This window comes from Pithys albifrons, chromosome 2, assembly GCF_047495875.1.
Source record: "Pithys albifrons albifrons isolate INPA30051 chromosome 2, PitAlb_v1, whole genome shotgun sequence".
NCBI classification, from domain to species: Eukaryota; Metazoa; Chordata; class Aves; order Passeriformes; family Thamnophilidae; genus Pithys; species Pithys albifrons.
Genome location: NC_092459.1, coordinates 34066219 through 34138307, shown reverse-complemented (window position 1 = coordinate 34138307; position 72089 = coordinate 34066219). Strand labels below are relative to the sequence as shown.

The 72089-nt window shown below is 41.1% G+C and overlaps 1 protein-coding gene across 1 annotated transcript; it reads left to right on the top strand.

The window, feature by feature from the left end:
- Window positions 1-30772: 30772 nt before the first annotated feature.
- Window positions 30773-54744, top strand: TBX18 (T-box transcription factor 18). Its single transcript, XM_071547839.1, has 8 exons — window positions 30773-31275; window positions 31988-32171; window positions 33754-33855; window positions 36775-36946; window positions 43487-43654; window positions 44885-44949; window positions 48539-48633; window positions 51182-54744. Exons 1-8 carry the CDS (start codon window positions 31014-31016, stop codon window positions 51904-51906), a joined length of 1773 nt encoding a protein of 590 aa, XP_071403940.1. The 5' UTR covers window positions 30773-31013; the 3' UTR covers window positions 51907-54744.
- Window positions 54745-72089: the final 17345 nt, after the last annotated feature.

Here is a 72089-nt window from a genome sequence, read left to right as displayed (position 1 = left end):
TCAGTTCCTGTTCATCAGGTTTGATGGGATGCTAGCCATGCTAGTGTCATGTTGGCCACAGAAAACAAGGTCTCAGCCTGACCCTGTCAAGACAGTTGGTCTCAGGTGGTTCCTGAATATGAATAGGTGAAACTGGTTTCCAACATTTGCAAAATGCCTTAAATACCAGGTATGTGATATGCTACAACTGCATCACATTAATAAGAGCATCAATGCAAAATGCTTTTAGTGCTGCACCATCAAAGAGTTTCAGCTGTTCTCAAACTCAAAGTATTTGTATTTATGTCCTGAAATAAACAAGAAAATATTTTTAAAAGAAAGGGTATGTGTATTTTATTACTTAAATATAAACTTTATCATCTCCTTATGATTCCTGCATTGATTCATTCTTCTTTTGCTCCACAAACATATAATATTGAGTATATTACTTCCCTGCAAAAGCCTGGAAAAGAAGAAGTTAATGCATCATGGAAAATAACTTTGTGTGAAAGACATTCATTTTAATGAATCTGGCTCTAAGACTCTCTCTCTAGTTTTAAAATTACTATCACAGCCAGATTGTGCATCAAAAAGATCCCACTTAACAGAATATATGATCTCAAAAATGAATATCTGTTAGATTGTTCATAAAGAGTGCTTTGAGAAATAACTTCTCACAGATGGAAAGCTATAAAAATGGTGCTCTGCTATCTCATAGTTTGAACCACAGTCCCAGAACATATGAAATATTAATATTGAATCAAGCTGTACCTGGTTCTGCTTGAACAAATTCTTCCAAGTTTTGACCTCTGTTCTAGTGTTGTTTCATTTTAAGCTGGAGTCCAATAGAAAGAAAAAAACACAACAACAGGAAGAAAAAAAACACACCCTCCCACCCCCCCCAAACCTTTTGTCTGTAAACAAAGGCAAATCAGGAATTACATATTGTTTTCTAATGAGCCTCTTTGATATTACATGTTGCCTTTGAATAGTCTACTTGTAATAAAATATAATGGCATGAATGGTCACACACATGAACATTTTCTTGGTGTGCAGCATTTTCACTGCTCTTCTGACAGAACAGATATGTCTTGACAAAGAGAGATGGCATAAAGGCCACTGCTGACATTTTTAGGTCATAATGGGATAGCGCAAATAAATGTTCATTACTGTTGGCTTTTTCTGGAGAAGATTCTCTGACAGAATGATTCCCAGTGGAAATACTGACATTATCAGTAGAGACGTCCATCTGTGAATAGCGAATTTTTGTCTTGGAGTCTTCTCTCTTCACACACCAGTTCACTCCTGGCAGTTTTCAGAGTGTACTGCAAGGATGCTTTCCTTGCCTTTAAATCACCACTGAGGCCACACCAACAGTACCAGTGTGGCCATGTCCTGGAAAGTTTCGGTGCTCACTCCAGGTGTTCTTAACTTTCTTAATAAAAGTAATTCATAGTGTCAGGGTCCCATTAGTTACCAGATAGATAATTAAACCACTCACAGGAAGCATCCAGCCTCTGCCTCAGTGATCTGTTTCCCAGAGTCTGCTCCCTCATGCCTTTTGATCTTGAGCTGCAATATGACAGTATGACTTGTGAATAACACCACAAACACTGACACCTAGCAACTCAAAGTCCACTCTTAAGAGAACAGAGCCCCCAGAGAAACAGATAGAAAAGTGGAGCATCAGTGGTCAGAAAATTCTGCACTCTACCATAGACCTTACTTGGAATCATTATACCTGGGTCCTTCTTTTTTTCCCTTTCTTTCTTTTTTTTTTTATTTTTTTTTATTATTTTTTATAAATAACTTGTATGGAGCAACTTGTCCCAGACAACCTCTTATTTAGTTCAGCTCACTATAGCAGATCATTTACAGGTATATTACTTTTATTTTCTGTACCTTTCATTTCAACATATTTCACCTAATAAATCTCTTATCGAGTTATACATGAAGCTTGGATTGATTTAGAAAAGTGTCTGTGGCAGGTTTTACAGCTGAAGATCTCCAAAGCGCTGTTTTATCACAACTGGATTTTCCATAAATCAGCTAATACTGGTTGGTCCCTTTGTGCAGCCCTGGGACTAGCTGATGTGTGCCCTTTGAGGGCACTCCAACTACTCCTTGCCCAGCTCAGGGCTCATCAGCTTGAACAATGCTCACAAAACTGGTGCTAAATGCTATTCTTCAGGAAGCAGTTGTTTGACAAGTGATGCTCCTGCAACTCCCCACAAGAGCAGCAGCAGAGGTGAGAGTTACATGTCCATAGGGCTCAGATTGGGATGAAAGTCATCAGGCGCAAAAGCTGTCCACCTTTCCGTGCAGGAGGTGGTCCTGAGAGCTGGCAGGAGACACCAGATCCCTTCTCTGTGGACTAGCCTACCCCCTGCTGAGAGCAAGCCCAGTGAACTCCTCTGAGGCAAAATTGGATAGGTTAGTAATTCCAAGGAAAAGAGCTGAGGCTCTATTCAAATATGTGATGGGTCTCAGGCCTCAGGTCTGCTGAAGTTGTACACGACTCTGAAAGGCCCTGGAAACTGCAACTGAAATAGGCAACCTCCTGCTGCTGGAAGGCTTATGTTTGTGATAAGGGGCACATTCCCTGAAAAAAATAGAAAGGGAGCTGTAGACTAAAAAGATTGACCGCTGCTAAATGAAACTATTACTGAGGTACATCATGGAAGGTGTGAAGTTAAACTTCCCCAATGCTCAGAGGTGTTAAGCCCTCAAACCCTGTTCTGTAAGCTGCACTCTGACAGCCTTACTCAGCAGAGGAGAGGTAACATTTTTTTAAAAGCTCATTGAAAAAGAATTTGGCTCTCACAGGAGGTCAGTAGGATTGAGCTCCTTTAGATCTACATTAACATATTCCCACTGTGTCCAGCCAGACGTCACTGCTGCATCACAGCTTTGAACTTTAGAGGAAGTTGCATGGCTCCTGCTACAGCTCGCCCAGAGACTGCAAGGAGCCCCCAAACCCACTCTTTATGCTCTGCCACACAGGTCACGCTGAAGAACCATGCATGGTGCATGGGTGTTCAGGCTGGTCAGAATCCTCTTGCTCCCTTTTATGACCATGGAAAAAGGGAAAAGAGAAGCAAAGCAAAAAATGAAAGGAGATCAAGTGCAGTGATTTCCTGCTCTTTCAATTTTTTCCTCCTATGGAAATACAAGGGAAAAGGTAGGAACAATAGGCACAGAACATTCAGTCTTGAATTCTTATTCACTTCAATTCTTTTTATATCGTAATTTTCTCTGCTAGTGCACCTTCACGTTGTAAGTTTGTTCCTCTGCCTGAGCATGTGAGCAAGCAGACTTCTGGACTGACAGTTCAAGTTTGCCCCACCAAACCTCAGACACCTCAAGTTAGCCCTGGGCTAGGAACGCACTTACCCATAGACAGTGGAGAATGCAAGATCTCTCTAGAGGTGATTCAGAGCTCAGATGGGCTGCCTTTGCCCTTGGAGATGCCTCACTTAATTTCCTGAGGTGACACAGAGAACAGCAAATTAAAGTGCTTCAGTCCAAAGCTGGCATCTGTTCCCCTGATGGTTTCCATTGGATGCTATCCTAAAGTGAATCTCTATTTCAAAAAGCTATATTAAATGTTTGATACATCTTTTTGTAACAGAGGTGGGAGCGAACTGGAAATAGATAGAAAATTCCCAGCCAGGAAGGCAGTGTCAAGACCCCTGTGCAGGAAGAAAGGAGGAGGAGAAGGGAGGGAAGAAAAGGGAAATCCAGGGTGATTCTGCTATGATCAATCAATACTCAGGGGTCCGGCAGGCCTGAAAAATTAAGAAATGCATCTCCTTATTCTCCTCAGATACCTGCAGCTGCCAAAAGGCTGTTACCTGCTCTGGGACTGCTGAGGGAGCTGAGGACATGCCCTGGGAGCCCAGAGCGGCTTTTGGCTCCCCAAAGCTGCAAGTTCACATCAGCCAGAAGAGGATGTGAAATCCAGCCTCACCAAGCTGTCTGGAAACAGAGCTGTCTGGAAAAGCATTAAGGAAAGGCCTTAAAACCTGTCCACTGCAGCAGGTTTAGATTAAAACATGTATGTTGCAAGCAAACCCACTCAAAGGGCTGGAGAGTCAGCTCCTGCTCAGCTTGCAGGGATTATGTTCCTCACACTGACTGACTTCATGCTAATAACCAGCCCCACTGCTGCTCAACTCCCATCTCCACTATAGATCCCATCAGAGCTTCTTTTGGCAGGTGGTAGCCATTTGCTATGAAAAGCAAAATCTGTGTTGAACCTGCTAACAGATGGATTATATAGAGCCATAGATAGTCCTTTTTTTTTCTTTTTCCTAGTGCACATAGATATAGGAGCATCAGTGTGCCCAGCTGACCTCATGGGGCAGTGCTTGCACAGTACCTCTTCCCACCCACATGTTAAAAATTGACTCTTCCACCCACTCTTGTGAACATTTTGCTTTTGGTCTTTCTTGTTTTGTTTCCCTTAATCTAAAAGAAGTTTTTCAAACTGAGAACATATTGTTGCTCTTTGAGTGTGGAAAAACATAACATAGCAACTTGTCTTAGCTTTCTAATAGTTTCACGATGTGCTTTTAAACAATGTCAAACTTATTCAAGACTCATGACATTTGAAGTTGGCAAGTAAATCAACGTTTGGTTTTTTCAAAAGCAAAACTTTTTAGAAATAAAATGGTTGCATTTCAAAAGAAAATATTCATCCCTGGTTTGTCTAGGTTTGGGGTTTTTTTTAGACACAAAGTGCTGCGTATGCAGAATTATTTTTATTTTGTATGTATGTTGCAGTGCTCAATATTTTAATTGCCACTTCCTCAATAAAACTATTGGAAATCTTCCATCTTGCCATTAGCACTTACAAAATAACTGTTAACAATATGTTATCCAGACACAGAAACTTCATAATTAACATTGGACTAGTCTTCAAAGTCTAGTGACTAAAATATATCCTATAAAATTACTGGACTTCATTCAATGCTATTCTGCTGGTTTAACGTTCAATAAATGTGTTGAGGGGAGATATTTGGCAACATGCATTAGTCTCTGGCAGAGAGAATGACTACAATGGGGTTTGCTCTCTGCTCTGTGGCAAGAGCACCAAGGCTCTACTGGGCTGTCACACAAACACTGAGATGTTGCTGCTGGTGTGAAATAACATAGCTCCCAGACACACTGCTGTGCAATCCTTCAATGCAACGCTCCTCCCTTGTCAACTGACAAGGAATTGGACGGTTTTCACATAAGCAATAAAACACAACAAGCAGTGTATTTCTGGACCATTATAGCACAACTGGGGCAGTGTCAGAAGGCTGAAGGCCAACCGACTCAACTCCAGAAGAAATACAAGATTGGCTCCAAAGCATCTTAATGCTATCCCAAAATGGAATTTCTACAGTACATTAAATAAGGAGGAATACTTAGTCCTATGCCTTTAACACAGACATGGACATGACATCACTGGCAGCTAATTAAGACTTATTCCAGCCAGGATTGTGCTGCAGCCATAGCAGGCCATTGCTCTGGTTAGGAATTTGGAGGACAGAATGAAAAGGATTGGAATGTCCTTTTATTTAGATCAAACTATGAAAAAGACATCATAAAGGATTAAAAAATGAAATTTTTGCAGGATCAAGGTCATTTAAAGCAGTATCTTCAAGTAATTTGGTCGTACAAATCTCTTTGCCCATGGGAAACATCTGAAAATCTCTCTGCCTGGTTTCTGAGATAAACAAGACTAATAGACCAAGAGATGTGTGGATACAGTTATGGGAATTATTTTTACTAGGGTATAGTTCTTAGTTCAGCCAACAGTATTGTTGTGTTTAACACTCTAGATGCTTGTGGGGTGAAGCAGTCACTTTCCCAGTATACCTTCAGTTTTTATAAGTGTGAAATACTTCACATGCAAGTTGATATCTATGCCAGGAGCTTCTGTAGGCAAGAATCAGGCTGTCCAGGGTTCCTACCTAGCACGAAAAGTTGGGAAGTCAGGAGAAAAATCCTTGGCCTTAGAGTCATGGGACTCCATGGGATATGAAGGAAAGGAGGAGTGCAGTGAGACACGGACAGCTCTCCCAGCCCTGCAGTTTTTGCCCTGTGTAGACCCAAATGTGTAAAGAGAAAAATGAATAAATATGCACTATAAATATTAACACAGAGTTTTGATCTATCCAAAAGGCAAAATTTACTGTTTTTCTAGAACACTTTACTAACTTTTTACAGCAATATGTAAAAGGATAACTGTGGTGTCTGGGCAGACTTCCTTCAGAAAATAAGCCTGAGTAGGAACTGTTTTCTTATACTCTCCCTGTTTTCCACTCACAGGTCATCCATTGAGGCCACAGGTCAGAGTAAGGGCTTTGGTGGAAGAACAGGACCAGGGAAGGGCTTTCATCTTTCATGCTTACTGCACACATGAACATTTCCTTTCTGTCAACAATTTGGACACCCGGTTAGACCAGTTATTTTCAAATTTTTTGCCACTGTCTGAGCAGGTTTGGTCTCTTTACAAAGTGTCATATTTCAGAAATAGAGAGTGGAGCAAGTGGTTGGATTGCTGAGGGGAATGGTTTGGATTCAGAAATGTCTACTAGAATGCAGTGGAAGCTCCTATCATCTGGTTATTTCTCTGCACTGAGTCAGTGGACTCATTCTGCTCAGCACTCTGCTAATATTATATGTAATAATACACTTGGAAATTAAGTTACAGATCATAATGTGGGTGACTAAGTTGTGCTGGTATGACATCATTATATCATGACAGTCAGGTTTCAGATGAAAAACACTGAAAATTTTTTAGGGGAAAAGTCCTTTGTTTATTCATTGTCAAGCACTCAGACTGAAGAGAGACAAAAGATTTTGGAGGACATCTTTTCTGTGCATTTTTTTGCCATTATCATATAGTTATCAATTGGAAGATCAGAGAAAAGGAACCCATAAGGGACACTAAGATGTTATCTAGCTGGTTCACCTCTGGCATGGTAAGGCATAACACTATATTTACTCCTTTCCTGCTATTAGCTTTTCTAACTTATTCTTGGGTCCCTTTGATGATTTGGCTTCATGATTTCCCTAGACAATCTATTTCAATGCTTTGTTAATTATTACAATAGAAACAATATCCTTACTTTTCTGGTACCTAAGAGAATTATTCCTTATTTAAATTACCTTCTTTTTTTATGCACAAAGGGAAAGGAATTTTTTTTTTTTGCTGTTCTCTTGCTGCTATCCTCATGTATTTGAAGGCTATTATGACAATTACTTTTTATTCTTCTGCAGAATAAGCTATCTAAATTCCTTCAGCTATTATTTCTAAGGTATAATTTCAGACCTTTTGCCACAGTCAGTGCCCTCCTCTGGTGTCCGTCCACCATGTCTTTTTAGTGTGCAACACCCAGGATTTACCCACACTAAATAGAAGGAACTTGTCTTATGTCTTACAGGTAGTATCCCTGTCAACTGCCTTCTTCTGAGCTCTGAGAGAAAAAATGGGAATCATTCACACTTGACTGGGGTAGGTATTGTAAGAGAAAACACTTCTGTGATCATTATCCAATAAAACCATTTTTATCTTCAAGCTCTTTTATTTTCATGAACATTTGCTTGAATACTCACAGAAGGACACAAAGACAGCTATAACAATTTCAGACAAATAACCCCAAAAAAGTGCTAATGTTGTCTCATTCAGAGTTAATATAGATACCATTTCTTAGGATAATGCAAGGTCATAAATTATTCCGCAAGTTTGATAAGATAAAGTGGTAGATGCTTAAGCTGGTAATAGATGTACATCATATCGTAGTTTTAATGTTTTAAGAAAAAGAAAGGCAATGCTTATAAGGAAAACACAGTATCTCTTATGGTCCAAAAACACAGAGAGGAGGAAACACACAAACCGCCCCCCCCCAACAACAAACTAGCTGTCATCCACATAAGCTGTCCTCTAGACATGCTTCTATTTTGGACTTGACAAAGGGGTTTTGACCCAAAGGCTTATCTCTTTTTTTCCAACTATATTAGTCAGCCTAGTAAAAGAGACAGCCCTCTGTCCATAAATCTTGTTTTTCTAGTGGCTATCACTATAATATTTGCTGCCATAAGTCCCTAAGTATTCACAGATCATTCTGTCTCTCTCTTAAAAAGACAAAAAGGTCAGATGAAACTGTCCTGCTGCAGGGTCATACTCCAGTGCAAACCAACAGTGTCAGGGATTAGCCTCAGATGAGCTGATGGGTTGGTACAACAGGGTACAGTGCCATGAAGAAATGTGACCTTGTGTCCCAAAGCCATGAGGCCACAAGAGTCAGTGCTGCACTGGTATGGTGACACCAGGACTGGTGTTGAAGGGCTCTCCCAGAGCTTTCCCTGCTCTATTGAAGCTACCAAACTGCTTGTGAGACTGCAGCTCCTTTGGGTGCATGGTAGCTTTGGAAAAAAACAATCTCTATTCACAAGCAGGAGAAAATCACCAAGTGATTTGTTACAAATTATTCACCATGCTCTAAGAATAACCAATTTATTTCATTTTAAAAGAGGGCACAAAGGTTCTCTGCAAGCACGTGAGCATTTTTCCCCAAGGAAAATTTCATAATGGTTAATATAAGCAGAACTACAGTAGTGCATATGGTTAACAGCTGCTTTAACATGATATGGCATAACAACTGTCTGGAAATCATTAGCCTAACTTTTCTTTAGTATTTGGGTAATTAACCAACAGCCAGAGCTATTTCAGCTTATCAGATAATACACATTTTTTCTGTATTATTTACAGTACATATACTCCAGTTTCTCAAAATAACACATGAAAAGATTGCTGAGTGGATGAAAAAAAACCTCATTGGTTGGTCTCAATAGATATTTGACATATATTTAGGTCTTTCCAAAACACTGAAGCATTCATGCGTTCCAAAGAAGACTTTCCTTTAAGGAAATTAAAACATAAAACTCTTTTACTGTTGAGATTGCATAGAGACTAACAAAATCCTGGAATATAAATATTTATATATAGATATCAATTTTATTAAATTTTATCAATTTTATTAAACTGTAAAGCAAAGTTCTCAGGGACTTTGATAATGTAAATCACCTTTAGGTTCAAAGATTTTTTAGCAGGCTTTTAATGCTCTTTACAACTGTCACCTTCTCCCTTCTTTTATCCCCCCATAATAATTTTATTGGAAATACAGCTATTCTTTAGCTTAAACAGTGATCTCAGAAAAGTGTTAGTTCTTGCAGCATTAAGCAGAGCCAAAATTGAAGAAGATAGACCAGCACCACATAGGGAAGACAAAATAATCTCATATTGATCTACAGAAAGCAAGAACCCATTGCCATGTTGTGTGAAAACATACATAAACCAGTGCAGAGCAAGGAAGAAGAGGAAGGCAGATTGAAAAATACAGTAATTTAACAAGCCAACAACTCTATAATTCATTAATGTTCCTCGTCTAGGAATCAAAATTTTGTTGATTCAAAAAAAAATTGAAATTTTGTTGCATATTCAAACTTTATTCATTCCACATAAGAGTTAAACTATAACAATAATATCACTTCCAAAACCTTCTTTAGGAAGTAAATAAAGTCAAAAGGATATCCTAAAATTTAGAATGTACATAAGTGGCAGAAATAAATATCTAAAATTGTAAAAGCTGAATTCTTGTCAACTTCATGTGAGTTGTAGTAGCAGGGGGGTAACAAATAAAGATGTTAAGCTTTTCTTTCTGCTTCTCCGCGTGTTTGCATGTTTGTATTTATTTGTGCACCTGTTCTTCTGTGACACCAGCTCAGAATTCATTTTTAATACCCACAGAAAGCACCCTCATGCAGTTGCATCCATGTTCTTTTGAGTGAGGGAGTGAAATGCTCTTAATGGTTTGATTGTAATGAAGCTTTGGGAGTGGGGAGGGAGAAGTGACGTGACAAAAATACAAGTGGTTATTCAGCTGCCTGACAGTAAACCAGAGATTAGTTTGACCCAATGGACTTCTTCGCTGGATGCCCCTAAATGTAGCCTTCACTTGAGTTGCTCCTTTTGGAACTCATACATACCAAACCATACATTTCTTTACAGCACACATCTGAAAACACAGTCGTAAATGCAAATCTAGCAACAGACTTTGTAGCACAAGTATGTCCTTGCTTTATAAAGCGAGATTCCATTTCAACAGTAGCACTTTAGTAAGAAAGATGTGTAATGCACTGCTGCCTAAATTTGATCTATCATGCATTTGCTAATACAAAACCTCATAGAAGACAGAACTAAAAGACTTAGTAAATGTGAGTAGCATTTTCACAGACTCACCACCACTATTAATTGTCTGTTAATCAGTACAGCACACTCTCAAAAGTCCAAATCTAGTGATTTGAAGGGAACTCAACAATAATTCCACCATCCTGATAGGCTTTGACAAACTACTAAAATGCCTGTTTGCAGTCATCATTGGACAGCAGTGAGCAAAGATATCTAATGGTATTTCCACATTTATAGGACTTCCATATGATTTGTGATCCAACATGAGTAATGACTGCAATATCTGTAAACTAATGGAGTAGATGTATCCAAATGCACTTCGTCAGTGGAAGTTGTTGCAACACAGAGCAAGAGCTCATGTAGTTTGGACAGCTACGTTTCAGGAATAGATACAGCACTGAATCTGTTGGTTGTTTTGATACTGTGGGAGATAAATAACAAAAAAACTCACACTTCCTCATAAATGTCATGAGTTGAGCTATTTATCCAAGATCTCCATATAGCAGAGAATGCTTGTGGGTTGACAATATTGCACAGTATCTAGTACTTGACCGTTAAGTCTCAGGAGAGTGTATAATGGCATTTTGTCTTCTTCAAGAATTCTGTTAAAGGCAGACAAAAGTCACCCTGCAGCTGAGAAGGTCCTTTTGAGATGCAGGAGAGGAAGACCAACCATCTTCCAGCTAAGCATTCCCATCTTTGTAGAGAGCATACTTTTGGAGTACCTACTAGTAACTGCCATACACAAGCATATGTTGACATTAGTGCCTAAGCCAGATTCCCAGCCTTCCTGAGGACTTTATAGGAGTATGATGTGCACTTTCAGATTGCTGTCATCTTTGCACAAATGAGGCATACAGCCATTTGCATCCAACAGGTCAAAATGGTCAAAACAACAGCCATTCACGTCCAACAGGTCACTGCACAAAACAAGCAGGTGGGGATCTTGTGAGCATCGGTGAAAAGTAACTGTTATTAAGGGAAGAGGGTTTTTACCTCACTTGCCCTTTTTCACTCTTATAGGATAATAGCTAGAGTAAGTCTGCACAACAGTGGAATCAGATTTCTAATCACAAACTAATGTCTCCATTCTCAGCATATTGTTGGCCTCTGACCAAGTTCCATGTGGGTCCAATACGGCAATCTTCATTCAAATAAGAAGAGATTTATCAAAGTGAGGATCAGGATTTTGTCTATAAAATCAGCTGTTTCCTGTTAGAAGATTCATTCAATCATGATGACATTTGGGATATCTCCACCAAAATCAGCAAAACTCATTCCTTTTGCTTTGCAAGATTCATCTTATTGTATCTTATCAAAGCCTTTCTGTTACTCAGACCAGTGACTGTAAAGAATTATCAGAAAAAAAATTCTGGAACTGCTTAAGATTTCATGAGGGGGGTGGGATGACTGCATAGAAATCCTCTTTCAAATTAATAGCATTTGAATCCTGAAACAAAAGTAACACAATAAAATTGTGTTCAATATCACAGTGAATTTAATGAGTCTTAGAGCAATTCAGTCACAATAATGAAATACAGAATCCTGTAAATAACACAGACAAATATTCTAAGAACAAGTATTGCATCTATCTGACAATAACAATGGTAAGAAGACGAGAAATTAAATCAAATCAGAAAAACTTTCAATGAAAAGCTTACCATCCAATTTATAAGTTAAAATATGTCTAAAATAAAAATAACAAGAAAATGTAAAGTATCCAACCATACTATTCATGTTTCAATGTGATTTTACAGTTTTGTAAAATCATCTTTGTGTTACATCTTTGTGTTTTGATATTTAGGCCAAGCTTCCCAGGAATGCTTTTCATGGTTAGCCTCCTGTTTATCATGTCTCTTCTGTTACTTGGCCCTAGGAAGTAAGAAATAACAGCAAAATGAAAAAGAAATCATTTAGTGAAAGAAAAAGATAGAAAAATTATCAAGTTTTAGTCCCATTTTCTGTAATATTATAGGTACTCTTTTTCTGCAAAAAAATGGGAAATGACACATTATAGTTTCTAGATACTGTTAAACCCTGAATCTACCAGTCCACATTCAGAGTCCCAGCAACGTTTTTGAAAGGACTGCTGCCAAAGAATATCTATACTTCAAGCATTTGTGTCCTAAAACTTTCTCTAAGAGAAGGAGAACATTACTCCCCATCTTTATGGGTTTCTGAAGACACATTTAATCCATGAGCTAACTGGTTTATTTTGGAAGAGCTGTGCTTTTCTCTTTCCATTTTTTTCCTCTTTTTTTCCCTCTTTTTTTTTTCTTTTTCTTCTTTTTTATTTTTTTAATCCTTTTTTCCCCCCTGTATTATTTTTCCTTTGAAACAAAAAGGCTTTCAGGACAGCTTTTTAAAATGTGAAGGTCTGCTTAACTTCCTTCAAGACTAGTTGGGACACAGATGTTTCTTCTAATTATTAGTTGTAGCTAAAGATAAAGATAAAATAATGATGGCAAATTAGAAGGACAAGTTTTATACTACACACATACTGAATCTCTGTTAGTGACTTTATCCAACAGTATGCAACAAACATATTACTTCAAAGCATACATTAAATATAGCACACTTATGTAGCCTCATAGTTGAATGACTTAAAAATAATGAAAATATTGGCACTCTTTTTCTGTGGAGGCAGCATTTAATTCTTTAACATAAAGCAGTTCAAGTTCTTCTAATATGAGAAATGATGCTTCTCTTTTTTCAAAGCAAATACACAAAACTTTCCTTGTGGATGTTTTCTTGTAAAGCTTATGTGGCTCAGCCCTCTCACTACAAAAACTGGACAGCACTAGCTGTTGATGAGCACAACAGGCCATGTTAGACCTTGACCTTCAGAAACAGGTCTTTAGTATTAACTGTCTTGCTGGTGCTTAGGGATCTCTAATAGAGATCAGGACCTGGCTCTTCTAGGCACCTCACACACATACAAGAGCAAAGGTTTTACTCCCCTGAAGAGTTCAGAGGCTCAAGAAATTCAACCAGCCAACTGTGGCTATTGCAAGCTTCTCACCAAAGGCAGATGAACATCTCCCATATGACCACAAGTCTTGTTTTCTCCAGTTTTTGATGTGTCAAAACCCTGTTGCTGTTTCTCTCTGGTTTTATTTTTTACTATTCTCATTCGCTTTCAAACCCATCAATTTGTTGCCATAGAATTCAGCTAAGCCATAAGGGTTTTAAATTTAGCTCTGGCAGAAGTCAGAGGGTAGTCTTATGCACCCACCTCTGGTGATGTAAGGCTTGCCTCAGGGTCCACACTTCCTGCTGACTCCAGTGCTCAGCACAGGAAAGCTAAACACACTGATTTTCCCATGCCCTTGGAGACGCCAGCAAATCCTCTCTGGGCTGCCTGACGGCAACCACTCCAGTAAACTAAACACAAATTCAGCACAGACAGTTCCTGTTTAATCCTTATGCATCAGAATCAACCTGACCAATGCAGCAAGACTGCCAGTTTATGTCACCTGAGGGACCTGGCCTCCTGTCAGAGGAGCCTGCCTTGAAGTTCACTCTGAGATTTTCAGCCAAAAAGCTTTGTGTTGCCTTTCCAATAGTGATTGCTTTTTCCATCCCTGAGAGAAGAATTCTCATAAAACGTGTACTCTTGTTATTATTGTGGGACAGTAACACTAATATTATAGTAGCACCCAGAGGTCTGGAGTGAAGTCCCATCAAGTTGTACACTGAACACAGCCATGTGTCTTAGCCAACGTGATAGCCCTGCCATGGCAGCAATCTCAGACATGTGCCTGCAGAGAAGCTGGAGATACCAAACAGGAGGAGACCCCTGTGGTTGCCAGGTAGGTGCTCACTAGTCATGTCTATCTTCAAATAAGCCACTCTTTTCCTGAGGGTGGGTATCAAGAAGCCTGCTGGAAAGAAAACTTATGGGATGCAACATAAGACAGAGGGTAAGATAGGGAAGTCGTAGTGATCCTCACAGAAGAACTGAGGGAATATCTGATCTTTGCATCATCATGAGCTTAATCAGTGTGTTTTTCAAGAGAAATATTCCAATCATGAGCTGGCCCTCCCAGGAAGACGTTTAATGGCTTAGAGTAACTCATAATTGGCTTATGCTCTCCCTGGGGTGCCACGATCACCCTTTCACATTCAAAATGGAGAAAGAATGTACACACTCCCAACTTCTGACTCCTGGACATACCTTTAAAATTTGTACAGTGGCCTTCAAGAGGGTGACACCCAGATGGCAAGAGGAGAGGGCACCAAACAGACCCTGTCTGATGGAAGCTTTTCCATGGTTTAGATAAGTGACCTATCAGAGAGATATGGGAGCCCACAGTTCATGTATTCATTTGTTTGTGTCAAGAATTAAAAAAAGAAAAGGCATTAGCAAATTTGATTAAATATTTAATTATTTTAGCATGAGAACACTCTAATTACTGTGCCAGTTGTTTTAATGGAGAAACAATTATTGATTGATACATGACATTTATTGGCAATCTTTAAATACTACCTGTTACCTGGTTTAACACTCCTCAAGGACAATTTCAGTCCTAGTGTTACCACTTGTTCTCTGTCCTAGGGTACCTGGAGACTGGTCCCATGCTTTACCTTTCTGTGAGGTACTCTACAGCCACATATGGTTTTGCTGACCCTATTTCGAAGACTTTAAAATTATGTTCATGGTTTCTGGGCTATTCGTTTAGACTGGCAACCCCCCACTGTCTTCAGTGAAAGTCTGTTAATTTACACCAACTGCGAATTTGGATTTTTATTTCTTCTTTTTATTTCTGAGGACAGATTGGTTTATTTTAAAACCTGGCTGCTGATGCAAAATGTGTGAAATAGCTTTTTTTTTTTCTGCATAAATATTTTTAAACAGTATTTTCAAGGATTTTGCAATGAGTTACATGAAGCTGGCAGAGCTTTAGTATCCCCTTCATCTGTGCAAACAGAATTATGTAAAGAATAGGCCTCTGGGATATTAGCACATTCAAGCAAGAAGAACGTTAAAAAGAAACCTTTTTCTCAGAGACCCTTAACCTTTTCCCATCCTGACCCCTGGAGTGACGTTCCATCATCTAGCGATTGTACCTGATTTATCCTGACTAGGTTTTCTTTATACTCCAGGTAGGACCAGCTGGCCAGTTCACTGCTTGCCTTTGCCATCACTGCAATGAACAATTAATCTCATGCTGTGAGTCCCTCAGTCTATAAAGTCTACTCCAGATTCAATTAAATTTCTAAGAGTAGGCACAAGGCCATCTGAAAGTTGTTTTTCCCTTGAATTTAATAGGGTTTGGCCTAGAAAGATGGTCCTCTGGCCCGGTAGTCTTTCCCACATAAGGGAGGCCTTTCCTCATTACTTAGAATTACCTCAAGATCTTCCTTGCAGCAAATACTCACTCAGCTATACACCTTTTAAAAATGTTTTAATATGATGAAGCTGTCAAGCATTTCTAAACATAGACACAAATTTGAGACTGTATAATAAATGGTTTCTGCATCCCTTTGATCATTGTCTAAGGACAAAACTCATAGCCAAGGAATCAATTTTAAAACCTTGACATGAAAAGCAGGGCTTAGTATCTGGTTGTTGAAAGAGGGGTTGTATCCCCTCTGAGGCTGCAGGGATGCTCTACCTTCTCCAGAGCTGTTGTTCACTCAGGTCTCTGCACATGCTTCAGCATCCTCTCTCTCATACAAGGTTTTCTTACCCTTCTCAACAGTGTTTTGAGCAAGCCAGTCCTACTTGGTGCAATATCCAGTCTCTCTCCTGATGATGAAGAAATTTTCCTCCTCAGTTCTAACCACTCTTATTCCAGGCTCTGAAATCATCAAGTCCAACACTTGGTCCAACTCCAGTCTGTTTACTAGATCATGGCACTCAGTGCCATATCCAATCTCAGTTTTAAAACCTCCAGGGATGGTGAATCCACCACCTCTCTGGGCAGGCCATTCCAATGCCTGATTATTCTCTCTGTAAAGAATTTTTTCTGATATCCAACTTGAATTTCCCCTGTCAGAGTTTGAGCCCGTGCCCCCTTGTCCTATTGCTGAGTGCCTGGGAGAAGAGACCAACCCCCACATGGCTAGAACTTCCCTTTAGGTAGTTATAGACAGTGATGAAGTCACCTCTAAGCCTCCTCTTCTCCAGGCTAAACAACTCCAGCTCCCTCAGCCTCTCCTCATAGGACTTATGCTCCAGTCCCTTCATCAGCCTTGTTGCTCTTCTCTGGACCTGCTCCAGCACCTCAATATTTTTCCTGAACTGAAGGGCCAAGAACTGAACATGTATATGGGGGATGTCTTTGATCCCTCCTTGGAGCTTGAAGTCCTTTTCACTTCCTCATCTCCAAAGGATGTGGTGGGCATGGTGGTGCAATGCTGAGTGCAGATGGATGAGAGCTGCACAGCCATCTCCAATCCCATTCCCCACATGGATGGCTGTCACTAGTCTTTGGGCATTAGAATGTTGAATGGCTTCTCCTGACTTTTGCTTCATTTGAAGACGTGCATGCATTGCACCGGTGCACCCTTCTGTCTAACAGCAACAGATTGTGCTGCCTGCCCCTTTCCACCCACCTCAGATCTGCCCACTGCCTGCCTCTGCTGCCCAGCCCCATCTCACTTTGCACTTACAGCCCCAAGGGGCTACTTCCCCAACTGCACTCTGATTCCACACTCTTGCATTCCCTTCACACACACACAAATATGGTAGGACATCTGCTTCTGCAGGGATTTCCACAGCACTCTGCCTACCTTCCTGCTGCCACTTTCCCTGTTCACAGAGTGGCAGCAGGAACTGGCCGGGAAGAAGGGTAAAGAAAGCCGGAGGATGTTCATCCACCTGAGCTGCTCCTTCCTCCTGGAGGCGTAGGGCAAGGCGCAAGGGGCCAGGCAAGGAGGGCTTCCTCCCAAAGGCAAAGCTGAAATTTATTAGAGGGCTGGAGTTCTGTCTTTAGATCTTTCCTGGCTCTGCTCCCAAGAAAATCATGTCAGCGAGAAGAGCTGGCAGCACTGCTGGCTCCCCCGGCTCCTCAGCTCTGGAAGACAGGCTCAACACTCGGCCCTCCAGCTTCTGAATCGCGGCTGAGCTGCACGTGGAGCTGGCCCTCGCTCCCAGACTTTGCCTCTCCATGCACTGTTTCTATGATTCACAGGTGTTGTGCATTTCCCTCCATGGACTGAAAGGAGTTTTCAAGAGCTCCAAAATCACTCAAAGTTAATGGGAGCCAGGAGCCCAAACTGTCCCTGAGGAGCTGCACTGCCCCAGCACTGCTCAAGCCCTGGTGTGTGCTGGAACTGGGATTCCTAAATCACAGGATACTTTTAAAAATGTGTTGCACTCTCTCACACAAGTGGGAGCCAAGAGCTTGCAAGTTCTGGGCTTGCTTCTGCAATTAAACTGTTCTGAGTTTTTTTAGGCAAGTCACAATCCTACTGAGCCTCTTTCACCATCTGTAAAAAGGAGATAACAATACTTAACATCCTTCCAAAGTAAATGTTAATGAGATTTCAGCAGCTTACATCTGCATAGGGTCTTGAAGATACAAGGCACTGGGAGACCATTATTTGCTGTTGTTACTAATTGTGAATATCCTTTGCTTTAGTTAGTTGTCAATTATTATTAAAAGTGAGAATTTGTGATCCAATGTAATACTACTTGGAAAAGATTTAGTATCTTTCACAGCCTGTAAATAACTTGGTTGTATTTGTCTGATGCAGAGATGGTAATAGGAAACAGATTTCAAAAGTGATGCAGAAAGGAATGTGTGGTTGTTCTGACAATATAGTTTTCTTAAATTTAAACCTGATAAATCAACTTTGGACTTATATTTTCTCTGAGGAGGATATTTTTAAGCAAGGCAACATTAAATGAATTCCTTAATTGGAACATAAACATTAGCACTATGTTTCTATACTTCTGTTGAATTTTAATGAATAAACAGACACATGTCAGGGCTTTAAGCAACATTTGGCAAGGCAGCATAGGGAATTTGCTCACAAATTGCAGAAGGAATCTGAGGAAGGTGTTCCCTCTACCAACCTTTCAACCACAGCAAGTGAAAAAGGACACATGCATTGAAAGTCTAGACACATCAGTCTCACCAAGCACATGTTATGGGTTTGGCTAGGTGTGGGCCTAAAGTTAGGCTTTGGATTTCAGGGTAGGTCCGGGACTGTCGGCTGTCATATCAGCTGTTTACCAAAACTCTTTGTTTTCATTACCATGAGGTACCTGTCTGAAGCCCTCTAAAATTTGGCAAATTAAAGTTAAATGAGTTACAGAGAAGATGTTAGGTCAGATGACCACCTCGTATGGAAAATTACTCAGTCACAGGAGAGCTCTGCTCATTTATTTGTCTTGTTCCTTTTCTTCATTCCCTCTGAAAATACAGGACCCTAGATACATTCACTCAAACTCTGTACCTCCAGCATGAATGTATTTCCTCCCCCATTCTGTTCATTCCTATTGATTCACACTACCATGGTCTTCTCTGTAGTGGAGGCTATCCTTAAAAATCAACCTTAATGTAAAGGGTAGAATAGCTATTAGCTGTTGTGTTATGTCAGTTTAGAAAATGCAGAAATTTTTTCAGGGATATGGAACTGCTGGTTAGAGGTTTCCTCCACAACTGACTGAGTCTACATTTGCTAACACTGAGGAGTTCCCAACTCTTCTGGGCCATTTTGCACCAGCTGAAGTGTTATTGATGTTGCTATTCTTCTCCTTTTCATAGGAGCAAGTAAGCACATGAGTATGGGCCACTGATGCAAAGCAGCCAATTTGTCTGTGGAAAATGAAGTCTGGGCTCTTTCTTTCATGGCTGAGGGGTTTTTTATGCTCTCAAGCCTCGTAAAGCCACCGTGTAGCTCCAGATGTACGTATGGTTTTGTGTGTTTTTAATGTAGCTTCTTAAATCCTTTATATTAAAATCCATAATATTTTTCTAATACAGTAGAAGGTTTGGAAGGGTCAGGTCTAATTAATTTTATTATAGTTGGTAGCAGTTCTTGGCATACATGGATCTTTAATGGAATCTTGACTTCCACAGAGCTGAAGCAGATAGGAATTTCTCACAAGAACAGAAAGCAGTGAAATTGCTTGTCTTCTCCATATTTCTAAGCAGCAAGTAATTTTGGAATCTATTGCACTGTATCCCACTAACTGTCAAGTTACTTAGTAAGCCCACCGAATTATTGTGTACTCAGTCAATAAAAGTGCTAGATACATAAAACAGCAAGAAAGTTCTCCACGTTTTGGTTAAACCTCAACAGGGAAAAAAAAAGAATTGGCGGAGGGGGGAAGGGCTCAGTTTTTTTGTTTGTTGGTTTGGTTTGTGTTGGATTGAGTTGTGTTGGATTGAGTTTTTTGAGCAAAGAGTACAGCCAGGGAAAATGAATGTTAAAAATCAAGCAGCATAAAATGAGGGCTTACATTTCCAAACCTTGACATACCACATGTGCCTATAAAATACAGGAAATGGGTACAAATGTGAAGCTGCACACAGGATTAGAGGCACATGAACACATTTAAAGCAGGTGGAAATAATGTCAGCTGGAGCTGTAATGTTAGGTTTGTACCAGGGGGCAAAGAGAAGATGGGACTGTGCTGGTATTAAAGTACTCAATACAGTTTTCTGAAAAGAAATTATAAGCACAAACAATTTCTGGCATCCTTAAACAAATGTACCGATGTTAGTTGCACCTCTTCCCATTGCTTTTAAAACAGGAAAGTCTCCAGACCTTTAGCTCTACTGAAAAGCCTTCCAAACCCAGAGAACTACTTTGTCAATAAAAGGAGTCTTGGGGAACATCACTGAAGTTCCTTTTTTTGTCAACTGGCATTATAATGTCACACAAGGCCAAGACATGACATCAAGCTATCGGGAAATTTGTGGCCTGGTGCTAAGTTATCCTTGAACAGGTGTGTCATGTATTAAAACAATGTTGGGATGCACAGGGGACAAGTAATAAGATAGCCTCTACTGCCCCCACAGACCCATCCCTGCAAGATCAGCACAGGCAGGAGTCATCTGCAAAAACCTGTTTTTCCCTACCTCTTCCCAGTTAGAACACTTTGGGATATCCTATATCAGAAAGAGCCTGCCAGGGTCACTGTAAGGTCTGCAGAGGAGACAAGGTTTTTCTCTCTTTTCTGATAATCCTACCAGCAGTGAGGGTAAAAGTAACTTGTCATTAGCAACACACAAGGCTACAATCTCCTCCCTGAAGATTCTGGGGGCAGATGGAGCTAAGAGCCCAGCAGCCAAGAGAAAGGGCTGAGAGGTGGCACAGAGGCACAGCACAGGATGGCCCTTACCCTGTCTGCATCCTCTGGGATATGAGTCGCTCTGTGTGCACAGTTAGTAAAGTTTACTGCATCCTGTGCCTCTCCTGCCAAACTCTTGCTCACAGTGAGGATCCAAATCAAAGGCTCTCCTACTTCTGCAGCCCTGTCTCCTCATAGCAGCTTAGATTACATATTTTCCATGGACTAGAGGAGCACCCATATCCTATGGCTTAAAAACAAAACCTGAAGAATTGCTTGGTCCAAAGAAATTTGTGTTTCCAAAAAAGACAAAATGCGAATGATTTCAGAGTCTGGAATCCCTTCAGTCAGTGCCTTCCAAAAACAACCCTGGCCCGGCATCCAAAATCTACTGAGGGAGAAAAAACAAGCAAACTTTTCCCACTTCTGAAGATACGGCATACTTGCTTCAGTGCCCATTAAATGAGATAGTAAGTTTTCCTCCTCTTCTCCAGGTTAAACTACAGCTATTTCTTCCCATTCTCTTGTACTGTGCTCTTTCAGAGCACAAATAAAGCACCATCTGGCCCTTCATTAACTCTATTTTATTCCCTTTGATCTCATGTAAACGATGAGAAAAAGATCTAAGACTCCCTTCTCCTCTTTAGACATGTGCATAACTCACATCAGTGTCAATGAGAGTTAAACATGCCTATAGAGAGGAAGAAATAGAAACCACTGTGTGTTTCACTGTAGCATCTTTGCATTTGCAAAATGGAAACAAAATGGTCCAAAACCTAATTCCCAGATCACATTCCTCCAAGTCTTAAAGTGAACCTTAGAGAGGATGTAGAAATACCAGGATACTGTGACGGGACACAATAGGATTGTTGATGTTCTTATTCATAAAGCAAATCATCTTGGTTGTCATGAATTCAAATGTCTGCACCTCAAAGGAAGAGAAAAAATAATAAAATTTAAAATGCATTTTGAAGTTTTCCACAATATACTTGATCTTCTGTTTATATACAAGACAAAATTTGCTGTAAATCAAAGCCCAAGGTCACAGAGATTTCCAAAGCGCCTATTTTATTTTCCTTCCCCAACCCCCTTCCCAAGCAGCACCATCAATCCCCAGCTGAAGGGAGCAGGTTTAGCATTATCTCTTCTCATTGCTGGTCAATTTGTAAGGGCAAAAGGTTCTCTTTCTGTTTTGCTTTAGCAAAAGAAGCAACGGATCTGAAGAGCTTACAGTTGCCGGTTAACATGCCACCATTTGAAAGGCATGGGGGGAAGTTTATGAAGATGTAACATCACTGGTGGTGAAGGCCAGGGTTACATGCACCCGCAGGAGAAACCCAGTCACTCATACAGTTAGTATCAGGCAGGGAGGTAACATCTCCTGAAGTGGAGTGCTTGGAGTGGGATGCTGAGGGGTTCACCCTGTCCTGCACCACAGCCTGGCTCCTTCCTGCTGTGCCCTTCTGTCAGCGGCTTTCTCAGCCTCTGTCTCACACCTCAGCGTTCCCTGCACTGAGGCTTTCCATGGATCTCAGAATGCATGAATGTGGAGAGAACTGACAAGCCTGTCCAAGAGCTCGTAGTTCTAAATATATGGCCCCTTTCACCCAGCTGAAGTGCTCTATATGCATGTGTGCATGTTTGCATATATACACTTACACGTATATTATAAGACCTGTTTCTACAGTCTGAGTGTTCCCAGTTTGAGCGTCGACCGTACAGCCACACTGCTGCAGGACGCCACGGAAGCTTTGCTGCCGGGCCAGGACTAGAGAAAACGATGGAAGCGGGGCTGGGGAAAGCGGAGTGGCCGCGCGGAGCTCCGCAGGCGCTCAGGAGGACACGGCTCTCGCCCGACGGGCTTTAAGCCGTTTCGCGGCATCGTGGGGGCGGCTTGTCCCGCCATCCGCGGGTGCGGAGCGCAGCAGGGATCGGCGTGGCCCCGCGGAGCCCCGGCCCCGACGAGCTGCGGGGAGCCGCGGGAACCGCGGGCAGAAGCCGGGCCCTCACAGACGGTCCATTTCGTTCCCCTGACGCTTAATGCGGGCTCTGATCTAGTGCAATAATCAATAACCATCCTTCAGTCTTTGAACACCAGGGGGCTGAGAGGACTTTTCAAGACAAATTCCTAGGGCGATGATGTATATTTCACACTTACTGTGCACTTTCCACTGAGAAAAGAGAGAGAAAGAGAAAGGAAGAAGAAAAAGGTGAAAAAGTAAAAGAATATATAGAGAAGAAAATACTGAAGGAAATAATTGCATTTATCTACGGAAATCAACGAGTGAAAGAATCCCGACCTCGAGGCATGCCTATATTAAATGGGGAATACTTACATCGATATACATTTGTGTGACTGTGTATATATGTTTAGACATACGTATATATTTATATTATTGTGTATACATATACACAGAGGCATTTGTTTATTGTCAAAAAGGCGCCAAGGGGCTTTGGCCACGCAAACTTTAAGGGAGAGTAATTTTAAAGCCCCTCTTTGCTCGAGTACCCCATTAGTGCCTTGCCCTCGCCCTACTCCCCGGGTAATTACGAGCAGAGTGCTCGCGCAGTTTTTAATAACTGTCTCCCTTTCAGCACATCGAAAAAGCAATATATTTAGAAGATATATTTTGTATGCAACACTTGATAGGGAACTCGGGAGAAATGATCTCCTGGATGTTATTCTGAAAGCATTTTGGTCTGGCTGATTGCAGAGGAATTTTATTTTGACGAGCCAAATCCCTTCTTTCAGGTGACAGGGTAAATCTGGCCATGCTCAGGGGCCCGGCCGGCACCTCGCTGCAGCGGGCACCGCGAGTGGCTTAAGGAGCCAGTGCACGTGGGCTGGGAGGCAGAGAAGCCTGTTTTGATGGCTTCTTCAAAACTCGCTGCCGAGGTGGAGCTCGGTTTTCTCCTCGATCAATGCCTTTCTACCCCTAAAGCCTAGACTCCTGCCTCTTTCTCCGGCAGCTCCTCGTTAACGCGCTCGCCTGTCGCTTCTGGTCTCCCTGCCGGGCGTCGGGGCACAACGGCTGCTTCCCAGACACGATCCGCGCAAAAGCGGACTCGGGGAACCGAGGGAGCTCGCCTGCGAGCGGTGGTAATGCCCAGCACGGCCAGGGGACTCCGGGGAGCATCGGCGACGTCCTGGCGTGCGCATTGTCCCATCGCTGTCCTCAGACGTGAGCGGCCCGCCAGCCCGCGGCTCGGCTGGGCTTCGGGGTTGGTTGCAGGGGGAGGAAAAAAAAATCAGAAAAGGAGTGCTGCGCCCTCGAGTGCGTGGGTCCTTCGGCAGCGAGGGACGAGCGGGGCTCATTCGAAAATCCGGGGCTGCGAGGCGAAGCCTTCGATCTCCCAGCATCGCGTTCAGCCCGGCTAAAAACCAATCGGGGAAGGAGCATTTCAGTCAGCGAGACAGTGCAATTCCCCTCGCATATAAACACAGGAACGGCCTTTCATGAAATTCAGACAACTTTGTAAAACACCATCTACTCACACGTTCACACCAAGAAGAGCAGTAAAAGGATATGAGTGCAGGGTCTGGATTTTATATTTTCCTGTCCTCTGGGGTCTGGTTTTAGACGGCGGGGATTGTGTTTTTTTTATTTTAGGGATTTTTTTTCTTTTTCTGTATGGGGAAAGATTAACCTTTCGAGCTGAGAAATACAGGTGCTCCCAGGAATTTCTCTTCCCCACCCCCGAAACGCACACATCTAGACGAGAACAGCCGACCCGGGTTCTGCAGGACAGGGAAAGGGAGATTATAGCGTTGAAAGCTAAAACAAAGGACTCTCGTGTTTCCCACCGAGCAGTACTGCGCTAGTCATGGCAGGGAAAAAGTCAAGTCCTTAGCAAGCGAATGAAGCAGGAAGAAAGCCAGTTCCAGGCGGAGAGGCAGGAACTTTCGTTCAGAAATTGATCTACGCTTGGAACAGGAAAAATTTACTCTTCCCTTCACATCTGTCCGATTATTTCGCTTATTTATAGTTGATGGGGAAACATCATCTTCTCCTTCCTCTTTCTGGAAACAGGGAATGAACTAGTAGCTCTCTCCTACGGGATAAGCTTTTATGCCTCCAAGAACAACCGCTGCCTGCGGGACCCGGTGGGGGCGGCGCCGAGCACATCCTGCCCCCGCCGCTCCCGCCGCCCACCCGGCCGCTGGCCCTTGCCGGGGTCAGTCCGACAGAGCCTTATCCACCTCGCAGGTCAGGGTCGTGTTTCAAGGGAACGCTGCGAGGCGTGGAAAAGGAGGCCCGATTCTGCAGTTAGACTCGCATAGCGTTCAGAGGAGGACTTAACTGAGCAGAAACCGTAAGGTCAGCTTCCGAAGCAGCCTGCTGGGCCCTTTGGTGGCCATTAAGTCCTTAAGAAACCTTGCATTAAAAACACAGAAAAAAAAAGAAAAAAAAGAGAAAAATCCTTCTTTGACACCGTTCAGTAATAAAACAATCGAAAAAGCTAAACCGCTCCAACTCAGGCGCTTCAAGAAGAGAGTTTGCAAATAACTACAAAATCCTCCTGTGAGTTAACGACCTCTAATTTGTGAGGTATAAATTCACGAACTCTCTTTGCTTTCTTCTTTTATTTTTCTCTCTCTTTTTAAAAAAATTCCCGGACCTCCATGGAAATGTCTTTATTTATTTGCCATAACACAGCAAAGCTACGACTGCGACATTCCTCATTGAAAGAACAGAAAATACTCACTTGGGTACCCTTGGCTTTGTAAATAACTGCTTTGCCAATAGATGGCATAGTGTCCTTTCCATTGTGAGGAAGCTCCGCTTCCCCGTTTATTTACCTGGCTTGTTTGTTTTGCTTGCGGCTTTTTTTTTTACGTGTAAACGTCGCTTTGCATTTCCTTCCCTAGAATACAGAAAACATAGGTATCCTTAAAAAGGTATATTGCAAAAATTAAAATTACAGATGTAATACATACTGTGAAACCTATAAAAATGCGTTTACAATGGTTACTTTAAAAAGAAATTTATAACTTTCATATGTACCTTACTCGTGCAATATGCAACTGCCATATGTTTCCTAGTTCCATAATTCAGTTTTTCCTGGACAGCTGGAGCAGGTAGTACTTCTTAAAGTACATTTCATGTAATATGAGAACTAGCCCTGACTAAAGACCGAGGGTTGCCATAAAGACATAAGCCCTGCTTAAAAAATGTTGTTTAACTACACATCATTTCTTACAATGCTATGATATAAATGTTCCCGTAGACTCACGTTATGATAAAAAGGGGATATACTGTATCTTTTTACTGCTGAAATCCCAGCCTCGCAAACATAAATATTTCCAATTAGTGACTCTACCCTAACCTATAGTGATTTAGGGCTACCTGATTTAATTTAATTCCATACGTTTTCATATTTTTCCTGAGACAATAGTGAAAATCTGAGTTAAATTTATAGGAAAGCAATAAAAAAGGCAAAGCCAGAGGTTTCTTCAACTCTCATTTAGCATTTGCAAACGTTTATTTTGTGACTGGAGTAATGAAAGGGCTATTTTTAAAAACCGTTTGTCTGCAACGAAAAATAAATGTAAAGTGGAGCATCATATTAAAGATTGGAGATTTCCTTAAAAATTATTCATATTCATGGCTGATTAATTACAAAATAAGATAGCAATATAACAGCTATAAAACGCAACCAGAATATTTTTAATTTTAACAGGGATGCCTTTTATTTTCAATTCTTTAATGCAGTTCCCCAGCATTTTCACCCGTCCGAAAAGCCGGCTGATTGGTTGCGCGTTTATTTCCTTGCGCTGATCTTATTTACACTCCGCAGTAGGGGAGCGAATATTTTTTCCCTAAGTTTTAAAACGAGACCTGAGGCTGCGGGGGGGAGGGGGGGGGGGAGGGACAGGGCACGACGGGTAAGGATGGTCGGGCCGAGGGGCTCGGCGGGATTCACGGGGAAAGGCCGGTGCCCGCCGCGCGAGGGATAACGCGCTGCTGCCGGCGGATCGGGCGTCAGCGGGCACGGCGGGCTCGACCTGTTCGCCTCCTCGGTGCGTGTCCGTCACGGCGCAGTGCGCCGCGGTGCTGAAGAGGAAACAAAATGTGCCAAGCCGCATCGATGAGCCACTCTCGGCGGCTGTTTAGGGTCCCGCTGCTGTGGCCGCGCTCCTGGCAGGTTGGGCTTGGCTTCGTGGCGACTGGCGCAACGAGCCTCCCCCCGGGCCAGGCTAAATTTGGGTCACTGCAGACGCAAAGGGCTCTATGTGCGATGAGGGCGCAGGGGATCCCCTGGCCTCTCCGACTTGGTTCCCCTTTCTCGGGCTCCTGAGCTACGAACACCGAGCGGGATGCTGCATGCTTTCTGGTCCTGAAGGCTGAGTCCGGATCGGCCTCGCCATCCTCTTGTTCTGGGAGCCGTCAGTCGAATTGTCGAGTTTTGAGCCTAGGGAGTCTCAAGTGTTGGGAAACCGGCCCCCTTCCCTCTCGTCCCAGCTCGGCCTCGAAGATAAAACCCGTCGGGCGGGCTCACGAGGCGGTGTGTCCGGAACGAGTACCAGGGGGTAGCCAGGGCTCCGTGGGCCTGGGCCCGGAGCGGGATGAGCCGGGACCGTCCGCGTCCATCGCTGTGAGACGCGCTCGTTGTGCGCCCGAGAAAGGTGACGCACAACGAGCGGGAGCAAGGGCCGGGCCGCTCTCATCGGAAGCCGATAGAGAGCCTCGCCGCCGCTCCGGACGACCGTTCCTGTCGATTTCCTGGTACCACCTTTTCCGCTAGGCTGCAGCCCGCCTGGCAGCGGAGAAAGCAGCCTAGCCGGAGGGTCCCCGACGGAGCGGAACAGGCGGGCTGTAGTACCCTGCCGCGGCCAGGGGGCTTTCCTGCCTCTTTTAAATTTAAGCTACGCTTAACCTTCTCTCGACCCTTTTTAGAGGGTCATCTGCGTTTCTGGGACAGTCGCTCTAAGGCTTCTCGTTCACCCCGTTATAAGAAAGTTGAAACTGCTAATTCGCCCTCGATGCCCGGTCAGCCTCAAGCAAGAACAAGGGAAAGGGACGGGAACAAAGGTGCACTTTGGATGCACAGAAACAGGGTTTACAGACGACTTTCTCGTCGATGTCTGTACCTTTTCTCCAGTTGATAACGCTTGACTGACTAGCCGCCGTCAGCTACCTGCTGTCAGTTTTACACATCACGTCTCCTTAGGGTGAAGGGATTAGGCTCATTTGGGGGCGGGGGGAAGGAGAAGAAACGGCTAATGATATAAATATGTTTTCCTTAGTGACCACTCCTATGGTTTCCTGCAGGGAAGTTAGAGAAAATCGTGTCTTTGAAGGAAAAAGGATGCTGTGGATATTTTACTCACTGATGGCACCCGGCTTCAATGTTCCAAAAGATTTGCAGAAATCACACTGTGAATGGCAAAACACGGCCATAACCGTCCCGTAAATTTCACTCGAGATATTCGAAGGGAGGGCAGGAAAATATCTTTCTGGTGGAGAACATTTTTTTTTCCTCCTGGAAGTCTAAATATCCGATTCTCCTTCGTCAAATAAGCAATGTCTCACCCAATCGCTTAAAAAGCCAGACTGTATTTTAAGGTCCGAAAATAAAAATAACCCCGGAAAGGTGTTTTGGATATATATATTACTCCATTAGGAGATCACTATATATAGAGATTCTTCTCTTTTTCATCATCCCATAAAAAAATTAATCCGACAGACATATGGATCACAGGTTGTTCGATAAATTTAAATCCAAGCAGTTATTTTAAAAAGAAATGAAAACAACATGCCACATAGCAACCTATTGAAATCTAGCGAGGAGGGAAAAAAACCCCAACAACAAGCGCCTACACTCTAGAAATAAAAATGATTCGAGCGATCTGTCCATCCGCCGTAGGGCGGGCAGGCTGCGCGTACCCCGCGGTGCGGCGCGGTGGGATGTGGAGCGGTGAGGAGCAAAGGGTCAGGGTCTCCTCGGCGCGAACGGGCGGCGGCTGGCTGTAGGGGGAGGGAAAAGAGTGCAAACTGGTCAGGATCAGCAACCGCGTGCCCAGAGGCTTCTCCAGGACCCCCACAGCATCCCCACCGCTAGTTTCCGTGCCCGCCTGCGCGCCGAAGCCGCCGTCCGCCGGCGCTGCGACGCGGAGAGCCCGGCGGAGTAGGGGGAACAACTCGCCCATAGGCCAGCAGGTCCTGGCGGCCGCTCGGGGCCGGCCCCGCTCTACGCGCCCGCTCCGCATTTCTCCAGAAGCGCAGCCTCGCCCTAAAGCCCTCGCAGCCCCCGCCATGCCGGGCCCGTCGCCCCGAGCGCGCCCTCCTCTTCCCTCGCTGCTCCGCGCCAGCCCCGGGTCGCTGCGGCGGGGTCGGTACCTGCTCCCGCCGGGGCCGTCGCACTGGTGGCCGTGGCGCGTGTGGCCCGGCGGCTGCGGGCAGCGGAAGCGTAGAGCGGGGAGGTGGAAGGTGCCGTCGGAGATGGCGAGGAGACTGTCGGAGTGCTCTCGGACACATAACATCCATTTCCTTCCTTCCTTCCTCTCCCCTATCGATCTCATCCCCACCGCGACGGCGTTTAAACTCTTGCAAGATCCTCTAGCTTAGCACGTTTCGATCACTCTCGCACATCTGATTTCCTTCAGATTCAATCACGGCTGGAATAGGCAGAGCAGACAAACTTTAGACCACGGAACAGTTAATATGTCCCAGATTTAATGTAAAGATAAACTAACTCCGCAGCACTGTTCATCGGTGACAGGCATTAAGCATCTTTTGTTCTATCAATTCAGAGAGACAGCCACTGCAGAGGAATTTTTTCGTGGCGACGAATCCTTCTCAGATAAGTTGACATATCTTCCAGTGTGTAGAGAGTTTGTGCTCCTACAGAGGTTTCGTTTTTGTTTTATTTTACTTTTTTTCTTTAATTAATTATCTTTCTGTCAAATACATATTTTTTTCCACGTCTGGAAAGCACTTGTACAATTTTAACGCTCATAACCTTATTTGAAGGGATAATTTATCTCTAGGGTATATTTATTAATCAGCCCATTCCACACACTCTCTGACGAAAGAGCTATTGAAATTAGGGATACATTTGCATTTTACAGGTAGGTAAAATGCGATAGTGGAAACGGTTACGGCTTCTAAATGGCAGCGATTTCCGTTTTAGATTACGATCAGAAATCTCAGCTCTGCCACTCGACGTCCCAAACAGGACCTCCAAGGCGGTGACACAGACGAACCACACCACAAATTTCCTTCTCTCTGTTGCCCAAAACAGCGAAGTGAGTTTGAGATCCTAGTCCCCTAAACAATGATATTTGCCCCATAGCTTTTTTACAGTTGTAGGGTTTCTCTTCTGATTCTTTCAAAGGAGCACGACACTCCGTTTTTTTTGTAAGGGGGGGAAAAAGTCTCAACAAGAAAAACCAATCAAACAAACAACCCCCAACAAAAATCTCAATAGCTTTTCCATTTCCCTGGACATACGAATAAAAGAATATCTGTCTTTAAGTCTTAAATAGTTTTACTCACTGGAAGGATACGAAAGGATTTTCCCCGTAACTATTCTATTGCACCTGAATATGATTGTTATTAAAGCTGCTGCGGCTGGATGCAACGATGTTCATACAAGTTTCGGTTTAATTCTCGCTTTATTGCAGCCTCATCGCTAATGGGTGGGTTTAGAGGGGATTGTGGATGCTACGCTGGAACCTCTCTGCAGCCAGAGTTTGAATAATGCGATGAATCTCCGAGCTCAACAACCGAGTAACACCAGTAATTACCAAACCCTAACAGCAAGACAGGGCACAAAGTAATTTTTTAACGTCCGAACGGTTTTCCCGACCAAGACGCTGCGTTCCAGGAGAGCCCCCCCTTCCCTCTCTGTTTCGGGGGAAGATTGGAGTGGGGTTGGTGTTCTCATTAAGGTTCATTGAAGGGTGCATCTGCCGCGGGCTGGGGGCTCGGGGCTGTTCGGCCTGGGCGGAGGCGGACGCGGGACGGCGGGGCAACCCCCGGCCCCGCCCGGCCGCCGCGGCGGGGCCCCCTGGAAGGGCGGCGGGGCCGGGGCGTCGCGGCCGGGGCGGCGCTGATTGGGCTGCGGGCGGCAGGGCCGCACCGCCCCCGCCCCGCGGCTCCGCCCGGCCCCCGCCGCCGCAGTGACACTAATGAGCGAGTTCTTCCCACAGGTCTCCTGCCTGGAAGTGCTGACAGATCAAGGCAACAAATTTCAATTACAAGCCCTAATTTGTGTCCGCAGAGCGTTTGTTACCCATGTCAGTCCTGCCTGGCCCATCAGACGGGGCAGAACGTGGAGGAGGAGGAGGAGGGGGAGAGAAGGAACACATCTGCAGAAAGGAATAGATTTTTTTTCCATTTTAAAAAAAACAAACCAAAACAACCTCCCCCCCCCAAAAAAAATTGGCTGATAACTCGGATTTAAAAAGAAAGGCGAGAAAAACCCCAGACCCTTGCCTGCGCGGTCGGGAGGACGGGAGGGAGGCCGGGCGCGGGTGCCGGTGTCGGCGGCCGCGGGGCGCCTGGATGCGCTGACTGTAGGGTGTCGGGCATGGCCGACAAGCGGCGGTCCTCGCCAGGTACCACCATGAGCCTCAAGGCGCACGCCTTCTCCGTGGAGGCTCTCATCGGGGCCGAGAAACAGCAGCAGCAGCCGCCGCCGCGGCAGCCCAAGCGGCGGAAGCTGGGCGTTGAGGACGAGGCGGCGGAGGACGAAGGGGGGAGCGGTTGCTGCGCCAAGAACTCCCCCGCCGCTGCCGCCGGCAGGACCTGTGGCGACATGGACCTGGGCTGCGCTGCCCGCGGCCCCGCCGGTGAGTGCCGCCCTGCGCCCCGCCGCTGACCGCGGCCCCGTTCCTCGTCTGGGCTCGGGCTCCCCTTCCCCAGATGCGACGAGTGCGCTTATTCCCCGTTACTCCTTCTCTCTTTCCACTCTGCGTGGGCACCCGCTAGCCTTCCCGCCGGCGCTGAGAGCCCGCGGCGCTGCTCGGGCCCCCGCTCGGAGCAGGGCGGCTGCCGGCGGAGCTGTCGGTGCCGCAGCGCGGAGCAGGGACGGCGGGGGGGCTCTTTCCGAGGGAAGGGAAAACCGCTTAAGCAATTCAAATGTATGTACGCTGCTAAAAGTGCATACGCAACTATGTGTATATAACTATGTGTGCACATATGTATATATATATTTATATAGGTGTGTGTAATTTACCGTGTGTGGAGGGGAGCGCAGTTTCACGCTGCGGGGGCAGAAGTCCGAGGCCAAAGGAAATGTGCCGCCGGTCTCGCACCGCGGACTTGCTGCCGCCTAACTCGGCCTGGGCCGGGGCGGCGCTGGGGCGGCTCGTCTCTGAGCTCCGCGTCGGGGACCCCCCTCGCAGCCCGACCGTCCTGGCGCGGCCCCGGCACTCGGGTACCCCCGCTCCTCGGAGCCAAGGCTGCGGTCCGGGCCCGGCGGGTCGGCCGGGGCTGGAGGAGCCTCCTGGCCGCGACGTCCGCGCTCCCCCGGCCCGCTCGCTTCCTCCGCTCTCTCTGCAGGCGGCTGCGAGGAGAGTTTTCTGGCGGCCTCCCCACCCGTCTCCCCCGGCGGCTCCCCCAAGGGCTCGAGGCCCGGCTCGCCGCTGCCCACGCCGCAGGCGCCGCGAGTGGACCTGCAGGGCGCCGAGCTGTGGAAGCGCTTCCACGAGATCGGCACCGAGATGATCATCACCAAGGCGGGAAGGTAACGGGCACCGCGGGGCCGCCACCCGCACTTTCCCGGGGCGAGCGGGCACGTGAAAGCGGGAGAAAACCGTGAGAACCCCCCAGATTTACGAGGCAGGTAGATGGCGATAATGTTGGATGGGCACGGGAGCATGCGGCGGTTCGGGTTTCCTGTTCATTAGGGCGAGGTCTGGGAGTGCCGTGCCCTTCTGGGGGGAAGCTTTTCCCCTTTCCAGGGGATACACATGGTAAAAACCTGGGTAGTATAAAAGTATCTGAACTTATTAGAAATTACAAAAACATATTTTATTGAATCCATATGCTACCGGCTACATTTTCAGAGACGCTTTATTAATGATTGAAACGCAGTCTTAAACAGCACAAAGCAACATTTGTCTTAAGAGAGTCCAGTCGGGGAATTTCTGTTTTATCTTACAGGTGCACTGAAATAACAGCAAAAGCCAGTTAGCCACAGTCAGGCTTTTACCCTCCTGCTTGTTAGGAAATAACCGAGACAAATTTTTTTTTCAATAACGACTTTTAATTTTTATATATATTTTTTTTCTTTTAGAACGGTTGCAAATACTAAATTAACTAGAATAGCTTTCAGGTTTATAAAATGCAGAAAAATATTTTCTTAGCTTGCAGTCAGGTAGTCAACTCATCAGCTGGATTTTTTTTAATTTGGGTTCAAGAAAGTTGTTTTCTGATAAAAGGCATGCCAAGCTAAGAAGTGCATTTTAATTGTAAAATCACCTTACTGATTATATAATCAGTTTTCTTCGCAGAAGGATCTATATCTTGAACGTTTTATTTTTGGTCTTTTTTGTTTTGTTTTTGGGTTTTGTTTTTGAGGGGTTTTTGTATTGTTTTTGGAGGTGTTGAGGGGGTTTTGTTTGTGTCCCCCCCCCCCCCGAAATTAGGTCGTAGTTTCGTTTCTGCTTTCAATAAAGTAGTTTTACTATACCTTTCAAAGACAGAGTAGCTCTCGCACTTCACCTTTAGTAAGTTGCAGACAGGAAGTCCCGTCTCAATAAAGACCATATTGTTGTGTTACAGCATGGCACATTGGCTTTTATAACTGCATCCTTGTGGTGTTATAATTGTATCACCAGGGACTTAGCTTTCTAATTTGCTGATACAGCAATGATACACCATTTTCTGCCATCAGTTGAAACTTCAGTGGCAATTTGCCTTTTTGTAAGTCTTGGTCTTCCTGGGTTGAGGTGGTGTTCTCATATCTCCAGGAATACATTTCTAGCTAATATCTCAAACGGGCTTTAAATGCATATACTGCTAAGGTAAAGTCTCAAAACCAAATGATTTACTGTCTAACAATAAAGTTGAAATGATGTGGTAATAACTGTACTCCCACAGCGTATCCCCAAACATACGAAGCATTGTTCGAGTAAATGCACTTTAGAAATCTGTTTTGACATATCGAATGGGCCATTTCATGGCTATGTAACTATAATCGTCCAAAAGGACTCTGTAGGCTAAAAAGAAGAACGAGAAAAATCCCACGAAGTGGTTACTTTTTCTAAACAACCATTCACGAGTCTGTTTCATATTAGAAATGACCTCTCTCTTTCCATGTTCAGGCGGATGTTTCCCGCAATGAGAGTGAAGATCTCAGGTTTAGACCCACATCAGCAGTATTATATTGCTATGGATATTGTGCCAGTGGATAACAAAAGATACAGGTATGGTGACTTTAAGGCAAAAAATGTATGATGCAAACCATAGCTTAGCTGTGGGAAGAAAATGTTAACACGTTATAAATTAGCAGAAGATCATCTTTAACCTTCCATAAAGATTTCTATTTCATCCGAGTGCATTTAAAAAAAAACAACATTATGCCGAGTATGCCAAAGAAACTAAAATTTCTGTTGAAGCTCCTTATGATACATTTGCCTCACATTGTGTTTGGGCAGATGCTCAGGTTTTGGTTTTCAGAGAGTGCAGTTCTAGTGCAGTGGGAAAATGTTATCATATTATATTCCTCGTCCTGTCTGTGGGAATTATTTCCTATTAACAAATGAATATGAAAATGTACATTTGCTAGTGCCAAAAAGCATCAACATTAATTAATAACATTAATAGCATGGATGTCTGATTTAAATAATTACAAGCCACCTTGGTCATGTTTCAATTTGATTATATAATTTAATTTAAAATCTATTTATCACTGAGATGTTTGGTTCCTTAGACTCAAAAAGGCTAATGTTTCTAATTTTGGTTTTTAAAGATCTAATAGTATTATTGTCTTAAGAATAATGTGAGGAACAAAAGAGGTTGTTCTTGGAACGTTTGGGAATAGTAATTGTGTGCTGAAGCTCTTACTATTTTGACAGTAGTCTTTCGAGGGAGCTATTTGGGCGCTGCAGAAACCTCTGGTCCTGTAGAAACGTTTGCAGGATCGGGCCCACAGCAGTTACTGTTGTGAGTTGTAGCCGTTTCGTAGGTCTTGCTTTTCAAATGCAGTCCCGTGTTCTGAAGTAGCCAGAGGGAGCCTGGCCAAAGTAGTTTAGTGGAGACAGGATCAGGTCTTTACCAAACGCTGGTTTAATTGTTTTAACCTATACTTAGTATAATGTAGGGAAAACCACAGCAGATTTAATTGTAGAATGAGGAATATTTCAGACCAAGGCTATAAGATTGGTTCTGCAGGAATGCTGCTTTGTTTCCTAAGCAAACACTGCCCTTTGTTTTTCCTGTACTTGCCTCATTGACTAATATTTTGTTGTTTGTTTTTTTTTCTTGTGTGGTGTATAAGATCTTTCTTAGGACCATTTTAGATTTTGTGTTTTTCATCAATGGGCAGATACCAGTGCCAAGGATGCCCAGAATATACAGTTAGGGAAGACTTTTCTGATTGTACCATAGAGGCAAAATTGTTTGGGTTTTTTGTTTTTTTTTTACCTTTGGACCAGTGTAGTACAGTTCAAATGAAACCCCCTTTCTTACTTTGTGATGCATGTATTCATTTACTTAAGAATCTAAATATGTAATTCCTAGAAGGTCTGAGCAGTTCCTAAATTCACAGAAAAAGCAAGGTAATAATTCCAAAATAATTAAAATTTTAATATTAAAAACTAAAAGGAGCTGTATTGAATATGAGTTGTTTAAACCTAGTTTCATTTAAAATAATTAGTCATAATGACCTGCACTGACTGCCCAATATGATAAGTGGTGCTCACGTAACTGAGGTAACTTAACAAGAGTTTTTTGAAGGGCAGCATTTTCTTAGTTGACAAACTTAGATTTCTATATTAATGTATTAGTAACCATGCTTTTAGCTTTGCTGGTAAATATTGTTGTTTTACAATGTTTGCTAGATGTCACTTTTCATTCTTTGCTGTACTTTTTATTGCTGACTGGTGGTTTAACTGGGGGTTCAGTGTGGCTTCACAGACTGTCTTGCAGATTTTAAATTTCAGACATGACAGTAGTCACATGGAGCCTGGTGTTTAGCTGACAGAATAGATAGTAAAACTACAAGGAAATTAAGAAATTTATATATAGGTCTAGAATTCTAGCAAAATTGGACCTTATAAGTATTTGGAAGTTTCACCTGCTGCTCAGAATGGTTTTTTGTGTATTTACAACTTTATTTACTTTTGTAGGGAAAACATGTATTTAGTATAAAACAAGAAATACAAAATAAATGAGAAATGTTAGTCATGGTCTGGGGTTGAGAATTTGTCCCAGGAGAGAATTTCACCACCATTCTAGATCTTAGTCATGCAGCTTGATCTGAATTGTATGGAGTGATACATGCATTGGATCATTTTGGGTTTTATTCCAGTTATGTTGGGGTTTTTTTTTCTAATAAGGAGTGGAATTGTACAAACATATGATTTGAGAAAAGTCTTTCTTGTTTTTATTAAAAATATAGCTGAATTAGTGGAATTTTACTGTACTTGAAAAAAACAACTTTCAGTTAGTGCTTTTTAAATTGCTCTGTGAAGTGTTTGCCTTCAAAGTAAATTTTCTACCACAGTAGGCACTATTTGTATTATAAAATTACTTTGAGAGCACTGGCCTATCAAATTAAACACAGACTCTGTGTTTTCATTTTTAAGCCTTTGTGCAATACTATTCAAGCCAATTAATACGGTCTGTGGAAATATCAAGAGCATAGTTTCACATACTTTCATTATTTTTCCTAATCATAGTATTCTTTTCTTTCAATAGCTTTATTTATAGACTCTTATATTAGACTCAACATGTTAAATCTTCCAAATATGGAATTACTACTCAATTTGATAAATGAAGGACCAGATTCTTCCCTGTTTGCTGATGCCCACTCAGAGCACAGCTGTAGCAATCAGTGAACTGACACCAGCTTAAAGCTCAGTGTGAAGCCTGGTGTTAAGACTGTGACTGATTTTAGGAAGACTAGGGTTAGATCAGAGAAAGATTTTTAACCTTGTTTTTGCAGGTGCCAAAACTGGTCTGAAACAAACAAACAAAAAAATACTTTTATTTATGTAAAATTATGTCCTTTTGTGTTTTATTAATTGATGGATTCTTGCTGAATGGTTGAGACCTAATTTATTAATACTGAATGGATCTGGTGAATTATTTTGTGGTTATAGGTATTTACTTTCTTTTTATAGATATGTTTATCATAGTTCCAAGTGGATGGTGGCTGGTAATGCTGACTCCCCTGTGCCGCCTCGTGTTTATATTCATCCCGATTCACCTGCTTCGGGAGAGACGTGGATGAGACAAGTGATCAGCTTTGACAAACTGAAGCTTACCAATAACGAGCTGGACGATCAAGGGCACGTGAGTACTTGCTCTTCTGCAGTATTTTATGTAGGAACATTGCTCAGCCCTGAAAGGCTCTGATGTACAGCTTCAGGGTGCCAGAAATAGGCTTGAGTTTTCAAAGTTGTTTTGGAATTTTACTGTCCAGATCTGAAATCTGCTTACTTTCTGCTCCGATAATTAACTGCTTATTAGAGCCTGCTGTTTTACTCCCTGCCTTAAAAAGAACTCCTTCTGCAAAGTAAGACCTTAGAAGGTTAAATTGCCTAATACAAAGAGGCAGAATTTGTCTTATGTTTTCCCACCGAGTGTGTGACTTGCAAGTTTTGTGCCTATCGAAAAGGATGCTTAAATTCACAAGTGGCTAGAAGAAACATTAATAGTGTGTAATAACTTCACATGAATAAAAATACACTTAAGTATTTTCTTAACCTAAACGTTTGTGTGAAATCCCATGAGGTGTTAATAATTGCAGTCAAAAACGAACAACATAGGATCTGGGTTTGCTCCGATGATGATTTATTACATACCTTATGAAGCAAGACCCTTTCACAGCTGAGGCTCATTACTTCTGAAAAAACTGGCGAAGACTTATGCAGTATGAATGTTCTGTTTGCAAGTTCTAAATTGTTTAGTTATGACATTATCTAATGTGACAAAATGTGTTATGTTAATATTTCCTTTTCTCTTCAAAACTGTTGAAACATGACAGATGTAAGCCAGTATCATTCCAGCAATCCCTTAAATAGTTTTACTCGACACCTTAAGAAATAATTAGAAAATGAGAATTGTTTTCAGTCAGGATGAAGTCTTTGATTTAACAACCTCTCATAATAAATGGCAAATGTTGGCATCCTTTCAGAAGGAGCATCAAGTTCCAAGTGGTAGAGTTTTAAGATGTTGGAGGCAAGTTTCGAGACAGGATGTGGATTCCATTGTCTTTAATGCAACCCAATTTATTAACCAGGATACTTTCTCCTTCAAGGAAGGGACTGAAAGAAAACATACCTGGCACAGAGTACAATGATACTACATGTATCTTTCAGTATAATAATAACTCTGTGACATTGAGCCAGGTATTTTGTTAATACATAGTCTAAGTTTGAGATTTTTTTCCTCTATTTGTGTTAGCAAATGAGATTAACAGATGCAGGAATAGAGGAGAGTGGCTGAGCTGAGCTAGCAAATGTGATAACAAGGATAAAAAGCCTTCTATTTGTATAATAATAGTAATAATTTTATTCCATTCTTCCTTAAAAGAAATATGGGAGTATTCACATCTCTTCAGTTAGCAGTGCTTTTCTTTAGGTTAGTAAGAAAGACATTTTATGTTGCTTCATTGCAGAGTTACAGTTAGGGAGTGTTATTTGGCAGTGTCCATTTGAGTTAAGGTTAGCACACGAATTTCCATTAGTTTCCCCAGCATTTGTGTATTTGTGACTCCTCTCAAGTGCAGTTGTGTTCTTTGAGTCCTGACTCTGTTGTAAGGGCTCCAAAAGTGAAGCGGATGCAAATGGGTGAAATGTTGCTTTTCCACTAGCAAACAGCTGGTTTGTGCACTCACTTGTTTCAGAGGGAGGACACATGGGTACTGTGGTACACCTACCCATGCACTTGCAGCCGCAGACTGCCCTGTGATAAAATCTCAGCTGTGTAGATAATTGTATTACTGTGTTTTTTCATCCAAGATTTTAGCTTTGTTTTTATTCTGAACTGAAACCTGTGTAGTGTACACAGCACACCATTATTCATAATATGAGGGGATATAAATTTTCTAGTCTTTAGTTAAATGTTTTGACTTGGAAACGAGTGAAGCAAAACCCGAGTACAGTGATTTGAGACACATTGAACTGATTCAGAGCTATGGTAGTGCCTCTCCTTCCAAAAGTGGAAATTTAAGTATTAAAATAAAAGGACAAAAGAGGGATGACTGTAAAATAATTTCATATTTCTTAAATCTGGGAAATTGCAAACATGTCATTCATAATTACCAGAAAAGGCAAAAGCAGAAAGCAGAAAAGTGTCTCTTCCAATGGGTACATTTTTTCTTTTAAAGCTATGGTAGTGTGGAATGCTGTATTGAAAAAGCTATGTAGCCTCTGAATGCCTCTAGCAATAATGGAAAACGAATAATCATATTTTGTGATGAATATGAAAAACAATTGTTTCTCCTAAGCAGGAAGGAACCATTTTTCTCAAGAGGGTACCAGGGGAAGGATGGGAAATTAGAAGAACTAGGGGTTAAGGCTCTACTGCTCCTCCAATATCTGTTCTTATATCAAATGTTCTGACTTTCTCACCCCTGTATGGGACATAGGGTATATTTTAGATTATTAGACAGTGTGTTTTTTCCCTCTCCTGCTTAGGCAGAGCAGCTAAGGGAAACCTTAGTGGGGCCTTTACCAAGCAGTGTTGGGCTTTAGCTGTTGTTCTTTGGGTGTGCTTTCCCTGCTCTCTGGTTCTGGCAATTTAATACATGTTGAAATTATTCCTTCATTCTTCCTGTGCTCCTCAAAAGTGTGAGGTTTTGCAGAGTTTTTGTGTTAAAATCCATGGGGTAGGTTTTGATCTTGCAGGCATTGAGACAGGGAGCTCGCATGACATCAATCCAGAGCCCTTTTACCTATTCTAGAGTATTAACAATCAGAATTTGTGAGAGAAGTGACCCATGACCATGGGGACAGTGTTTCCAAACAGGCACTAAAGTAGTATTCCTACACAGTATTTATGTTGCAGTATTAGTTCATGGCAGCCAGCTCCCCTTGCATTGTGTTGCCCTTAGATCAGCACCTTGTGAAAGGAGATGAGCCATGTCCTAAGACAACTTGCTTTGCTGCTCAAGTGCTTTCCATACTCCTTATTGCTTGCTGCTGTTTTCATCGGTATTTCGAGTGGGAGTTTGCAGCGACACAATTTTATAGCGCTGTTCTGCGGTGAGATTTGGAAGTACATCTGCGTATAGGATATTCTCTGTTACATGGGTTTCACTTGCAGGCTGAGGTGATCAAGCAAAATTTCTAAGGATGTGTTTTCCTTGTGTGTTTTTGATACCAAAAGGGAGTTGCAGGATGAATTCCCTGTTTTGGAAATTCTGTGTTCTTATACAGTCATTAAAAACACACACTGTGGCTTTTGTGTCTTTCATCCACGTTGTGATGGCAAGGAAAAGTAAAGCTGGAGTTTTCAGTTGTCACTGAGAAGTAGAATAGTGCATGGTCTGGATGCTCTTTGTTAATGCCTTTCATCCCTCTCTCATTTGTGGAGTAAGTCCTGCATTGTAAAAGCAGTCTCTCCCTCAGCTGGTTAGAGCTGGCTGATTTTTCTATTTCAATGCAGTTTTTAATCTGAATTTCAGTAGAGGGGGAAAGTCAATATTTTTTATGCTATTTTCCATGCTTTTCAACTGAGTAGTTTTTGATGCAGAGCAACATCTTTTAACTTCTAGTGAAAATGAGGCTGTTAGTGTGTTAATTGTTCCTTGGTGGTTGGGGTGGTTTTTTCCCATTTGAAAGTGGGGCAAGGCTGGAAGCAGAGACTGTTACTCTGCCCAGACTTGGCTCCAAGTAGCAAGCTCTGCTTACAGTCAATGGGTTATATGTTCTTGTCACAATGAAAAGCTGTGAAACATCAGCATTTGTACTTGCCGATTTTGTCTTAGTCGAGAGGAAATCCATTCTTCTCAGCCCCACACACTTCCCTGACTGCAAAAAGCCTGAATGCATGTGTTTTGGAGAGAGGATAAAAAAGGACTTTTGGCAAAAACAGCAGCAAGGACCATGCCGGTGGTGGGAAGGTGACTGGGTAGTCTTGGCACCACCAAGCTGCCAGAGGATTGGCATCTTCCCTGTGAAGAAGTACTGACTCTCACTTCTTCTGGCTGTGCTGGTTGTGCTCATGGTCAGATCTGAGGCCTCATTGTGACAGCAGCTCAAAAGCCATGTTGTAGAGATAACCCCAGCTTTGTGTGCCTGCAGGTGCTTTGGACATCTTTATTCTGCCACCTACCTGCCTGTTGTCTCCCTGCTGCAGCATCTTCCATCTGATAATGATTTCTTGGCATCTGCTGTGGCCAAAGTGTAATTTTACTTTTGGTGGAAGAGGTTTTATCTCCCCATGAAGTTTTTGGTCTTGCGCTGTGAGGGGTTTGTAGAGAGAGGCAGGCTCTTCAACTGTGGGTTGGAAATAATGCCAATTCATTTGGGAACGCAGTGGGACTTCTGAGTGGGGCTTTTTCTTGTTGCATTTTAAGGGTATGAAGGTAAACTTGCTGTTTCTCAAGGCAAGCTGTTAGATCTTGTTTGTGCTTTTAAATGTGCAAGCACTGTGAAATGAAAAGCTGAAATCTCCTTTTCCTTACCTTTTTCTTTGCAGTAGCTTTAGGTGATGCTTCGAATAATAGAGCTAAATTGTTTTCAGAGTGGATGTTGCATCGCCCTCTCCTTTTACATCATACCTTAATAGTGTTGCTCTTTAATTCACCAGAGCTTTGCAGTTGTATTATTTATTATGTATTATTATTTATTAAGAATTCAGAGTTCTTCAGATCATTAACAAAGATCCCACCAATAGAAGCCATAGTACAAAATCAGTTAAAAAATTATTGCTTTGGGTTTGCTAATTGCCAGCAGAGTGTCAGTGCAGGAAACTTCAGTAAAGTAGAGAGACCAGACAGGTTGCTCTTGAGAGAAGGCATAGATCAGTGTAGCTGTAGTAGCTACTCAGATAAGGAGTGGGAGGTGCCCATCTCCACACTGCTTTGATTTCCCATGTTCTGGTATGTGAGGTGAGTTGTTTGTAGCTGCCAGAGTTATCATTGCTGTGTGGGCAAGTGGTAGTTTGTACCGCAGAGATGATGGGGTCAAGTAATCCATGTGGGAGCAGAACATGGCATGCTTAGTGGCACACAGGCAAATGGCAGTGTGCAGAACAGCAGTGGGTTTGAACAGTGAAACAGTTTTTGTCCTTCATTTGGTTAAAACTTTGTTGTAATTATGCCAAGGTCATGGGTTCAATCCCATGTATGGGCCATTGACTTAAGAGTTGGACCCGATGATCCTTGTGGGTCCCTTCCAGCTCAGAATAGTCTGTGATTCTTTTTTCTGTTGCACCAGTATCTCTGCTGGTATCACTGGGTGTTCACAGGAAAACAGGGTCAGGAATGTGCTGTCCTCTCTGCATTTTCATTTTGTAGATATTCGCCCGTGGAGAATTGAAAGTAATGTTGTAAAAGAGAATGCACATTTGCATGATAAAAAAAATCTTGCTCTGTTGAAGGTTTCAGAAACTGGAAAAAGGCTTCCTATGAGAACATCCATAAGGCACTCCCTGAACAAATTAATTGGAGCCTGTGATGTCATTGTCAAAACTTTACTCACAAGCTAATAAAACCCCTGATTATCCAGAAACTTGGCTTATTCAAAACAGGGTCATGTCATCTGGCCAGGGCCAAGAGTATTAAACTGGTCATACTTTAGTTTATCCATATGAATGTAGTGTCCTCTATATCGTTTGGATGAATGAGCTTCCATAGTGTTTAGCATAGGGGCTCTGTTGAGTACTTGAGCACACCCACATTCTGAGGCTACTCAAGGAGCAGGAAATTAAAAATCTTCCCCAGAATGTTGATTAGTGGTTCCACAGACCAATAGCCATAGGACTATTTATTTACTGAGTTACTAATTTCTTACAGCTTCCAACAATAACAGTTGAACTTCCAATTTAATTTTTTTTCTTGAAGTCTTCTATTTTAACAGTAGTTAGCTGAAGTGGAGTAAAATAGAGCAAAAATTCTGTATTTTAAATCTCCTCTAAAGTTTAAGTGCAGTACCAAAAGGTATTTTTGTGTTTAATTTTATGTACTATGAGTTCATATAAATCTCTTCTTTAATTTATTTTTGATTGAGTTTTTGTAGGTTGGGTGGAAGGGCTTTGTTTATTGATATTCATTGTCTGTTTTATAAATCAGGTATTATTAACACTTTAGGGTTTCAGATTTTGTTATCATGTTACTGTAAGTTTATGCTTCTTCAGAGCGTGAGAGTCTCAGCTTGTGTTCCAAACAAGATTTGTTTCCAGCCTGTGGGATATAAGGAAAAAAAATTGCTCCAATAGCATATCCTGAAGATTCTGAAAAAAAAAAAAAAGGCAAATTTCTGCTGCTGTTAATCCTGTTAGATCAAATCCAGACTTCAGTGGAAAAAAGTGACAAAACTTTCATAATACCAGTGGGACCTGGACTCCTGATTTGTCTTTTTTTTTTGTTTGTTTGGTTTTTTGTTTGTTTGTTTGTTTGTTTGTTTGAGCCAGTTTCTATCTAGCCTGTCTCTGAATTTGGAGCTCCCAAGTCGTAATTTTTAAATGCATAGGGTTGGCAATAACATAAATACATAGGGATTAGACTACTGTAATAAGAACCTTCAGCGGTTAAAGAAAACATTTCATTTCCAGTAAGTGGCATGGTAAACACATACCATAATCTGTTCCAAAAAGCTATTAGTCTTGAAACAGCAGGGTGTCCTTTCTAATAAATGTTATCTTTTTCCTTTCATGACTGCATAGATTATCCTTCACTCTATGCATAAATACCAGCCTCGTGTCCACGTCATCCGAAAAGACTGTGGTGATGATCTGTCCCCTGTCAAGCCTATCCCTTCAGGAGAAGGGGTGAAAGCCTTCTCCTTTCCAGAGACAGTTTTCACTACTGTCACAGCATACCAAAATCAACAGGTAATTTGGGCTGTATGCTTAGCACTTTACAGGCTTTTCAGAGCAGACCAGGGACATAAGAGACAGGAGAAAAGCAGATACTTTTATTATACTACTTACTAAAATAAAATCGTCTAAACCCTTTGTGTACTATGAGTAGCTTTCACTGGTAGCATTGCAGCAATACCTGGAGGCTATAACTGAGACTTCAGGCCCCGTGGCCTAGATGCTGCATGTAAAAAGTCATTCTTATTATGTAGATCACACAATCTAATTAGCAAGTTTAACGCTGTCTTAATTATAAATAGAGCATTGAAGAACAAGACAGAGAGCAGTATAAGTTTTAAAGGCGTTTCTGTACCTTGAAGTGTACCTACATGTCTGGATAAAATTTTTAAAGCACTTTTTTCCTTGCTCCAGTGCCTTCAAAACTCCCAGGTGCTTAACAGAGAGGCTGAGGTCTGAATAAAGTTGCAGTCATTTTCATTAACTGCATTCAGCTTATATTACTAACAGCAATTTATCTGGGTGCACAAAGATTTAAAGTCAAAAGTAAACTGAAGGTTGCATCACTCCAGTGTTTTGCTCTTATTACCACTCATTTAAGTATTAGCATCCATAGTGACACCATAGTTGGTATTGTGACATTTTATTAATTCCATGCAAGTTATTGCAACTGTATTTTTGGAAATTATATATGCATTGATATCTTTACAAAGAGAAGAGCAGGAGAGCCATGTAAATACTGAAATAAAATTATTTGCTGCCTTTCCCGTTTATAAAGTACAAGTAGGGTAGGGAGTGTTTTGCTGGGGGGGTTTGTCTTGGTTTTTTTGGTGTGTGTGTGGTGGGTTTTTTTTGTCGTTGTTTGGTTGTTTTTTTGTGGAGGATAATAACCTAGAGATAATATCTCTTTTTACATTTCCTTCTTGACCCATACAGAAATAAAATTTAGTTTAATTTTATTACAGTAAGGCAGTATACTGTCTCAGGTGAAGAATGACATTTGCCAGAAGATTGATCTCAATAATTCCAACCTGCCATTTGGTAGCATTAAATACTTATTAGCTTCTCTGGGGATCTGCAAAAATAATAACCAGAAAATTGGGCCTTATTTTGCTCTGTGTCAGGACAGCCACCTTAAACTATATAAATGTGAAGATGTTGTCAGCTTAATTCTTTCAGGAGAGTAATTTTGTGTGCTATTTAGCTGAATTTGGAGATAATAATTTCTCTTTATCATATTTACAGATAACTCGTCTGAAGATTGATAGGAATCCATTTGCCAAAGGGTTTAGAGATTCGGGGCGTAACAGGTAGGTGTTGGGAAGAAGGTGGGCTTGTTACTGCTGACAGGATCAGTTTGTGAAGGTTGTTCAAAGTGAATACCTGTATTTACAGACAAACTAATTTAAGAACTCAGATTCCCTGAGCGAGCACTTAGATTTCCCAGTAATGTTCTCTGTGCTGAGCTCCCATTCCTGCTTCTCTGACCATCTAGGTCAAAAACAGGCTGGCACTTGGCTTGACTCATGTACTCAAGTTTCCTTCAGTGGAAGCAGGGACATACCATGAAGGCTGCAAATGGAATTAATGCATACTCAGGTCTGTGATTTCATGCTGCTCTTGAAATCTCCTTCTCCTGGCTGGAGACGCAAATTGCAGATATCATTGTCAAACTATAAGCACAGGTTCTCTTGCATGTAAGTGACATTTAATGTGCATTAATGGCTTGTTTTCTCTTAAAGAGGGAGAAACCAAGTTGGTTTGTCCAGTAACCTTATGTTAGTACACTTGCATAGGAGGTGGGAGACCTGTGTTCAAGTGTCTGTTTAGTCTAAGGAGTTTTAAATCCACTTCCTAGGTGAATGCTTTTCCTAGTAAACTATAAAAGATCTTGAAATAAACGTCGTTTCCACTTGTTCTGTTGTGGATGGACTGATTATTTGCTTGTTTTCTCTTCATCTGTGAATCTTTTAAAGTAGCAATGGGAAATCTGAGTAGTGCAAAGTGGAGACTTGATTCTAGTCTGGGCTGTCAGTGTTGATGAGGTATTTTATCCAAAGACTGTTTAATGCAAACTACTTAAGCCTGCTATGAATTGTATGTTAAACCATTGCAGCTAAAAAAAGCAGTGTTTCACTGTGGTGTATATTATACATCAGTTCCAGTGACCACATTGTGTTTGGTGTCTACAGCTGCTATATTTATGCCCTAGCATTGCAGGGAAGGGAACAGACTGTGTGCTGGTAGGCATGATCAGTGAGTTTCTTTTTGATAGCTACTTTTATTGAGCTTCTCTGTTAGCAGAGGCTACAGCATTAAAGCCTGGTTTTTGCTTCTGCATCACTTACATAAAAGCTGGACAGCAAAAGTAGTTTTTACAAAATGAATACTTGTAGAAGGGGTAGGGTATTGGTAAAGTTTTACAGGAATTCAGTATTTCTGAGATTTGTTTTCTAGCAAGAATAAATTAGCCCTGCTTTGTTCTGGGGCTTGGAAGTTGTGCCCCAGGCACTGACATAGTGTTTTGCCCTCCTTTGTAGCCTTCTAGTTAGAAATAAGTGAACAGTAACTTTCAGGTAAATGCAGTGACTGAAGAAGCAAAACATGCTGTGTGTACTGGGGGAAGTAAAGAGTTGCTATATGTGCCCTGTTTGAAAGATCTCCATAGACTGTTCTATGCTTGCTTTATGCAGAACTGTAAAATAAGTACTAAGGGGTCTCCTAAGAAGTGTGGACGAGTTTAAGTGGACTTAGAATTTCTTCCATAATTTTAAATGAAACATGAGAAGATGGCTTTAAAATAGAAAGGAAAGACTTGTTCAGAAACCAGTTTTGAATGGGTTTTAACATGGCAGGGCAGCTCTGGTATTAGCTGAGGATGATGTAGGTGCTGTTAAGAGTTCTACATCTGCAACCACACAAATCCAGTTGTAGGACTGGGGACATGCAGAGGGGTTTTTTTTGGTTTTACTGCTAGAATTAGTTTGGTTTAGGTATTAGGGAAAAAAAAGGTAGGATATTTTAATTGAAAGACAGTCATATTTTATGAAAGTGGGTTAAGAAGGCCAGTTCTGAAAGACGAGCCAGTCTCTGTAAAATGTTTTGGAGCAGCCCTTATATGAGGTCTGAATGCTTTTGCTATACAAACACAGAAACTTGTCCATTGCAAATTGACAGTGGTTTACTGAAGTCAGTACTGCTGTTTTCTTTGATAGTCTCCGTGGTACTGAATAAGTGTGTTTGGAAATGCAGCTCAGACTTTTAATTGTCAAGAAAAAATTTTATTGGTTTGCTCAGTTGTTTATTAATTTACTCTCTTAGTAAATATTAAATATTAAGATTCTGTTATCGTCATTGTTTTAGCTAGGGTGTTTGCCACTGAGGCATTTCAGTTTGCAACAGAAGTTTAAAAAAAACACTGTAGTAAAATTATATCCAGCTTTTCAATGTTGCACTAATTATTGCAGCTATCTTACTCTGCACTGCTGCATGCAATAATTCTGTTTAATTAAAAATATTCCCTCTCAGGTCATTCCCTTTCAGTCCCACAGACTATTTTACAGAAATCAGTAGCTTCACCTTTTAAAAGCATTCCTTGTGCATTTGCAAAGTGCAACGGAATTTATGTGCTGAGAATAGTTTCATTCTTCAGTTGGGCCTTAAGTTTGACCCTATAAAAACTTTTACTCAGGAAAGGACCAGAACTTCTCCCTTTAAATACTTCAGAAAAAACATAACTGTTTTGTTAAATAAACTTGGCCATTTGATAGCGCAAATTAGGGTGGTGATAAAATGTGGAAATTGTTCGAAGGCATCTTGTATAAATTATCGCCTTGGCTACACTCCTCCAGGAGGTGGCTTTTATCTCCACTTTAACTAGAAATGAAAATTCACCATTACTGCAGAAAATTAAGGCTATCTTTTTAGTCCAGGTTCAGCTAATAAATACTTTATAAATGTTTCCTGATGCACATTTGTGTTCCTGCTGGAAATGTAGTGGGGAAAGAGTAGTATCAGAACATGCTGGTTGCTTCAAATTGGGCTATTTGCATAATGCGAGTTTACAGAGTGCTGCTGCTCAAAGGCAAGCACTTGTATTTGGTGTGTGCCTGATGCTGACATTTAACAGGTCTCTGGGGCCCAGCAGCCAAAAATAATAGCAAAATTATATGTCTGAGTATACATATATATCTGAGGTGTATAATTCATAAATAATTGTCAGAAAACAAATGCACCTTTACCTTCAGGAAACGGAGAGTATTCTAAATAGTGTCTGCCAGCATTGTCTACTGAGTTATTTCTATTTTCTCATGACACTGATGAAAGAAAATGACTGAAGAATTTTAGTTTGTAAGGGTGTATTGCTCAACACATAATAACCAAGAAACAGCATCGCTTTATACATTTTAGTGGCAAAAGACCTGTACACCCATGCCTTGCTCATGTTCTGAGTGATTTTCCAGCTCATCAGTAATGACTGGGAATCTTGTTTTGATGGAAGTTGTCAGTGGTTCACATTTGTTCTAGGCAGAAGTAGGTTATTTCTCTGGCAATTAGAGCCAGAATAATGATCTCTTAAGGACATACTATACTAGGAAAACATTTAACATAACTTATCCAAGGCTCCCCACTCAAACAGCCCTCTCAAGAGGCCCAAAATACTGAAATAGAGAGCCAGCCTTGTGGAACTGGAAAACTCTTTGTGTGCTGCAAGCCCAGAGGTTGCAGATCTCAGTGATCTCATGGATAGGATGGAAGGCTCTTTTCTAAGAAGCAAATCAATTTCAAAATTATCCTGAAATGTTACTAATTTTAATGTTTTTCTGAGGTAGAGTATCCAAAGAGTGGAACAAAACAAAGCTTGCTTTCATGACACCCTCCTTCTTTTGTTTCCAATAGAATGGGACTGGAAGCTCTGGTAGAGTCTTATGCCTTCTGGAGACCTTCACTGAGGACACTTACATTTGAAGATATACCTGGGATACCCAAACAAGGTAATGGCTGTCTTCTTGTTCTTTCAAAAGAAAAATGCATAAAGATAAAGCTTTGCCCATCATACATTACAAAAGTCTAGTTAATTGTGTCATTTGTAGAGAAAAAATAACCAACTAATCCCAATGTAGGCCATCACCTCTCATCACAATTATTCTAAGCTAGAAAACTAATGCTAATTCAACCACTGTGGCAATAAAAATGTGAAACTGTAAAGATAAATCAGACCGCATGTGGAGGAAAATGCCAATTTAAGGATTTAAATTATTCAGTTTAAGGATTGAGTAACCTTTCCTTAGCTCTATGCAGTGGATAGATATTAAAGGTAGAGATCTTTTTATAGATGACATCTGTTGTACACATGCAAACTCCAATACAGGAATTACTTGTGTTTTTAAGAGGGGGAAAAAAAGGGAATGAGAGAAGAAATGTCTTTTTGAGTAATGAATAAATAGCAGCAAGCTTAGCTGGTTTTCTTCTTGGAATGCCTTCTTGATTTTTAAAGACCTAAAAATTTTTCAGTAGATATACCAACAGGCTTTATTTGCATTCTAGAGCTTGAAAAAATAGATCTCCTCTCCATTTTGCTTTTTCCTGCTCCTCAGTCTTCATTACAAACCTCTTGGTTCTCTTTCTCTATTGCAGAGATAGTGCCATGAATGAGAGAAATATTGAAATGGCCATTTTGGACAGAGAGTGGAATCTGTACTCTTTTCTCAGTTCCTTTATTTCCAGAATACCTCAATGCATAAATAAAATATCGTAGCCTTTTCCCAACTAAATCAGACATACTGCTCCTAATTCTTCACATTTCATGCTACCAAATTTGCAAACATCCAGTCTGCTTTCTTGATAAAGTATTGCAAAGTTGTTAAACATCTTCAGAGGAAAAAAAATATAAAATATGGAAATTCAGAGAAATAATTTTTATTAACTTTGTAGCTCATTCTGATGAGAAATCTTGAGCATCAGTGCTTGATGTGGGCAATTCAGAAGGTGGTCTTGTGCAAAGTCATAGATATATTGGATGACTGTTTTCAGGGTTTTGGGCAGAGCACAGGGGTGAGGAATGGTCTTATAAAAAAGGCCTGTAATGAGAAGTTAACATCAGACCTGAAATGCCTTTTCAGACTGTGTAAGACTGAAAGGCAACTCACTATTCAATTAATCTGTTTAGGAGACCAATCAGCTTTGACAGGAGCATTGTTTGAGAGCAGGGGAACTGCTGCCATGAACTTGCTTCCTTTTCTGCTGTTGCTTGGGATTAAGGAGTTTGTTGAAGATACTGTTGATATTCTGAGGATGAAAACTGAGATCCTTGCAAAATCTTCATAGTTGTCTGTACCATGGAAATTAAGGCACTTTAGAGACTTTCTGAAAGATCCCATTAGAAATTTACTTGGGTTGTTAATGGTGAAAATGCCCATCTTCAGGTAGCAGAGGCATTGACATGGATTGGAATTAAAAATAAGTATATCTTATACCAAGATTTCAGGAATCTGATGGTGTCTAATGATGCTTTGAGCTTGTGGTGTCCTGTTAACAAGAAGCAGCAGGGATTGTTCACTCATAATGTATGTTTCCTTTTACTTCCACAATACCTATCACGATAACCCATTAACTTATTGACAGCATGTATCTCTTTGCAGCATCCAGCTGTTTGTTAATGTGATTCAAAAAGGAGAGAGTCTTCCTTGTTAGAGTCTTCTGCCTTGGAGACTGTGAAAGGCCCAAATTAATTTTTCTACACTCAGTTTTCAGAGATGCAATCTGTTCAGAAGAGGAAGGGTTTCTTGCAGCTGGGAAATTTTTGGTCCTGAGAAAAGGCTTCATCTGTAGTAGTGTGTTTTCAGGACCCTTCAGCACTGTTCTTTTTAATGTAAAAGGTTCTCATATCAGTAAATGGACAATTTGCAAACAGTTTGCTGCAAGCCTACCCATTCAAGAAACAAAGCAGCTGTGCGCAGTATTCAGCCTTCACTCTTCCTGAAGTTGTTCTGAAGTTTTGTTCTCAGATTTTTTGGGGTTGAAGTTGGAAGGGTTTTGTTCTAAGTTAGGAACTTTTCTGAAGCTGTTAACTGTGGCAGCCTCTATCATCAGAGCTAAGCAGCTGGTTCCTCAGGTAGTGTTCTGATAGTGATAGGTACAGAGGGCTTGAAATGCACTCCAGACTGTAGTGAGAGCATAAAGCCAAAACCCACCATTTTGAAGAAGACTTCCCTGGGATGTAGTACTCACTTGACTATAACTTAATGGCCATGCAATTTCCTTCCAATGTCATATAAGGAGCAGTTAACCTTTTGGGCAGGAGCTCTAAGTATTGAGTGATGGTTGTGAAAACATAAGTTCTCTTTCTTGGCCAACTTGCTTCTTTAAAAATATGCATGTAGTTTACTGACACACACTTCTGCACATATATGTAAAAGGTTTTTTTAATTAACTTGAGTTGTGTTTCATGTCAAGGGCTAGTATAAAAGACAGGTCTTGATCTGTCACCTAGGAAGTGAACTTTCCCCCATGTGCTTCTTACACTGTACCATTCTCTTTCAGGAAATGCAAATTCCTCTGCTTTACTCCAGGGATCTGGCAGTGGAGTGCCATCTACCCACCCTCACCTTTTACCAGGTTCTCCTTGCTCATCTCCAGCCTTCCACCTCAGTCCCAACACTAGCCAGCTGTGTACCCTTGCTCCAGCTGACTACACAGCTTGTGCCCGCTCAGGCTTGACCCTGAACAGATACAGCACTTCCTTGGCTGAAACCTACAACAGGCTCACAAACCAAACCAGTGAGACGTTTGCACCCCCGAGGACTCCCTCCTATGTTGGTGTGTCAAGTAGCACAACTGTGAATATGTCCATGAGTGGCAGTGATGGGGATGCATTCAGCTGCCCACAGACTGGCTTATCTATGCAGATTTCAGGGATGTCACCACAGCTCCAGTACATCATGCCATCCCCATCCAGCAATGCCTTTACCACTAATCAAACCCACCAAGGCTCCTACAACACATTTAGATTGCACAGTCCCTGTGCACTCTATGGATATAACTTTTCCACATCCCCTAAACTGGCTGCCAGTCCTGAGAAAATAGTTTCTTCCCAAGGAAGTTTCTTGGGGTCCTCGCCAAGTGGAACCATGACGGATCGGCAGATGTTGCCCCCCGTGGAAGGAGTGCACTTACTTAGCAGTGGGGGGCAGCAGAATTTCTTTGACTCTAGGACCCTAGGAAGCTTGACACTCTCGTCTTCTCAAGTGTCTGCACATATGGTTTGATGAAGCCTTTAAGTAAAAGTACAGTATGTTTGGTGTCTACAATGTATTTCTTTTGGAATATGAAAGGACACTCAATGTAGCTTGTAAAGTGTGTGTATATATATAATATGAGAGGAAGTTTCACTGAAATTTTGACTTGCTTGTGGCCAGATTATTTTCCTATTTTGAGTTACACAGAGTTTGCTGCGGCGCAGACTGCTTTAGTTTTCTGGTATAATACACTTAGTTGTATAACACATTGGGACATATGCAACAAATTAAGTAAGACTTCCTCCCCTTTCCCCCTCCTCTGTTCTAACCCCATTAAAGAATGAAATGACACTTGGAGTATTGAACAACACAAACAAGCCCACTTACGTTTCCTATAGTACTAGTGAGTTTCTTTAAAATATTCATACAATAATAAGCTGATGCATGAAAGGCATTTTACAAGTTTCTTCTCTCTTACAAAGGATACAAAGAATATTTGGACTTCTAAGTGTTAAGCACCAAGCATCCAGCCTAAAATAGAAGTTTAGCTAATGGATTATTTACAAAGTAAATGGAAAGATTAGTTTGCCTTCTCATGATGCACTGTTTTTAGCTTATCAGTGGCAAGCATTCTCACTAGGAATTTTTTTCAGCATTTAGTCTAGATTTATGTTTAGATATTTGAAGACAATGTATATTGAAATTGTGGTGATAGGAATAATTTAAACCAATAGCACTAGAAACAGCATTCCTTAGTACAGAATAAACTTTGGCATGCTTAGTTTTTGTCAAAGGAAGGGCTTGATGCATTTTTTCCTCCATAAATATTGCCTATAAGGCATTTACTGGACAGTAGGGTATTCTAATTTATCTTTTTTTCTGTATTTTAACTTTTTTAAAGGAAAATGCAGCTTTGATTTAGGCAAAAAAGGGAGCATGGTGAGAAGTGCCGTTATTGGTTTTACCTCTTTTGTGTGTGTGTTTGCTGGTTTTTGTTTTGGTTTTTATTTTCATTCACTTGTTTTTGTTTTTTTGTTTTGTTTTGCAGTTTGTTTTTTTGGTTTTGTTTTTTTGGGGGGAGGTTGTGTTTTTTGTTTGTTTGTTTGTTTTTTTTTTTTAAATAAGGGCAAAAGGTCCTACATCCTCAGTTTCTCAAAAATGCATCACCTGTATCAATTAGGCAGATGATCCAGTTTGCCCACAAGTGTTTCTGGAAGCTGAACATTGTCATAGCCAACTTCCTGTTGCTTTATTTCTGTTGGGTTTTGTCCCAGAATTGGAGAGGCTTCCTTTATTCCCACCTCTGGTTTTTAAATGGCATTTACAAGCATGTAGATCACTATCTCTTTCTGACTAGCCTTCTCCAGAGTGACAAGGACATTGGAAGACACTTTTCATGGTGAAATTTGTGCCCTCATCTGCACCTGCACAGCCCAGGTCTGCATCAGTCCTCCTGCAAAAGCTGCTTATCTGTCAGAGTTGAACCACAGAGGCTGTGGAACTAATTTTAATGCATGAGAGAACAGGTCATCTTCAACATTATGCTAAGCCTCATTTATATTGTGCAGGTGAAGTAAAGGCATTATAAGGTGGGTACAAATTCAGTTGAAAATGTTTCCCTTGTCAACATTGAAGGAGATTAAGGCCTTTCAAGTCTTATATTTGTTAGATTTTTTTGGTGAAAGTGAATTTTCATGTTTTTCAAGTGTTTGTATGTCTTTTCTGGCAAATAGTGAGCTTAAGCACTCCCACTTCAAGAAGGACTCATTTCAGCTAGTATTTCTTCAGTGGTATGGAGATAATGCATTCAGAAACAGCACTCTTGCTATCTCCTCTTATTATCTGGGAATAGAAGAGAAACCTCAGCAATCTTGAAGCCTGTACCTGAAGGCTTTGTTTCTATTGGTTTCATATTTGTTTCTGTTAAAGACGATACATTTAAAGTTTTTATTAAAAGTTGCAAAGACAAGAGGATGCAATGGAGGAGATGTGGGTTTGCTTTTTTGCTGTCTCAAACTTCCTAAGTGACCTTGGGCACTTCACTCAGTCTTTCTGTATCAGATTTTTTTTTCTTCTGTAAAATGTGATAATAGCACTTCTATGCCTCACAGGGAAGGGTGACAGTACATTGAAGATCATCTTTACATCTACTGTGCTGTGTACAGTACATTACAGATGAATGGCTAGGTAGTGTTCATATACAGGGATAACAAAGAGCATTTGTACTTCAGGTCTGTTGCTAGTTTTGGCATTGTAGTGTCCTTGAGGCAGATCTTGTAGAAAAGACCTGCAATGCTGAAAACATTCTACATATTCTAACTCACATTAATGATTTGTGAAATGGTTCTAAGATGTTTAGAAGTCAGGCAAATTTTCAGTTATGTAAATTGTCATAACTTTATTGGTTAAATTTGCAAGTAACTTGTGTATAGTAATTCTTGCTCCAGCCAAAACTTTGAAACTTTGCAGTGGGACAAATCTTTAAATGGAAGAGATGGTACAACTAATCTGTACTTGAAAAAGGGTAATTCCATGTCATCTTAAGGGCTGTGACTAGGTAGAAATGTGGAAGAGCTAAATCATGTGCATTCCTACAAGGAGAAAAAAAGGGTTGTGCATGGATGTTCATGGACGTGCTCCTGAAAAGACTATGTACTTTATTGTCTGGGAATTTTTTAGAATTGGTCTCTTATTTTTCCTCAAATTATTCTTATCGTATAACCACACAATATTGTTTCATTTGTTCCTTAAAATTCAAATCATATTGTAAATACTGGTGTGTCATTGTGAAAATACTAGCTTTTTATCAATACAGTAAATACTTTATATGCATTATATCTATAATTATATATCTGTATTTTACAAAAATGCCACAGAAAATATATTAAAGTGTGTATTCAAATACTTTTTACTACATTTGGAAAACTGAGAGGCTTGGGCCTTTTTTTATTCTACAACTTCAGCAAGACAAAAAGAAGGGACTCAGAGGTAAACTGTGAATTTCAGAGACTTAATACAAGAAGCTGCAGCTAGTCCACAATTGTTACGTGGTTCAGTTTAACCATCTGTTGTGTAACCTCTCTGTCACTTGTATGCAAAGGTCCCAACAGATGTTGTGTATGAGGAGATACTGAGGCTGATAGCAGAGCTGTGAGGGCTTTATGTGGAAAAATGGGACTGAGCTGCTGCCAGCCTCTTTAGCCAGTGATGGAGCTTTGCTGCTTCCTCACAGCCCATGTCATCACAGCTGCCAAGACCAGTTCAACTGCCCAATATCAGCTCTATTTGGGAAGTTAGCACTGCCATGTGACTTGAGCAGGAGTTTGGTACTCGGTTTTCCCTCTCTGCTGTTTCTTTAGTCATTTGCTCTCTGTTCTGCTAATTCTAAATGCAAAAATCTATTGATTTCACAATTTACAACCTATAATCCTCTGGATATACTGTTACTCAGCAATGAGCAACATTTCTCCTTGCAGAAATACTGTTATGCATAGTGGGCTTATTTCCTATTGTGCTGCAATAAATGATTCCATGTGACATAGGGCACAGGGCCTGAAAATCTGATTACTTCAGAGACTCTGGTTTCATAGTCACTTAACACCAGCATTGTTGCAAATGACCAGAATTAGGACAAGAGAAGTAGGCATGAAATGCTTGATCATAAATATCAGGCCTCCAGAGAGAATGAAAGCTTCTGTTTTTAATAAGAGAAGAGCGTTCTTTATTTTTTTTTTGAATGTGCAATCACACTCTGAGAGGGCTAATTTCTACTTCAGCAGAGGACAACACGAGAAATTTGAAAATCATGGACATTGTTGTCATTAATACTAGTAAGGCTGTACAGCAAGCAGGTCAACAGAAGCAACATAAACCATCAGAAGTAGCTCACACTTTCTATGAATATATTTTTCCTGTAAAGATAATATATCTAATCAGCCTGTATATAGGTAAGATTAAAAAGTTTACAGTCTATTATAATGAGTTAATTGTTTTCGTGGACTGACTCTGCACTTCAGCTGACAAAATGTATTAATTATCAGTTCAGCTTTTCATTCATGTGAACATCAGATTCAATATTTCACCTTGTATTTACCACAAAGTTGTTGACATGTCAGTTTAATATATGCACAACTACAGGAGAATTCTTGTTCTGCCTTATGTTCCACCATATTCCTCAGTTACCCAATTAATGCAAAACACTGACCTGTCAAGATGACACACTTTTGTTATTTTGTGTTTCATTAGGAAATAACATTTCTAGATTATTTCCTGGCCTTCATTAGGAAGTAACATTCAACTTGTCAGTGCTGTTACGTTCAAGCTCTGGAAAGGTGTTTGTTACCCAAAAAAGAGTAAGTCCTGTGCAGTCACGCCTTACCCTTGCAAAGTGGTGTTGAATTTGCCATAAAATTATCTCAGATAATTTGGGGGCCAGTGCCCAGACAGAGCAGTTCCACCAAAATGAGAACCTGAATCTTCTGCCTGCATTTTAGAATTTGAAGTCCATAAAGTAAATGTTTTTAAGAAGTATCAGTAAATCAGATCAGCAATGCCATCAGAAAAAATAAAAATACTGTGAGCTAATAGAAATGCTCTCCTGAACTTTATCTATCACCTCAGAGGTTTATTACCCTTGAATTGTTAATATCCCACATCTTCCACTCTTCCAGAATGAGCATTAAATTTCCATGAGCTGGATGAGTTTCCAGATTTTTCCATTGCGGCCTTTCTAATTGTTGCCAGTAAGAACCAGGCTTCAAGACAAGCACTAGGGCTCCAGTTTTGCAGCTGGGAATGGCAGAAGAAGTGGAGATAGCCCAAGTGGGCCCTGCAGTCCCACCATACACTTTTGGAATATTACAGGTGCTGTGGTGCACCCACAATGCATAGTTCTATCCAAACATATCTCAGTGCATCTCTTACAAGAGGCTGTAGTCTAAAATGAGACCTGATATCAAAGACTAGTCAGGAAGGATAAAACACAATGTGAAAATACTTACGCTACCCAAAAGCTGTGCTATGGCAGTGAGTGTTAAGTGTAGCCCCAGCACAGTCTTGATCTTTGTCAGTACTGCAGCCACTTCAACTATGCTGCGCCCTTCTGTTCATTTGCACACCACTGGATTTTATTTGGATGCTATAATAAAGAGCCAAGAATAAATTTAGAGCACATTGGAGGAAACCTGGATGCTCTGTGGCCAGTGGTAATGGTGCCACTGACTTGAGCTTTATGGATACCACATTTTCAGACCCTAAGCCATCCGCTTTCTGTTCTGGAGTGCTTTACCCACACAGCCGCTGTAGTCATAACTATCTTGGACATTTTTCTGTCCCTTTGTGGTGTTTTTCAGATGGTTGATTGGCTTTTTGCTTTTCGCATGCTTTTTTTTTTTAAACTTTGCACTCCTGCAGTTTTTAAGCCATAGTTTGTCTCACAATGAAAGACAAGACAAGGCTGGAATTTGGTGCTCCATCCCCCAGAAGTCTTGCTGATGGATGGTATATTCCTTTCCACTGCAGATAATTGACTATATATTTCCTACAATGTTTTTATTGTATTTTACAGAGAAAAGTAATAAAAATAGAGGCTGTATCACAATCAAAGCAGTGTTTCCATTCCTCAGGCAATATTTTTCACTAACCCTAAGGAAAATACCACCCCACCCTTTCCTGGTTACTATACTCAGTATATGGTTCACAGTAAGAAGAAAACCAGATGCCATATTTAAATGTAAGATGGCAAAAAACAGAAAACCAGAAAAAACAGTCCCAATTCACAGAAATGTTCCCAGATAGTCTTTGTGTTCTTTGAAGTGCAATATGAACACTAATGCTTCCAGAGACATCTGCAAAGACCTTTTGATATGTCACCCAGATGATTGCTGTTGTATGATAAATGCCTTGCTGATGTAGTGTGGACTACAGATTACCTGACCCATACTCAGGCAAGGCATTGCTGGTGTTGCACAAAGACATGCAAACAAATGCTCTTTATGTTGTTCTAGTAATCCTACACAGAAGTGTAGCTTCACAAGTGCTAAACAGACCCCAAAGCTACGTTAAGAGACCAGTTCTCAGGAAGAACTTGTTATGTGCCAAGATCATGCAACCCAGTTATCCTCATGGTGGTAACTAAAATGCATTTTACAATGAATATAAAAGCATTTAATCTAAGTGGGAATGTCTTTCCTATAACTAGATATATTAATTTCCTGAACATTTTGATAGGGGAGAGAAGGGGACCAAACTTCTCAGGGTTTTAATACTGAATGTTCAGGTCTCATAGGAATTTTTTTGTGGAAAGAGGAGAGCCTTGGAAAATGAAATTTAAATCAAGAGAAGGCAAATGAAGACTGGTCTATGAGTAAGGATCCTTTAGACATCAAATTATACTATTGCGAATGTCTAAAAATGGTCTGTTGAATGTCACATCCTTGCATTCAGTAGAGGCAGAACTGCTACGTTAAGAAGTGAAGTGATCTGTGATACCCTTAACTTATGAAGTGTTGGGTAGAATGATGGTGTTTGGTAAGGTAAAGGCTGAACTACTTAAAATAATCTAAGATTGAATGTTGCTCATTTTAAGTCTTAACAATGGTACTTTTTTCTTTTTTTTTTTTTCCCAAAAGATCCTGCTAGCAAAGATGAGATGATTCTTAAAAATTTTCAGCCAGATGTGTCTCCAAACTTTCCCAGAGATGACAGATATTCAAATGTAGTTTGGATTAAACCCATTATATAGATAAGTGTGTTTTATAGCTGGCTGCAGCTGTGAAGTTTGGATTCAGATCTGTAACTCTCCTAAACTTTGAAGACTATAGTAAAATCTGTGGTTTTGGATTTGAATCTTCAGCTGCTTATTGCATCAGACTGTCATTCACATCTGTTATACCAACAGCTGAGTGCAAAACCGATACCAGTTTCAAACTCTGCACAGCTGAGTTTCAGAAAGGCCACTTCTCAAGCACATTGCTACATATGAGCAGCGACAACAGCATATTGCAGGTCTGTAGGTTAACAACTCTCTACATGCCATCTAATGGCCATCGATGACCCACCACAGAGCACTGGCTGGTGGGTCAGAAGTTGTTGGCTCCCACCCTGCAAAGTATGCTTTACATATTTCCTTCATATTATGTTTCTGTATAAGCGAACACTGTAGCTTCCCACAGGGATATTACATGATCCTGCGTGGAAGGAAAGAGGATTGGCGTAATTGCAAATGAGAAGAAAGCTGCTCCTTGAGATACTCTCTAAGGGCTTATCTATACAGAGTGGTTGCTAAGAAATAAGCTAGGAGTGAATTTAAAACATAACAGCTCCACAGGTGGGCACTCTTCACATGCAGGAAGCAAGAAGAAGGTGCTATGTGTGAAAAATAAGTAAATACTCCACATAAGTGGTATTCTTGTGAGGATGCAGTGCTTTGAGGCTGAGGTCCTGCAGTTTCCCTCTCTTGTTTGCTCTACAGGCAGAACTTAAGACTTAAGCCACACTATAAAAAATAAGCCACAAATGTCTATCTGGGAGGCTGTCACTGGTTGTCACCATGGCATAGATGGCCTCACCAACTGCAATGATGGAGACACCCCTGGTAAATCCTGGACAACTCTTCTGACCTGTTAATAGTTGGCAGACTGTTTGATGACAGTTGCAAGAATCTGATGCACAGCAGTATCCTTTACAGCAGTTTAATCTTTGTCATCAAATACCCCAGCAGCCATGATTAATAGCAGCACTTGAGCTTGTTTTGAAAGTTGTATATTTGGCAGCTATGAACTTTGATCTGTGGTTTCGCTTTAAAGAATCATTATGACACAAACTTTTCCAGTAATCCTTCTATCTAATTAAACCACACACAAATACTATGTGGGGAAATATGATGCTATTGATATAAGCTGTGTGTTTATTACATTATTTTAGGCACTTTATTAAAGCAGATAGTTGTTCCCAGCAAGATAGTAGATAAGCTCCCCAAAAACAATAACATCACCCAGAAAGAATATATAAGAGAATTTCCCAAGGCCAAATTCGATTAGAAACTTTCTTTGCTGATTAATACTGTGCCCTTGAACCCATTAAGAGCTCAGATGTTTTAACCTGAGCTAAAATTACTAGCATTTAATGAATTCAGCCTACTAATGTGTACTTTTCCACAAAATGTTTGCCTTTGATCCAGATTGTCAAAAGACTTCAATGCCTAACATGATAGTGTCTGTCTTCCTGAAGTAGTTTTTTCAGTATTTGGATACAAGTTAGTGGAGAAGCTTTCAGAAATCCAAGAAAATTTATTTTCATATAAATACTTTAAACAACAGAACATCCATCATTTTCTAACTGAATCAACCATAAACCAGCCATTTCTTGTTGGTTTCTATTCTGCTGCACACTTTGTAATGAAATTCCCGTGAGTAACTTAATCCTCATGTTTTCAAGATGAGAGTATGAACTATGGATCAGTCTGAGCAGTGATTTTTTTAGGACTGAGATGCAGTGCTGCATAGTCTTGATTGAGATGACTTGCTTGTGTGTTTCATCTTCAAGACCTCAGGATTTGTGCCAAAGAGGATTCCTTCCTCTAGAGCAGACTACCCAGACTCTGAGCAGCAGTTTTATGGAGCTATATGGAATTCCAGGACTTTCCTCTGTTTGGCCCACCTTGATCTCCTAATCTGGGTACCACAAAACAGAGATAATGGAGTTATAAATCGTCATATTGAGGCTCCTGTGCCTGTCAAGTCCAACAGTGTTTATATTTGCTGATCACCATCTTTTCTATATTTTCTGAGTAGACATTCAGCCAGCTGGTTTTTGGCTAAAACAGGACTCCTGTCACTACTGGTTAAGTCCAGTGACCATGGTTTCTGAGTCAGTTGGAAAGCAGACAAAGTACCAAGTATAATAATTTTCCTACATTGTCTCACAAGTTTCCAGAGACTTCATATAAATGTAGAACAGCTGAAGCAACATGAGTGATCCCTTAGAGAATTCACAGCTGAGCACCCTCAAGCAGAGGGAATAGTTGCCCATCACCACTCTCTGGACTTGATCAGAAAGAATGAAACAGAACTGCTCTAAAGCAATTCCATCTCCTCGTGCCAGGTTCTCTAGATGTGGTATTAATCCCTTGTGATGAGCTGTGTCCAACACTACCACAAGACTGGGCAGAATTAGCAGGAACATTTGTCATGTGTCTGTTGTCAGGAGGGAGGCTGGATCAGTAGCCAGAAACGGCCTTGACCTAACCTGCTCCCAAATAGCTGGACACAAGCTACTTGAGCTGTCATCCTGTCTTTAGCAGCTCTTCTCTGAAAAGCAAAACTTGTTTAGGTAACCTGGAATCCTTCCGACATCTGTACAACCAGAGTTTTGAGTGACAGTCACAGCCTGGGCAGAGTGGAGGTGTCACATTATTCTCAGGTAGTCACAAAGTCTTGTGAGTGGATCAAAATGTATTTCATATATTAGTAGAATAAAGTTTTCTATAAAGAGCTAATAAAACCTCATAAGAATATTTTACTAGATCAAGGACTGCCTCTTGTTCTTATTGAACTCAATGAGAACTTTGCTACTGACTTCAAAGGAAGTTGAAAGGAGCTATGAGGGGTTGATTTCCACTCCTACATGTGTGTTTCTGCACACAAAATTTGCATCTGGAAGGACTGTGTTTTAGTTAGGTTTTGTTGCTATAGTTGTTGGGGTTTTGCTACTTGAGAGTTTGCACAAGATAAGCACAAGATTTGCTACATGCAGATTGTCTACACACAAGAGCAAATGACTTAATTCTGTTGTGCACAACTGTCTGTATGCTACATACATTGCATGTATGTATGCAATGCAAAAAGGATGCATTAAACTACCTTATTTGAGGGGCTTCATTCTTCTGGGAGACAGAAATCTCTCCTGAGCACTTAATGACTGGTAAGGAAGGTTCCACATTCATCGCTGTCAGATGCGTAAAACCAAATCAAATATAAATTGATCCTTTTGCAGGTTTTTTTGTTGGGCTGTAAAATGGAAAGCTTCAGCATCTATTGTATAAGCAAGCATAGACCCTTAAGACCAGATTCAAGAATCCAAGCAGTAGTCAAAATGGTTTTTCACTTAGTTTAACCATTTCTGAGTGCATTCTTTTCCATTCCTTCTCTGCAGCAATTTGTAAAGATGAGACTTACCAACTGTACTCAAATACACTTCATTAGGCTAGAGGGCTTCTTACATAGAAGAACTTTGATAGTTCAAAAGTAGGAGGGAAGCTGTTAGAATGGGGCATAGTTTAAAATCTTAGCAATTGAATATGAATAGGGAAGTGATTTTGCAAATACCTGGCAGTTCTGTACAAACCTTGTGAACACTAGAGGTTCCTGGAGACCTAAGAAAAATCATATAGAATTTCTGTGTCAGTAATAACATACTTGGTCTGCTTTGCAGTCAGTTAAGACCTGGCTGCTGCTAACTTTCTTTTAGCGATGACTTCATAAACTGCAGATCTTTCTGTTAGGAAACACTTCTGCATTGCGTGTTTCAATAATTACCATCCCATTCTTGATAGTTACACATTCTCTATTGAGTCTAAATAATGCCACTCTTGCATAAATTTATGTACTTCAGACATTAGAAAGCATTATTACCGCCTTCCTCAGTGATCCTGTAGCTAAGCTATACGTATTTAACTCCTTCAACCTTCCCTTTTGAAAACATTTCAGGAACACCAGAAGAAAAGTTGTGACAGCTTCAGCATCTCTGAAATAACGATATAATAGAAAGCAGAGTGGTTGGGCCCTCTCAGCCTCTCAAAAGAAAACTACTCTACTGGGTCTCTGCTCCTGCATGACTCTTTTTCTGGGTTACTCAGACCACGGGCACGAAGTAGAAGATTGCTGAAGCTTCATAGAAGATGACTTCTGCTAAACCAGAGAGAGATCAGTAACCAATCTGATGTGTATAGGAGGATACTGACTGGGGAGATGGAGAATAGCAAGTAGAGAAGGCTTGGTGAAAACCTGCACAACCTTGTGATAAAGAGTTTGGATAGTCTCATAAAGCAGCAGCATCTGGTTGCCGATGAGAACAAATCCAGTTTTTTGAGCTGACTGGTATTTCTTTCCTGTTCATGAAAAATATGTACTTAAGATCTCACACTCTGAAGCTAACCCAGTCAACTTTTCAGAATAAGTTTAATATCTTTTGTTGTATTTGAGGTCAAAGGGCTTTGCTGCAGCTGCAGCTCAGCCAAATAATCTGGACCTGTTGCAGAGTTACTAGTCAGAGCTCTGACTTGTGTCAGGTGTAGGTTTAAACCAGATGTGACAGGGATACTTTCTTGTGTTGAAAGCTAGAGAAGGTGTCCCACACTTCCTGGGAGCTTAGCCTTGGGCAACAAATACCAAAAATATATTTAAAAGGCAGATAATAAAAAAGCAACATTAGAAATGGAGTTATAATTCATCTAATAAACAGAAACATCCTATACCATGGTTGTGGTTGTGCCTTGTGTTGATTTTTTTATGCTTTATATAAGGCTTGCTTTATGTCCAGGATTAGCTTTTCAACATCCAGGAGTGATAAGGGCTTTTGAAGGGCTGTAGGTAGCTAACTGCAAGATAAAGCTACAGATCAGCTACTAGATTTCTTTCCATTAAAGCAAATATAGCTATTTGAGAAACCTGAGAAAGGCGGTGTCCTGGAGACAGGCACTGACACAGAAACCCAATTTGGATATTCATATCTTTTAAAAGGTGGAGTTCAGACTAAGAAGCCTCACGGTTGAGAGGGAATTAGGAGACTGAAGGGATATTTGCACATATAAATCATCAATACATGCAAACTGGAGCCCGTGGTAGCACAAGTTGGCTAGACTTGCCTTTCAGCTCTGGCAGCCCTCAGTGTGCAGGGAACAGGTAAGAACAAAGTACAGATACTCATCATCCATTTTGACCTGAAAGGGAGATGTTTCAACCAGAGTGTTTCACAACATTTTGCCATCAGGTTTTATGTCCATAGGTCCTGATGGGACCTCATAGATCCTCACTTTGCATTGACAACAGTATTTCAGTATAAAATAGTCAGTGACTAAGAATACTTGGAAAGACAGTTTCATTGTGATAATTAATAGGAATTTTCTCACACTGATACACTAGACTTTTTAAAAAAGTTGTTCAGGCCACTTGGTATTCACTAAGGGTACAATACTGCACCCTGTTTCCCTAAATGTTAACAAAAAAGGAGGAAATGTGTGAAATACCTATATGTTACTGCCTGCTCCTTAGAAACTCAGAATACATCCTGCATATGTAAAAGCACTGAACAGCTCTCTTCAATAAGCAAAACGACAACACATGTATTTAAATATCAGAGTCTGAATGGAGTCTGCTTCTTTTCCCACACCTCTGTAAAATCAAAGTTTGAAACCCTGTAGGAGCTCTTTTAAAATATCCCAGCTTCCTTGCTGCAGACCATATGTTTTTTTCAAAAACCAGGACTGCAAACTTGAATAATTGCATGACTTGCATTCTATCACTGTAGACTGTGCTCTACTGGCTTCAACTGGCACGGTTTGGTAGCTGTTACAGATGCCACAATTCATTGCTTTGAAGTCTGCACATTAAAAAATGGGGAGGGGGGGGTGGAAGCTTTCAAAAGATTGCCTGACTTTCTGTTATGAATAAGTCGACATTTTGCAACATCTGTCATAGTCACTGCCACTTCGGCTTCCTTTCTCTGCTCAGACTTATGGGTTTTATATTATTATTGGAGCAGCTGTGGATGGTGCAGCTTCACCTTGAGTATTGTGTGCAGTGGTGGTCATTGTGATATAAGAAGAGTATTAAGCTAATTAGAGAGGGTCAAAGGAGACCAGTGAAGATGGTGAAGGGCCATGAGAGGAAGCAATAGGAGGAACAGCTGAGGTCACTTGGTCTGTTCAGCCTGGAGGAGACTGAGGGGAGACCCCATGGCAGTTACAACTTCTCATGAGGGGAAGAAGAGGGATGGTGACCAGAGAGGTAGTTGCTGTGGTGATCATTGATAGGACTCAAGGGAATGGCCTGAAATTGTCTCAGGAAAGCTTTAGGTTGGATATTAGAAAAAACTTCTTCGCCCAGAGACTGGCTGGGCACTGGAACAGGCTCCCCAGGGAAGTGATCCCAGTACCAAGCCTGACAGAATTCCTGAAGCATTTGGATGATACTCTTAGGTACATGATGTGACTTTTGTGGCTGGTCCTGTGTGGGGCCAGGAGTTGGACTCGATGATCCTTGTGGATCCCTTCCAGCTCAGAATATATTGTGATTCTGTGATACTATGGTTCCATGATTCATGCTTTGAGTGAGGTGCAGGAGAGTGGTAAGGGCAGGTCTCCGAGGATCAGGTCTCTAGGTGCTTCCTTGCTTCTGCTGACACAAGGTAGGGAACAGAGAAATCATGTATTTTACAGTAATACCTGTCAGGAAGCAAGATGGCATTACAAAAGCCTGCAATAGCCTGTCCTTGTGAAAGAGGCTCAGATCATCCTTGAGGAGCCTACAGGTACGCCAACCACCTCCCAGGGCTGCTCTGGAATTTATCACTTCTTATCTACTGCTCTGCACAAGGTGTTATGGACAGCTGTGGCTAGAGCCACTGGAGTACAGTGAACCTTCTCTTTTTCTTACTGTTTGGAGCCTCAAGGCAGTGAATCCATGCTCTGCTCAGCCCATCATCATGACTAGCTAAAGTATTACTGTCAAAGACTGTCAAAGGAAATAAGCCTTCCCTATGCTGTTTCTTTTGTTATTCATTTTCATATTCCTAGATGCAATCTGGGTAACCTCATTCAGCTGTTAATGAGGACAGAGAGAAAAACATGTTCCAGGTGGACTTATCAGCTTGTTTTAATTAGCTTTTGAAAATAAATATTGCCAACAGGACAAAGCAGTGCTATCAGTGATAAGACTAAGCTTTGACTAATTAAGCACTTGAACACTAAGAAAAAGCATCTTCACTTTGGCAACTTCAGCTGGCTCCCTGCAGAATTTGAAATGTGATATCACTTTGCATCAGTACGATTTCCCCATTAGAAAAGAGATGCCGATCCTTCCTTGGCATGTACTAGCAGGGTTCCTCACATAGTGCTCATGCCTGGGGAAGTGCCCTGGGCGTCTGCAGGGTACTGGCTATGTCAAACTTTGGCTCTTCCATTCAGACTCCAAGAGGAATAATTCCATCCGGACTGTTTTCAGGTTTGAATTTGGGGGCTGGAATTCATCGCCTCAGAGGCTGCTTCCCCTTCAGTGGTGTGTTCGATCACAAGCATCTGTAATCCTTATAACCCATTTCACCCTGCTCGGCTTTTGCATGGAGGATGGGAAGAGAAATGGTCTGACTCCATAAAAGCACGTAACACTGCCTATGACCCTATTTAAAAGCCAGAAGGTGTCCTTGAAGCTATTAAGAGAAACTATGTGACAGCTCTTTGCCCTATTATTTTAAGTATCAGCTTCAACTTCCTTATTCATTTCCAATATATTTTTTGTTTGGTTTGGTTTTATTTGCTAATAATATTCTGAACACTGTGCTCATCTGTTTTAGCTGAGGTGGTGCTACTGAGGTGGGTCCCCCCCTCCCCTCATATCGTTGGTCTGTTTTATAGAACATGGGAAAAGGGTCAGGGCAAACATAATTAAAATGCCAGCACATGAGCAGATTTTGTCCACATGTTCTTAAGATCTTGAGATCTTGTTGTTCTCGGGTTTGCTGTTTCTAGGCACCAGGTGTTAAGACCCAGCTATGTTAAAGGGGTTTCAGATTAACAAAGTATATTTGATGTGGTATATCATTAGCTGCCAGCAGCTATGTCTTATCGCAACAAGGTAAAATGGAAAATTTTTGCATAGCACTGCACTTTGCAGTCTTTTGCAATGTGAAGCATTGGGAAAGTGAATGGATTTCAGCAGATACTGCTTTGTCTCTCCCCTGTCAGCCATGATTTGGGAAGCTTTCTAAGTCTTTGCCACTTCAAATCCAATTGAGCTGAAACTTGCCCAAAAAACTGTCAGCCTTGTTGCTTTTTTTCTTTAACATGTTGTTCATTACTTCCATATACTTTCCCCCACAAATAAAAAGTGGCAAGAAGAGGAAACAAAGGACTTTTTAAAAAAACAGATTTCTAGCTCTTGGTGATTTATAATATTTGCAAGCCATTAGACTCCAGTGAACACAGATTGTTTTTTTATGATTAACATTGTAACAAAAAATATTTTTAAGTCTTGAGGTATTGACGTTTGAAAAAATTAATTAGAACCGTGCTGTGTTTTTCATAAGGATATGATTGTCTATCATGGTGTTTGCGAAAGTTCAGATTTAAAATTCAAAAACATTCACCCAAGATCCCATGTTTAACTAATAATAAGTAGAAGAGGCAAGCATGAAAGGAGAAATTGTTAGAGGTAGAAAAGGGAACACTTTTCTTGAGTAAAATTCTTGAGCAGAAACCAACTTTGCTTCTGTTCCTGCCATTTATAGTTAACAAGATGTCTAAACTTGAGAACAAAGTAACACAGAAAAGTGAATCTCTGAACAAGCAAGGTTAAAGATCATCTCACCACTGTCTTTATCTTTTTTGCACCTTCTAGGATACCTCCAGGGGCAGAATTTAGGGTGAGGGGAGGGCCAAGGCTAGAATGAGGATAGAACAATGTTGAAATAGAGAGAAAGGTAATTATATCATGTATGCGTGAATATGCCATGCCACGGTCCTGTTCTTCTGTACCATGAAATCTCTGCCAAGAAGGCAGCCTGGGAACCACAAACTGAGCAGTCACCATTTGTCGGAGGCTGGGGTCTGTGCACATACATGTTTTATACATGTTCTTCATAGATAGCTACAATACATGAACTGGTTGTCTGGTTACTACTTTATAGCCCATGGCAGAAAATTTAAACTTCTAGGTTTCCATTCTTCTTTTTCCCCTAAAAAAGACATGTAAAGAAAGTCAGATCAATTACTTTCTACAAGCACTATAAACGCTCCCAGAATTACAAGGGGCACCTAAGAAGCCCAACTCAGATGTAACAAGATGTTTGTAATTAGGTGGGATGAACCTTATCTAAAATATCTGTGTTAATGATTCTGACTTCCTCTGGATCTCCTTGCATATGCACAGGCATCATATACAACACTGTGTGTATATATCTATATCTATCCATCTATCTATACACACACACACACACACACACACACACACACACACACACACACACACACAGAGTAACTGCCCTTGCACACAGTAACAATTTGTCATTTGCTCAGATTTGCTCCTTCCAGCCTTGTGGTTTCTTTGGAAAAGGAAGTGCTTTTCTATCAATGCTTTGCAAGGTGCTATCTGTTAGACAGAGTGACATTTATACCTGTGCCTGGAGCAACACCCTCTAAACCTTGCTGGGCTGAACATGAGCCCTTTCTGTTTCTCTTCCCGAGTGATGCTTGGGAATGCTTTGCTCTGAGTGCTGGATGTGCACAACTGTGTGTTCAGAAGTCTAAAACATCAGTGTTTTCAACATCAGCTGTGGCCTAATTCTTCTGGCACTGTAAAACAACACTGGCAACAAAACTTATCTGTCTCTGTTCTTAAACCAGGCCTTAACTAGAGCTGCTACACTATGCCTTTTTATAGATCTGAGAGCAGATGAGATCAGTAATTTCAGCAAAGTTAAAATCCCTCCCTTTCATTTTTCAAAGATCTCAAAAGGGCTTAGTATAACTAAGTTATATAAGGTGTGGGCTAGACTCTGCCTTTCATTCCTATTTGTTCTTTTTAGCATAAAACTGAGCTGCACTGATGTGAAATTGTGTTGTTATCAATATAATGGTAGTGTACATTAAGTGGGTAGTTGTTGCTTCAATCCTTGTAACTCACTAGCAGTAAACTAGGTCTGTATATTTACTTTTCTATGCTAAATAAACACATTGCAGCAGTTGTGACTGTTATAATTAAGACTTAAGTGAAGCTTACACTTATAGCTCCCACTTCTATACCTAGTTATAATGTTCTTAATCTTGTACCAACTTAGCTTGCCTGAAATATTGTATTTGCACTCATTGAGAAAATCATTCATGGTTTTATCAGTCATGAGTAATGTAGACATTTCTATTTCATACCAATAGCCACACAATCTTGTCTTCGTATTATATATATATTTTATATATATATATATATATATATATATATATGATGCTTACATATATAACTTGCTATTTTATATGAGTACATATTTACACATACATATATAGACACATGAACTGATAAGGAAAAATATTTCAGCATTAGGCTTTCAAAGAATTATGAAGTTAGAACAGAGTGAAAGGTTCACAATGAAATTTAAAACTTTACTGGCTATAAGATTTCATTACTAACACAAAACTCAGTCCAATACTTTGCTCAGGCCAGAGTCAACTTATTTTTAGCAGGAGGGACAGTCTTATAGTTAAAATACGAGGGAGAGTAAGGTTTGAACTTCCACACAAAACCTTCACATTGCTGAGTAGCTCTTAAAAACAAACAAACAAGGAAAAATTAATGAGGTCTGCATATTGGTAGCCACAAAATCTTGCTAAACTCAGTGCAAAAACTTAGGATTTGCCTTGATCCGTTTATATGGGAAGAATCTACAAGTTTGCTTCTTCATGTGTTTTCTGCCACTGCACAATATCACTACTTTATTCTTCTACTGACATTGCAGGGAAGAGGTGGGTGTGAAATAACTCATCCATGAACTAGCCAGAAGAATTTCTTTAGATATAGATGTTGGTGTGGTTACATTCTGTGTTCTCCCTCCTTTCCCATGTGAGTGCATTCGTGCCAGTGAGAAGGTTTTCCAAGAAGGAGGGGTGTTAATGCACACACAGTTGCTCCAAGTTCCTGAATAATCATGTTGGAAAGAGTTCTGCAACTTCAGGAGTCATCTCCTCAGGCAGGAGGCAGGAATGCTTCCTATTTTAGTCAGCTGCAGAGCCCAAGGTGTCAACAAAGAGAAAAAAGATCTTGCAGTAGCAGTCACAGCACACAGTTAACGTAATCAAATCTCACAAGGGATCAATTCCAAATAACAAACTAATTTCTAAACTTTATTTGTAAGTAGGATGTACTTTCTAGATATCCAGAAACATAAAGTGGATATAAACAAAGTAGGGTTTAGAAAGTTGAAAAACAGAGAGGAAATGTAGGTGTTTTTTCCCTGTTAATGGCTTAATGCTCTTCACTAAATAATTTATAGTTATAAAAAAGATATCTTGAGCTAATAAAACAATATAAAAGTTGATGACTTTGCTGATAGATCCTATATGTGAGATTCTAAGTTGAGAAGGGAGAAGGAGTCAGTGTTTCTGTCATGCAATAAAGTTTCAAAACATTCATCAGGAGGAATTAGGTTCTTGCATCTCTGAAGCTACAACACAAGCTGTGATGTTTTCCTCTAAGGATTTTCAAAAAATATATACACTCAATGAAATTTTACACCTGCCATCAGTTCCCTCGCTTGCACATTGGGAAAAACAATGCTTTCTGAGCAGAGACATTTTAAAATCCTTTGATGGAAAGATGATTGTGCCTAGTATTGTGCTAATACTTTCTTAATCTAAGCAGATGTCTAACAAAGTTGTAAGACTGCAGCATCCATGGCTGCTGGGAATTGCCCTGCTCCAAGGCAGAATCAGGCAAAGTTGCCATAAGGAATTATTCCTCCTTGAAAATGAAGCACAAGTTTGGAGGTGACAGACTACCCTTAAGGAGAAACAAGGACCCCCTGAGGAAGTTCTTTTCTTTGGCACTTTGCTTTATATGACCTATAAGCTCCCCTGGGTCTTCTGAATTTTTTCCAATGGGTGGGAAACATAGCTAACATTTAGGAAAAGTGATTTTTGACTGCCAAAACTGCAGTGCTTGACAGTTTTGCATCCAAGCAGAACTGATGAAAATTCAAATATTTGTGGATTTTGCTTCAGATGCAAATATTAGTATAGCTTCAATCCCAAATTGAAGTCCCAATGGAATTTTGATTAAAACGCCTGATATTTATACCTCAGTGTTTTCCTCATCTCAAATAATATCAAGCTGAATATTTCTTAATAACTTTCTGAGTATTATACAAGTCAAAATATTTTAGCCTAGTACATGTTCATAACATGGTGCTTGTAGTTTTGAAACTGACTTCAGTGAATATTTTTATGCAGATGTGTTTATGTTCAAAATAACAAGCAGAAAATATGATTATTTGCCAGGAGATATTATTCAAACAACAAAAATGATCAATTCTTGGCCTTGGGTCAATTGTGCCATCAATTACTTTACATGAAATCAAACTCTGGAGCAAAAAACCACACAGCTTAAAACAACAGTCAATCTTGTGATGATGTTTGGATTAGCAGAAAGGGTATTGCTGAGGCTGAATAAGTATCACTGTCTTCTGTCAGCTAAGTAGACACAGAAGAAATGGAAGAGCTGATCACTGAGAGGAGAATGATGTGTGATCTCAATTCAAAAAACTATGTCAGATTTTGTTCAACATATTCAGGGGTTACAGATGCAAGCTTTCATAATAGTTCTTTGAAGCAAATAGATCAGGAAGGTTCAGCTGTTTTGTCCTTTCTGAAAATCCAGACAGCTTTCAGCAAGGTTTCCTCACCAGGGTCTGCTAGAGAAACTAAGCTGCCATGGGATGAGAACCAAAACTGTGACATGACTCTATCTGATTAAAAGATAGGAAAGAAAAGGTTAGGAACGAAAGGTGGGGGGAAGTCAAGAGTGAAATCCTGCAGGATCCGTGTTCTGGCCTGTGCTATTCAACATGTTCATAAGTGATATGGAAAAAGGAGTGAATAATGAGGTGACAAGGTACACTGATGATAGTAAGTTATTTAGGGTGGTAAGGACAAGGGCCTCTTCACAGTCAATGAAGGACCTGACAAGATAAAGTAACTGAGTAAACAGAAGATATTTGATGTGAGTAAAAATGTAAAATAATGCATAAAAGTAAAAGCACTTCTGGTTTTACCTATTCAGTGGTGGGCCTCAAAGTCTGTTCTCACTGTCTTTCACAAATGAGGTCTTTGTGTTACAATTACACATCCATGGAAACATCGTCTCAATGTGCAGAAGCAGTGAAGAAAATAAATCGGATTAGGAACTGGTAGGAAACAAGACAAAAAGTATTTATGATTATGCTAGCATAGGGCCTGT

Coding starts and splice junctions, on each gene's coding strand:
- TBX18 (XM_071547839.1), top strand. CDS start 31,014: ATGGCCGACAAGCGGCGGTCCTCGCCAGGTACCACCATGAGCCTCAAG. Junction 36,947..43,486: donor AGCTGGACGATCAAGGGCAC/GTGAGTACTTGC, acceptor ATGACTGCATAG/ATTATCCTTCACTCTATGCA. Junction 48,634..51,181: donor ACCTGGGATACCCAAACAAG/GTAATGGCTGTC, acceptor ATTCTCTTTCAG/GAAATGCAAATTCCTCTGCT.